Here is a 72,089-nt window from a genome sequence, read left to right as displayed (position 1 = left end):
TTGTGAATGCTAGCCAAGCACTCTACTACTAGGCCAAACTCCTGGCCCCCTCAAACTAAATTTTTTAAAAGAAAAAATATTAAAGATGACAAGGAATATGAGTAAAATATTCTTTTACAGGAAACTAGAAAATAGAGTTTAAATGTGTCTATAGAGAGGGGAACAGATTTAAGAAAAGTCCATTTATTCTATGTTATGTTTACTAAACGTAATGGTAATGTTTCCACTGGAAAAAACACTGAATGTTGATGGATTCTTTTAAATTATCTTTAAATAGTTTATTATAAACCAACTATAACATCCAATAATTAAAGAATATCAAATAGTGTCACTTAGAAGCCATAAACCACCCTTCTAAATAGATATGGAGAAAGAGAAGCAAGATTAGGGGAATGTGAAGTTTTCTGTGGGAGAATTGAAATTGTGCATGCACATAGATCAAGGCACTCTTGGGTAGATGCTAACATTGTTAGCTTAATCCCCAGGGCTCAGACAGTAAAAGTTTCTTGTGCCTGCATGTGTATGTGTGTGATAGAATTGTGAAAAAGTTAAATGCCTGTCTTTGACTCTAGAGTTCTTCATACTTAAGGTACCACTTAAAAATGTTTCAAGACTGAGAGGCACTGTAATCATCTATTCAGAGATTTCTGAGGCTTAATTCTAATTTTGCTCCTTTCTAAATTAACTTTTTTATAGGTCCCAAGGAGACTGATTAAAATTGTGAACTATTTTACTATGGCTTTATTTATAGGAATTCACTGTAGGATACAAAAGTTTCACACCATCCTTTGGGAAACACATACTTACCCTAATGTGACCTTTAATTATGGCAAAGTGAGATCACAAAAATATGGCTAGAGAAGTTAGCTCCTTAACACTGTAGATGTACTTTGAGACCAATGGTATCCCATCTCACATTAACCCCAAGACATGAATTTACCTTGTAGTTGTCTCTTACAGTTTACTGTAGAAATGGAGTATTCACTGAAACCTCCTGGGGGGATCACACTATTTGTAAAATCAGAACAAGCTCCAAACACACTACTTTGAGAATGACTTGATCTTTCAAACGTGGAGGTCAATATTCTCCAAGGGTTAAGGATAATGAATGGCAACAATAGAGAATTTTGTGTGAGCTTCTGATTTTGCCTCCAGTGTTTGCTGTTGAAAGATGCAAAACTCTATTGACTATGACTCCAGAAGGCAACTTATACACTCTATAGGTGAAAAAGAGATAGCACAAGATTTTTTTCCACTTCCACTATTAAGATGATCCTTTTTTAAAAAAAGACAAAATATAAATTAAAAATGTCTCCATAAATCTCACAAAATTTTAGGTTTCAAGGAGGAATTTATGTAGTCAATAAAATATTTTTCTCTTTTTCTTTCTTTAAAAAACAACTCTAAGATTCCACCTCACTCCAGTTAGAATGGCCAGGATCAGGAAAACGAATAACAACAGATGCTGGAGGGGATGTGGCCAGGAGGGATCATTACTACACTGTTGGTGGGAGTGCAAATTCTTTCAACCACTATGGAAAGCAGTATGGCAGTGCCTCAAAAGGCTAAACATAGAACTCCCCTATGACCCAGCAATTCCACTACTTGGCATTTACCCAACCAGCCAGAAACTAGGGCATACTAAATGCACTACCACAACAATGTTCATTGCAGCATTATTCACCATAGCAAAAATATGGAACCAACCTAGATGTCCCTCAGTTGATGAGTGGATCAACAAGTTGTGGTATTTGTACACAATGGAATTCTATGCTGCTGTCAAAAAGAATGACATCGCCCCATTTGATAGGAAATGGAAAGACTTAGAAAAAATCATATTAAGTGAAGTAAGCCAGACTCAAAGGAACTTAGGCCCAATAGTTTCCCTCATTCGTCATAATCAGTAGAAACCTTGAGCTCTCCTAGTAGAGATTTACAATAGAGCAAAACCTTGATACATAAGGCCATATAGTATGAAGCTAATTGAAAAGACCTCCAGGATATTGAAACAAAGGCCATACAATGAATGATTGTTGTCCTTAATGTACTATGTTGTCTCTCATCTCTTTTGCTGTCCCTTGGTTATCTCATATTGTTACAGTATCTCACTTTGTTATCTGATATATTGGATTTATTTGTATTTGGTTATTTGAAATTAGACAGGGAAGGGGGGAAAACCAAGATGGAGGGGGGTAGAGGGGAGGGTAATGGGGACCAAGACATGTGAAAGGGTATCAATATATGTGAATTAATGCACCTTCTATCTGGCAAATATCATGTAACCCTTTTATTAATTACGATAAAAATATAAAAAAAAATGTTTCCACATCAGGGCCGTGAGTTTGGCCTAGTTGTAGAGTGCTTGTCTAGTATGTAGGAAGACCCAGGTTAAAGTCCTTGGTACCACATACACAGAAAAAAAACCACAAAACTCAGGACTGGAAAAAAAAATAATGTTTCCACATGCAATTATTTTATTTTATTTAGTTTATTTTAGTTTTTTGCCAGTCCTAGAGACTGAACTCAGGGTATGAGCACTGTCCTTGGCCTTCCTCAAGGCTAGTGCTCTACCACTTGAACCAGAGGACCACTGGCTCAAGGGGTACTGAGGAAGTGAACCCTGGTCTTCGTGCATGCTAGGCAAGCAATCCACTACTTGGCCAAACTCCCAGCCAACATGTAATTATTTTATAACAAGTATAACTTATTTCACAGGTCCTTTAACAAACAGTATTTCATCCTTGCATAAATAGTTCTTTAACCATTAGCAAACTTATTGCATTCAAAATACTTTAAGGCACTAAAATAAATCATACATACCTTATTCCAATACACTGAAATATCATGAAAAACACACTGGAATATATAAGATTTTAAAGTTCAGCTATGCATGGTAATTTAACCAGTAAATCCATATTTGTAATAATAGGAGTGTATCTCGATACATACAAACTAGTAATTTTCAAGAAACTGCTTAGGTAAAATCCTAGGCATATCTAAGGTATCTGCTTTTTTCAAGTTTTCATACCTTTGGCAACTTATTTTTTCCAAAAATAGCCTGCATTAACTGTCATATATTTTAATTAACAACTGCTTTAATTTGAGAATACTATTCACATTAATGAAAATTTCCCGTTAAAAAAAATGAAGGTTATTGTTTCTATAGGAAGTGTTTCTCTATAGGAAGCTTTCACTTGTACATTAATCCTAGCTACTCAGGGGGTTGAGATTTGAGGATTGCTGTTCAAAGCTAAGCCTGGACAGAAAAGACTCCATGAAACTCTTAACCATTCAAAAACAAGAAGTGGAGCTGTGGATCAAAGTAGTAGAGGGCTTGTCTTGAGCAGAAAGTGCTCAGGGATAACGCCCAGGCCTTAATTCAAGCCTTGTGAGTGGAGAGAGGGGAAGAGGGAGGACGGGAGGGAGAGAACGAGGGAGAAATATGTAATATATTCTAGTTAATTCATGATAAACTGGAAAATCCATAAAGGAAGCTTTACAGAAGGTATGTAAGAAGGCCCCCTTGTAGAAAAAAAATGAAGTCATGTAATTAGGCAAATTAAAATAATTATGATCAACATATACATTTCCTCACAGATTCAACATGTTAATAACTACAATAAGTTATTTTCTATATTTGAAAAGCAGATTAAGATTTTTGCCTAGGTGCTTGGGCACATAATCCTAGCTACTCAGGAGACTGAAATCTGAGGATTGCAGTTCAAAGCCAGCCCAGGCAGCAAAGTGTGAGACTCTTATCTCTAATTAACCATCAGAAAACTGGAAGCGGAGCTATGGATCAAAGTGGTAGAGTACTAGCCTTGAGCAAAAGAGTTTAGGGACAAAGCCCAAGCCTGGAGCTCAAGCCCCAAGACTGATAAAAAAAAAGAAGACGGTGTTGGGGATCCATGAGGAATTGAGGCATGGTTCAGGTAGTAGTGTACCAGCCTGTGAGCAAAATCAACAGATGCTGAACCAAGACCCAGAAACAAACAAATAACTCAGCACCTTGTCTAACTTAAGTTCATTGATTTAACTAACCTTTTTTCTGTTAAAAATGTCATATATTAGACAGGATTTTGATACTGCTTGTGTAAACATTATCAACATTAAATATTTTCTATTATATACTTGCTTATTTCCTAGGGTAAAGGACAAAAAGACAAAGAAAGCTCTCTGTAGACTCTCTCTTCCATATAAAATGACCTTTGCAACGTGGAAAGTTGCACACAGGAGAGATAAGGCTGGACACCTAGATATATGTGTACTTCCCTTTTGTTATTCACAAGCCTTTAGTTAAAATCCTCATCCAAATGCTTCAGGCCTGTCTTTTCTGTGCTTTTGTTTATGTCCTGATTCTATTAGGCTAAAAGGGGAGTACCTGTCAACTGTGGGGTGGAGGATGATGGCAAACTTAAGAGATATAGCTAGTAGCTCTCCTTCAGTGGCCTAGTGCAGGCTTTCACTACTTCTAGCATAGCCCTAAGACACATGGCATATGTTTCCTAACTTGTGATTATTTAAAAATGTTCTCCTCTTCCAATGAGTCTAACTTCTTTCTCCCATTTTACATGCCCATTTCCAATCATCATTTCTCTGCAAAATTTCTACTTAATCTTTCAAAAATCAATATTACTGGGGCCAGGGGTGTGGTCCAGTGCCTGCCTACCATGCACAAAGCCCCAGCTGGGTTCAGTTCCTTGGTACCACATACACAGAAAAGCCCAGAAGTGGTACTGTGGCTCAAGTGGAAGAGTGCTAGCCTTGAGTGCCCAGTCCCTGAGTTCAAGCCCAGGGACTTGCCAAAAACATAAATAAATGAAAGATAAAATCTGTAAGTGAAGCCACGCACAGAAAACCTAGGACAAAGGATGAACAAACACAACAGCGATACTCACTAGACACTATATATAGAAAATGAGCTATACAACTTGTAGATGGATGGGGGGATGACTGAGAGAGAAGGGAAGGGGTGATACATTTCATAAAAGAAATGTGCTCATTACCTAACTTAAGTAAGTATATCTCCTCTGTAGATCACCTCAATAACAACGATAAGATACATATACAAAAAGAAAGACAATCAATATGTTAGGTCTTGAGAAATTGTAGAGTGGATGGGAAAATATAGGAACTACTGCTGCCTGCATTCCATGTGGACCATGTGATAAGTTCTAATATACATGCAAATATACCATATTTATCCCAGAAGAAAAGAGTGTGGTGCTGAAGTAATAAGCAAAGCAAGAGCTGCAAAGGATTTCTAGAGAGCACTAAAATCCACCAATACAAAACTTAAAGGAGCTCAGTGAGTGCTTAGCGAAAACCACACGTGCTTCTTCCTTCTTGTCTCTTCACTAATGTTCAATGGAGGCAAAATCACTGAGTGCAAAACCCTCAATCTGGGTTTCTCTACCTCTCCAGTTAGTTCCTAAACAAATCTTGCTCAAATCTGTGTCAAAGACAAAGTAGAACTAGAGTAATTAATGAAAAGATGATGCCTAAGCACCACATATGACAATCATTTCTATGATCTACCAATATTTCTTTCTACTCTGGTCCAGTTAGGGTCTAGAAAGGAAAAGGAAAATATTACTAGGGGAAATTTTGCACAAAGCGTTTTATTTATGTTGGGAAAAGATGGAAGAAAAGCAAAGGCACACTGAGGCCTCACCAATTGTAGAAACTACCTTCAAAGAGAACAGCTTTTATAAGAGAAAGCACGAGTTACCTGGTTTCTAGAGATAGATCATAAAAGACGTTGATAACAATTTGTCTTCTTTTTCTCTTGAATTTATTTACCATTCTTTTACTAAATAATTTCTAATTGAGATGCAGATAAAAAATACTTTTTCAGATGGTTGCTTCTTCTAGACTCTATAAAACTAAAGTCTAATAATATAAAGAAAAATAAATAATATAGTATATATACATATAAACCTGTCTAATGATACATTACAAAGAAAATTAAATAAGAATAAAGCAAACTTTCTCTTCCATTTCCATAGATAAACCTCCTATAACAAGTCAGCATGAATATAAACACAATTGTAAGGACAAAGATAATTAAAATATATCATCCATAACAAATGTTATATGATTAATTCCTTAGCTTTTAGTTACTGTCGAATGGGACTAACCAAACATATGCTACCAAAATAACACACAAATGGCCTAAAATAAACACTCAATGTACATACATATTTAAATAAATTCAATTAATTACTTTAATTTTCCCCTGAATCTGATCCAGAGATGTGAAATTAGGGCCTGGACACCGTCTCTGAACTTCTTTTGTTCAAGAAGAGCACTCTACCAATTAAGGTGCAGCTCCAGGTCTGGCTTTTTTAAAATTGTAATTAATAGGTTACATTATATTTGACAAATAGAAGGTGCATTATTTCAGAAACATTTATACCCCTTTTCATGTTTTTGTCCCCATTTCCCTCCTTCTATACCCTCCCCTCATCTTGTTTTCCCCCCTTCCCTATCTGATTTCAAATAAACAAATAAGCATATATAAAATGTATCAGATAATAAGGTAAGATACTGCAACAACATGAAATAACCAAGGGACAACAAAAGAGAAGAGAAATAACATAGTACATTAAGAACAACAATCACAAACTATATGGCTCTTATTTACATATCTTGGAGGTCTTTCATTTAGCCTCATCTTATATGGCCTTATGTATCTAGGTTTTGCCCTATTGTAAACCTCTGCTGGAAGAGCCCAAGGTTTCTATTGATTATGACAAATGAAGGAAACCATTGAGCCTATGTTCCCTTGAATCTGGCTTGCTTCAGTTAATATGAGTTTTTCCATCTTTCCATTTCCTTACAAATGGGGTGATGTCATTTTCTGATGGCAGCATAGAATTCTGTTGTGCATAAATACCACATCTTGTTGATCCAATCATCAAGTGAGGGGCATCTGGGTTGGTTCCATATCGTTTCTATGGTAAATAGTGGTGCAATGAACATCATTGTGCTAGTGGGTTTAGTATATCCTTGTTTCTGGACAATTGGGCAAATGCCAAGTAGTGGAATTTCTGGGTCATAGGGGAGTTCTATGTTTAGTCTTTTAAGGAAACACCAGAGGTCTGGCTTTTTAAAGTAGTTTTTATTGGAATTACAAGTCTCACAGGCTTTCTTGTCTAGGCTGGCTTCAAATCATGATCTTCAGATCTCAGCCACCTGGGTAGCTAGGATAATAGGTAAAAACCAACCGCACTCCCTTTAATGTATTGTTATTAATAAATAAAACATTTGAAAGGGATTTTTCATGTGATCATGGAACTTTCTTCTTGCTTCTTTCTTTTTATTACATATTTCTAGGGGAAATGGTTACTTTGTCAGAAATTTATTTCAGATGAAAATATAGTAATGAAACAAAAATTAAGAACTATCATTTCCTTACTGTGGAAATTACATGCCCTCTGACACTTAATGTGCTAAAAATAATTTCTGAAATAGAACTAATTAAAATTACTCAACTTAGATCTGTGGCCTCATCATTAATATCCCTCAAGGGAGATACCTTCATTCTGCTTTCCTACAAAATTCACCCGAGTTGTTCCAAGGAGGTTAAATAAACAGATTAACCAAGTATGATTCTTTGGCAAATGACATTTGAAAAATCAAATTTCCAACTAGAAGCTGCATAAAGTAAATTTTTTTTAAAAAAGATTAAGTTTAAACTGACAACCCATCTTTCATAAGTTACTGAAGGCTAAGTAAAATTTTATATTAGTGAGGAGTTCTGTTCTTCAGGGCCAGGGACTTTATTCCTTTAATAGCATTTTTTATGGAAGTGAAAAAGAGAAACCAAATACATAGACTTGGACCATACAGATTAGAAAAGTCACTGTCAAGTTTTAATCATGTTCCTTCTCAAGAAATTTCATTCATTTGTCATGTTTTTCCCCCACAGCTATTGATTATTGATTCTAACTTACAGTATTTTGTCTTTTCTACCACCATCTAGGAGATTCCCTTAATTAATGAGCCAAATGTACAATTTATCACTTCAACTTATCTCTTCCACAGTAAGTATGGATTCAAAATTCTGACAAGGAAACCTTCCTTCCTTCCTTCCTTCCTTCCTTCCTTCCTTCCTTCCTTCCTTCCTTCCTTCCTTTCTCTTTTTTCCATTCCCTTTGTCTATTCCTTCCCCTACCTCCTCCTCATCTTCTCCCTGCCTCCCTCCTTTCCTTCCTTCCTTCCTTTCTTCCTTCCTTCCTTTCTTCCTTCCTTCCTTTCTTCCTTCCTTCCTTCCTTCTTTCCTTCCTTCCTTCCATTCCTCTTTCCTTTCTCCTTTTATGTATTCTCTTCCCCACCTCTCTAGTTATGTAAGACCGAAAACACTTTTTTTTTGTATTTTCAAAACTCACTATATTTCATCAACACTTTATAGTTTCTTTACAAGCCTTATATGTTACTTAACCCAGTAGATATGAGGGGGAAAGAGTTACCTCTTATTTTCTAAATAATTGTTCCTATTTTCATTTTCAGAACTCTCTGAAATCAACACTAAGAAATGAAAAATCAAACATCTGTGAAAGAATTCATTCTTCTGGGATTAACAAATGACCCAAACCTAAATATCATGATTTTTCTATTTCTATTTCTCACTTATATGATGAGTATAACTGGAAATCTGACGATTATAACCCTCACACTGATAGACTCACGCCTGAAAACACCCATGTACTTCTTCCTTAGGAACTTCTCTTTCCTGGAGATTTCATTCACAACGGTTTGTATTCCTAGATTCCTGGTCAGCATTGTCACTGGGGATCTGACCATTTCCTACAGCTCTTGTATGGCCCAGGTATTCTTCTTTATACTCCTTGGGTCAACAGAATTCTTCCTATTGACAGCTATGTCCTATGATCGTTATGTAGCCATCTGCAAGCCCTTGCACTACACAACAGTAATGAGCAGCAAGGTCTGCCTCCAGCTTGTCATTAGTTCCTGGCTTGCTGGGTTTCTCATTATCTTCCCACCAGTCATCATGGGGCTTCAGCTGGATTTCTGTGACTCCAATGTCATCGACCACTTCACCTGTGACTCCTCTCCCATGCTACTAATTGCCTGTACAGACACAACCTTCCTGGAACTCTTGGCATTTTTCCTGGCAGTATTCACTCTCATGGTGACCTTACTGCTCGTTGTCCTTTCCTATACACTCATCCTCAGGACAATCCTGAGACTCCCTTCTGCTGAGCAGAGGAAAAAGGCCTTTTCCACTTGTTCCTCACACATGATAGTCGTCTCCATTTCTTATGGAAGCTGTATTTTCATGTATGTGAAAACTTCAGCCAAGGAGGGAGTGGCTCTGAGCAAGGGCATAGCAGTGCTCAATACCTCTGTTGCTCCAATGCTAAATCCTTTCATTTACTCCCTGAGGAACCAGCAGGTAAAGCAATCCTTTCAGAATTTGGTCAAGAAAATGCTGGTCAAATAAATTTGAAGGGTAAAGAAATTCATTTCCTTCAACTTAAACAGGATCTTGTATGTAATGAAATATTATCCATGTTACTCCATCTGTAACTGGCATTTAAACTTCTATTGCTATAAAGCTATTGAGTATATGGGTGGGGTCCATGAATTTGTGAAAAGCATCTCTTATTACTCTGAGCCATTCACTTTGCAGCCACCTTGGTATCTAGGAAAAACAGGACTGTTCAGTACATGAGTCTGAAAATACCTCTGAAAGGTAGAGCATTGTAGAAGAGATGTCTCTTTTTTTTTTCTTTTTTTTTCTGTACTTTTGTTGGGCTTGTTCTGAAGGCCAGGGAGCTGCCCGTAAGTATCTTTTGCTCAAAACTATAGCAGTGTACCAGTTGAGCCACAGTGCCTTCTTTTGGCTTTTTCTGAGTAGTTTCCTGGAGATAATAGCTTTTCTGCTCCGGCTGGCTTCAAACCATGGCCCTCAGATCTCAGTCTTCTGAGTAGCTAGAATTACAGCCATGAGCCTCTAGTGCCCAGCTTCAGGCAACTTCCTATGTAAGACAATTTCTTTAATGTTGAGGTTACACTTTGAAACAAGAGTAGTTATCTTATGGGAACCAAAATGCTCTCCTGAAAGAGGAGATCATTCACAACTTCTCCAACCCCACAGAAACAGAAGTGAAATAATGTCCAGAGAAATGATGCATGCAAGTTGCACTTTAATGCCCAGATTTCGGGGTACCCAGAGACCACCAAGGAGCTGAGTCATGTAATACACTTGAGAGTTTCATTGCAAGCTCAAGCCTGGGATATCAACTGTCACCGATACAGTGGATCTGGATTGAGAGCCCCGACCTACCAGTTGGATGAGTTTTTATATGTCTACAAAGTTAGGTCTAGGGGGTTCCCAGGTAAGTTACTAGTAGCTGCTAAAGTCTGATTGGTTACAAATTGTACAGTTACATATATGCTTCTATTGATTGTATGCCTCTACCTGGCCTGTCCCGACCTTGTTACTGGGCCTTGTTATTGAAAACTGACTGGTTTTTGGAATTGTTTTGTAAGTAATGTTTAGTCTCTTCATGGTTAGATTGGCTTGAACTAAGACAACAAGTCTTGTTTTGGGTTCTCTTTTTCAGGCAAGGTCAGTTTGTACTTTTACATACATAACAGAATGACTGTTTAAATAAAATGGAATTCCTCAGACTAAAAACTGGTCCTTACAGCACCATTTAACCATATCCACATGTTCTCTTCTGGTTCCTGTTTCTTTGGCTACTTAAACCTTATGTCTGTATCAATGATGGCTGACGATGTACTGTCTTCCCGTGGCTGTATGAACTGTGTAACAATTTTTTTTCTTGTCCCTGTATCCTGTCTATTTAGCCAATGTTGTTTCAGTCTGGAGACTAAAATTGTAGTCTCACCTTTATTGCTTTATTTAACTTACTTTTCTTGAGTGTTTTCCAGCCATGTTTACTGTTTTAACCTCACTGAGCATGATTCCATTTTTTACAATGTATATGCTCTAATATTCCTGGCAGTGAGTGATGGATGTTATAAAAATAGGAATGTCATTTTGCAAGAATACCAGAAATTAGTAATAATAAGTAATATTAAGTAATCTATAAAGAACTATAAAGGACTACTTTTACTACTATAAAGTAGTAAGAGCAACTGATAAAAACATTATGTTCATTTTTCTTTTATTTTTTTAAATATTTTTATTGTAATTAATAAAAGAGTTACTTGATATTTGCCAGATAGAGGGTATATTAATTCACATACATTGATACCCTTTCACATGTCTTGGTCCCCATTACCCTCCCCCCATCCCCCCATAATGGTTTTCCACCCTTCCCTATCCAATTTCAAATAACCAAATACAAATATATCCAATATATCAGATAACAAAGTGAGATACTGTAACAATATGAGATAACCAAGGGACAGCAAAAGAGATGAGAGATAACACAGTACATTAAGGACAACAATCACTCATTATATGGCTTTTGTTTCTATATCCTAGAGGTCCTTTCATTTAGCATCATACTATATGGCCTTATGTATCTAGGTTTTGCTCTATTGTAAATCTCTGCTAGGAGAGCCCAAGGTTTCTACAGATTATGACAAATGAAGGAAATCACTGAGCCTATATTCCTTTAAGTCTGGCTTACTTCACTTAACATGATTTTTCCTAAGTCTTTCCATTTCCTTACAAATGAGTCGGTGTCTCTCTTTGTGATGGTAGCATAGAATTCCATTGTGTATAAATACCACATCTTGTTGATCGATCATCAACTGAGGGGCATCTGGGTTGGTTCCATATCTTTGCTATGATAAATAGTGCTGCAATGAACATCATTGTGCTAGTGGATTTGGTATGTTCTTGTTTCTGGACAATTGGGTAAACGCCGAGTAATAGAATTGCTGGGTCATAGTGGAGTTCTATGTTTAGTCTTTTGAGGAACTGCCATACTGTTTTCCATAGTGGTTGAATGAGTTTGCACTCCCACCAACAGTGTAGTAGTGATCCCTTCTGGCTGCATCCCTGGAGGCTATTCTTTGTTATTCTAATTTATGTCTCTTCATTCCCTATTTGGCTTCATCCTGTATTTTGGCCAGCAAACACCTCACCAGGAAGCATAATTAGTCAACTCTAACCATGGTTGTTTCATTCTCAAGTTCTCTCTTCAATTGGCAAATACTGAGCTTTGGGCTTATCTGGGAAGAACCTAGCTTGTTTTTATTTCCTGAGAGCTGACATCCTTTGAAGTTTTCTTGTTAGTTTCCTCCAGTTTAAACCCATGTGTGTTCTATTTCCCAGGAAGTTCTTGAAATTTCTAGTATAGTCATGATATCATTTTACATGTTTTTATTTTTTATTTGTTCTTTTTAATTTTTAAAAATATTTCTTCATTTTTTAATTTCATTGTTTCTTTATTTTTAAGAAAATGGTATCTTTAGAAGGTATGGGATTCAGAATGTTTACCATATCCAAACCTAGAAAAAAATGCTTTCCTCTAAGAGACTGATTAGTAGCTCCAATGAAATCTTAAAATAAAATTTTGCACAGGACTCATCTATTTGCTTCCTTTTTCAAAATTTAATTTTTTTGTCAGGAGGAGATACAGAGGGATTACAGTTATATATGCAAGGTTGTAAGTACATATCTTCTCAAACATTGTTACCTCTTTGCTTCTTTTCTGTCTTCTTCCTCAACAAGCAATGCAAGAATACTTAGCATCACTTAATCACAACACTAAAAAAACATCACTCAGGCCGGGAATTCAGCCTAGTGGTAGGGTGCTTGCCTAGCATGCACAAAGATTCAGATTTGATTCCTTGGTACCACATACATAGAAAAAAGCTGGAAGTGGTGCTGAGGCTCAAGTGGTAGAGATCTAGCCTTGACAAAAATCCAAGGACAGTGCTCAGACCCTGAGAACAAGACTAGGACTGTCAAAAAAAAATCATTCATATTCCCAACTACAATTACTGCCTAAAAGCCATGATTAAGAATTGAGCCTCCATTCTTTAAAGAAATAGAAGAGGCAATTCAAAATTTCATATGGAATAATAAAAGACCCCATATAGCAAAAACACTTCTTAGCAGAAAGAACAGCGCTGGAGGAATTTCAATTCCAAACTTTAGACTATTACAGAGCTATAATTCTCAAAACAGCTTGGTACTGGCACAAGAACAGGCCTGAAGACCAATGGAATAGAACTGAGGACCCAGATATTAAACCACAGACCTATGGCCACCTAATCTTTGACAAGGGAGCCAAAAAAATAGAATGGAAGAAAGACAGCCTCTTCAACAAGTTGTGCTGGCAGAACTGGTTAAGCACCTGCAGAAAAATAAAGCTGGATCCTTCTTTGTCACCTTGCACTAGAATTAACATCAAATGGATCAAAGACCTGGAGGTAAAAGCTGACACACTGAAAACTTTACAGGAAGGAATAGGAGATACACTAGGCCTCCTTGGCACAGGTCGAAACTTTCTTAATAAGGACCAAGAATCACAGCAAATCAGAGAAAGGCTGGATAAGTGGGACTGCATTAAACTGCGGAGCTTTTGTAAGGCAAAGGACATAGTTAGTAAATTAATTAGGAAGCCTACAGAGTGGGAGAAGATCTTCACCAACCAAACAACGGACAAAGGCCTCATATCTAAAATATATCAACAACTCAAAAAATTGAATCACTCCAAAACTAATCTCCAAAGTAACAACCATCCCATTAAAAAATGGGCCAAAGACTTAAAGAGAGTATTCTCTGAAGAAGAAACAAAAATGTCCTATAGACACATGAAGAAATGCTCAACATCTCTGGTCATAAAAGAAATGCAAATCAAAACAACTCTAAGATTCCACCTCACTCCAGTTAGAATGGCCAGTATCAGGAAAACGAATGACAACAGATGCTGGAGGGGATGTGGCCAGGAGGGATCACTACTACACTGTTGGTGGGAGTGCAAACTCGTTCAACCACTATGGAAAGCAGTGTGGCAGTGCCTCAAAAGGCTAAACATAGAACTCCCCTATGACCCAGCAATTCCACTACTTGGCATTTACCCAACCAGCCAGAAACAAGGGCATACTAAATGCACTTGCACAACAATGTTCACTGCAGCACTATTCACCATAGCAAAGATATGGAACCAACCTAGATGTCCCTCAGTTGATGAGTGGATCAACAAGTTGTGGTATTTGTACACAATGGAATTCTATGCTGCTGTCAAAAAGAATGACATCGCCCCATTTGATAGGAAATGGAAAGACTTAGAAAAAATCATATTAAGTGAAGTAAGCCAGACTCAAAGGAACTTAGGCTCAATGGTTTCCCTCATTCGTCATAATCAGTAGAAACCTTGGGCTCTACTAGCAGAAATCTGCAATAGAGCAAAATCTTGATACATAAGGCCATATAGAATGAAGCTAATTGAAAGGACCTCCAGGATATTGAAACAAAAGCTATATAACGAGTGATTGTTGTCCTTAATGTACTATGTTGTCTCTCATCTACTTTGCTGTCCCTTGGGTATCTCATATTGTTACAGTATCTCACTTTGTTATCTGATATATTGGATTTATTTGTATTTGGTTATTTGAAATTTGATAGGGAAGGGGGGAAAACCAAGACGAGTGGGAGGTGGGGGGAGGGTAATGGGTACCAAGACATATGAAAGGGTATCAATGTATGTGAATTAATACACCTTCTATCTGGCAAATATCATGTAACCCTTTTATTAATTACAATAAAAAATTTAAAAAATAAATAAATAAAAATCTCTATGCCAGAAAAAAAAAGAATTGAGCCTCCCATTTACCCAGTTGCCCAGAAACAAGGGCACACTAAATCCACTAGCACAATGATGTTCATTGCAGCACTATTTACCATAGCAACGATATGGAACCAACCCAGATGTCCCTCAGTTGATGAGTGGATCAACAAGATGTGGTATTTATACACAATGGAATTCTATGCTGCTGTCAGAAATAATGACATTGCCCCATTTGTAAGGAAATGGAAAGACCTAGAAAAAAACGCATATTAGCTGAAGTAAGCCAAACTCAAAGGAACATAGGCCCAATAGCCTACCTCATTTGTCATAATCTGTAGAAACCTTGGGCTCTCCTAGCAGAGATTTACAATAGAACAAAGTCTAGAGACATAAGGCCAAATAGTATGACACTAAATGTAAGGACCTCCAGGATAAGGAAACAAAAGCCATATAATGAGTGACTGTTTTCCTTAATGTACTATGTTATCTCTCATCTCTTTTGCCATCCCTTGGTTATCTCATATTTCACCTTGTTATCTGATATATTTTATATGTGCTTAATTGGTTATTTGAAATTGGATAGGGAAGGGGGAAATCAAGATAAGCGGGGAGGGGCGGGGAAGGGGAGAAGGGAAATGGGGACCATGTCATGAGAAAGGGTATCAATGTTTGTGAAGTTATGCACCTTCTATCTAGTGCATATAATGTAACCCTTCTATTAATCACAGTAAATTTTTTTAAAAAAATAATAAACCTCTTATTTCCATAAAAAAAAGAGTTGAGTCATTTATATTTGGTTACTTGAAATTGGACAGGGAAGGGGGGAAAACCAAGAGGGGGGATGGGGGGAGGCTAATGGGGACCAAGACATGTGGAAGGGTATCAATGTATGTGAATTAATGCACCTTCTATCTGGCAAATATCATGTAACCCTTTTATTAAATACAATAAAAAAAGAGTTGAGCCTCCATACCAGTCCCTCAGTAAATTTCAAATTGGTGAAAATACAAAATCAAAAATGTCTGGTTGGTGGAGTGTTGCCTAGCATTCATGAATACAATTCCTCAGTACCACATACATAGAAAAAAAGCTGGAAGAGGTGCTGAGGCTCAAGTGGTAGGGCTATAGCCTTGAGAAAGCCCAAGGACAGTGCTCAGGCCCTGAGCTCAAGCTCAGGACTGGCAAAAAAAAAAAGTATGGTTGCTTTTGTGAGGAAGATGGCAGGGCCTCAACAAGGGGCCAATATAACTCTGAGAAAACAAAGTGTTAAGGTCTCATCAAATAGTCTGCAGCTAGAGTCTTGCACCAAATGAGCCATAATTGCATAGAAATGTTTGCCAGATAGGAAAATTACAGGGAGTTTGCTTAAGAAGACAGATGTGAGCACATACCGGTGGTGGTGGAAGCAAACAGAGCAATGGCTAGAGAGAGTTGGGACAAAGGCATCAGAGTCAAAGTATGTGTCACTTTCCATTCACTTCCAGCGCAAACTTGATAACCAGGAATGGAAATACACATATAATCTTCTTTTTTTCTGTCTGTCATAGGGCCTAAAGTCTGGGTCTGGGTGCTGTCCCTGAACTCTTCAGCTCAAGGTAAACTGTGCTTTATATAGGGAAATGGATGTAACTGAAGGTTATAATATTAAATAAAAAACTCACCTTTAAAATAGAACTGCCATATTTTCTCTCAATTTTGAGAGCTAGGGTGAAAGAAAAAAACATGAAGATAAAAGTCATGTGGAGGGGGAAGAGAGAAGGGCAGGGGTATATAAAGACTCACAGTGTAAATCTAATCAAAGTACCTTATACATGTAACTGAAATGCTATAATGAATCCCTTCCTTTATTGCTAAGATAATTTTAAAAAACTTTAAAGGCACAAATCTACTCTCTACATACATTGCATATAAGGGGTAGACCCACTATTTGTGAGATCCTCCTTTCATATCCATAAATTGCTAGTGATAATATGAAATTACATCATCATTTTATAAAGCAGTTTGAACATGTTCTTAAAACTTGAACATATACCTAGCAAATATTCAAGCCATCAAACTATTGAATGTTTAACCCAGGAAAATGAAAGCCTATCATCACAAAAAATTGTAGTCAACACTAGCTGTAGGTTGGTTGGCTGTCCAAAGTCATACTCAAGCTCCCAGCACAACCATGTTCATTTCATCATTTATCATAGCTAGGATTTGGTACCAAGCCAGATGACCTCAGTGCATGAATTGATCAAGAAAATATGGTATTTATACAGAATAGAATTCCATGCTTCCATCAGCAAGAATGACATCCCTCCATTAGTAAGGAAATGGAAAGACTTGGAAAAAAATCATATTAAATGAAGTAAGCCACAACCAAAGAAACATAGACTCCATAGTTTCCCTCATTGATAATGATTAGTGCTATATTTGGATTGCATTAGAAGAGGATCATAATAGCTTAATAACTATGTGCATACCACATATAAAACGGGATAAGGGAAATGAACTCCAATGTAAGAAAACAAGAGGGTTTTCTTAATGTACCATGTGAAGTTATTTCTTTTTTCTTTCATTTTTTCCCCATTGGTTTATTCCTTAATGTCACTGTACTTGATTTTAGTGCCTTGTCTATTATATGTATGTTTAGCTAGATTAGGGAAGGGAAGAACAACAAAATGGTGAGACAAGGAACAAAGGGCAAACCGATATAATAGCAATACTCACAAGATAATATATTGGAAATGAACTTTACAACTTGGGGGGTTGAGGAGTAGGGAAGTGTGAGAAAAATGAGGGAGAAGGTGACAGTGTTTCATAAGAAATACACTTGTTACCTTATGCATGTAGCTGTAATCCCTCTGTATATCACCTTGACAATAAGTTTGATTTAAAAAAAGTTATAGGCAAATGCTCAAAGCAGCTTTAGGTATTCTAATCAACAAAAAGATTTAAATGTATCCCTAACATAGCTAACTATGTTTGGATACTGGAATGAAATGGAATACTGGTAAATATTAGATGAACAATCCATGCAGGCACACGCATGCATAAAGCTACAATAAGCAGCCTTTAGGAAGGCAACTTACTCTACAAAATACTGGATAGTTCTATTCATATATAAAGTAAAAAGAGAGACAGAAAGTCCAACTTTCAGTCTGAGGTTAGTGCGAATACAGGACAAGCAGGAATTGTAGCACTGCATTAAGGAAGCTTACAGTAATAAAGAATGATACTCATTACTTTCATATAGTGATAGTTGTATTTTTCTAATTCTTAGAAAATACAAAATGTAAAAAATTTTAAGCATTTACAAGCATTATCATATTATACTTAAACATGTTTCTTTCTGTGTAACACATATTAGTAAAGGTCTCAAAATAATGTACAGTGATCTCAAATGAAACATCATTGTATACAATATTTCTTCTATGTGTGTTATTTCGTACATGTGATACATGTGATCCAACTGTCTTTTTCATTTTGGTGATTAATAAAAAATCAATTATTTACATTAGAATGGTGCAAGCCAAGATCCTTAGTAGATACAATATTTATTTTGCATAAGTGAGTTTCTCAATTCAAGTTTCTTTTCACCCATGAATTCTGTCTTAGAAAGACATAATCTCTTCTTCTGTGGTTGGATAATTTGGGGTGGTCACACAATAAATTCAGGAAGTTTCCAACAAACCATGCTCCTCTGTTTTGCAGGGGTTGTTTTGCAGGAAGATGGTAAATCAGTTCATTTATACATTCCCCTCCTTGTGTTGTGGTAAGACTAAAGCTTTTACTTCTCGGATGAATAACTTTACAATTGAATGAGATGTATATAATATTTTAAACTATCATGATGATTCATAGGAAATATAAAATGGTTACCTTACAGCTAGAATTGTTACTAATTTTTACTTATTGCTAAAATCATGATGGTTATTATTGTCAATGGATGATGCTAGCATTGTCTCAGGGTTTTAAAGAGATCTGTTGTCAATTTGCTCTAAAATTCTTGTTTTTATGTATTTCATTCCCTTCTCAGAAGGCAGTGTAATTGTAGATTATGTTAAGAATAACCCTTGCATGAAATATTTTATTTCCTTAATTTATAAATCATCATATTTATATTAACTACACAGCATTACAAGAAGAAAACTTGAAGTAGAGATCTTATTCTCCATAGGCAAAATGAAGATCTTAATATCTAGGAGTGCATTCATTCAGAACAAATGAAATTTTATAAACAAAAATACATTACCGAACATTTGCTGTTTTTTCACTTTATTGTTTCTTTTATAGATTGTGCCCTGTACAATGACCCTTTACAACCAGAATCACAAAGGTGTTTGAAGTACTATAACTGCATTTTAGGTATTTATTCACCGAATAGGAAGCAGTAACTTGCAAACTGGATTAAAGATTTAGACATATCATAAGCTCAAGATATCAATGAGTATAGAATGGATTATATTTTTATAATTAGTTGTCACCTTGTAGGGTTCCAAGACTATTTTCTCCAGAGATTGCTAAAATATCATTCAAAAGAAAAATAGACAGTATATTTTTAAAGACAAGATGATATTAACATTCAAGGTAAAGTTTGAGGCAGATAAAAAATGTGCAGTTTTGTGCTGTGTTGCCATTTATGTTCCAACAACCGGTTAGCGGTACCTAAATATTGTTTTTGAGTTTTGAAAAGAAAGGAAGACTTTTAAGCACATGTCTAAAAGCTTCTTTAACCTGCTTGTTCCTTAGAGTATAAATGAAAGGATTTAGTAAAGGGGCCACAGAGGTATTAAGCACAGCTATACCTTTATTGAAAGTCACCCTTTCTGTTGCAGAAGGCTTTATATACATAAAGATACAGCTCCCATAAGTAAGGGAGACAACAACCATGTGTGAGGAACAGGTGGAAAATGCCTTTGATCGTTGTTGCACAGAAGGGAATTTGAGAATGGTTTGGATGATGAATATGTAGGAGAGAACCACTAAGAACAATGTGAAGACAAGAGTCAGCAAAGCTAAGATGAAGGCCATCATTTCTATGAAACTTGTGTCAGTGCAGGAGAGCTGAAGGACAGGGGAAGTGTCACACAGAAAGTGATCGATGGTCCTGGATGCACAGAAATCCAGCTGGAGTCCTAAGAGCAAAGGAGGAAAGATGGTTAAGAACCCAATTCCCCAGGAGCTGAGCACGAGCTGGTGGCACACCTTGGTGTTCATGATGATGGGGTAATGCAGGGGTTTGCAGATGGCCACGTAGCGGTCATAGGACATGGCAGCCAGGAGGTAAAACTCTGTAATTCCTAGTAGAAAAAAGAAGAATAATTGAGTCACACAACAATTGTAGGAGATGGTTTTGTCTCCTGTGAGAATGCTGGTCAAGAAGCGTGGGATATCAACGGTGGTGAATGAAATCTCTAAGAAGGAGAAATTGCAAAGGAAGAAGTACATGGGTGTCTTGAGGCGGGGGTCCAGCAGGGTGAGCAGGATGATGACAAAGTTCCCCATCAGACTCAGGACGTAATTGATCAAGAGGAACAAGAAAACCACAATTTGTAGCTGTGGGTCATCTGTCAGTCCCAGCAGGATGAACACAATCTCCTCTGATTTGTTTTTCATTTTGCCTTTTGATTTTCAGATCTATAGAAAACAAAATCAGGCATCACAGGAAAGAAAAATCACGTGTTGTCTTTCTTTCAGGTTTACCAAGGCCCAACTATTTCCACAGCTCATTTTAGAAGTCATCACAGTCCCCCAATTCATCAGTGCCAAATGAGAATCCACCAGGATGTGTATGGTATCTAATGGACTGTGTGATGTTTAAACAAGTGAAAAATATGCCAGGTGTGGTGGCTCACTCCTGTAATCCTAGGCACTCAGAAAGCTGAGATCTGAGGAATGTGGTTCATTCTAGCCAGGACAGGAAACACCATGAGACTCTCATCTCCAAGAAAGTACCCAAAAAAGCCAGAAGTGGAGCTGTGGCTCAAATAATATACTGCTATGCTAGAGTAAAAGAAGCTCAGCGACAGTGCCCAGGCCTAGAATTCAAAGCACTGGACAAGAGGGAAAAAAAGAATGAAAATAAAAAAGAAAAGCAAGAAACAAGAAGATAATAGAACTAACAGTTGGGTCACCAGTCACAACTGAAAAGATGAACACTGTCACTCTGATATGGTTTCCTTTAGCATCCACTTTCTGCTACCATGTAGGAATGGAAAGAAAACTCAATGGAATGTTGCCAAGGATATTTTTACTGCAATTATCTTGTGCTGTTTCTGAGAGAAATGTTTCTCCCTTACTGAGGCCTGCTTTCCTACAATGAGTATTTTACATTTCTAAACATTGGAAGCTGTATTTTAAAGTACTCTTAGGAGTAGATTACATTAGCACAGGCTTAGCAACAGGTAACTACTTTTCTGTGAGCAATTAACTTAGGAATAGCACTTCATCCTTGTACCATGCACAAGTTTTATAAAACACGTCCTTTCTTAATTGCTTATATATGCTAGAAATGAGAAGCAAAAGTAAACATGTATAGCAAACTTCATTTAGTCTTTAAAATACACATTGTCATACAAACTAACTTTGAACATGCCTGTTTCAAGAATTCATATGTATAATGGATCATATCTTATCTATGTCAAAATATTTATTACTTGAATGCTTTAAATTTTTTTCAGTGCTAAGGAATAAAAGTTTTACCATTAAGCTCAATCTTGTTCAATTTTAATGACTAGGATTTTGTTTTATCAGGTATCTATCTCATTGTTATGCACAACCATTAATTTGTATTTTATGAGGCTTTTCAGTCCTTACAATCTATAATACCACATACCAGTTCATTAGAAATAAGTTCATTAGAAGGAATTTTAATAATAATTTAGATAGCCACAGATATTTCATCTCCTAGTCATAGTTTAAAAGCATACATGGGGTAGTGAAGCTTTCTTCGTGTGTGATAAATGCTTATAGAAACTGAGAAATACAAAAATGCATTTAAAGTATGTCCTAGGAATATAAATGCAAATAAAAGAAAAAAGGCCTATCAATAAGAAATATATTTTTGTAAATTATGCACACAAATGTAAGTAGAAATTAAAATATTAAAACTGGGTCAATAAATACATAAATATAAAAGAAATATTAGTGTGAAAATCTTTTAATATAGGATATGATTATATATACAAGTGACCAAGAAGAACTAGCAATCAAATGATAACAATTCCTAGTTGTACTGAGAAATATATATCTAGTTTTTTGTGACTTTGTGTATATTATTATTAATAGCAAGTGAAATTATTTATAAAGAAGAAAATTGTCTTCTTGTTTTGAAGTAGATCAAGTTAATAGAGTATATCTTCCAAAGTTATGATTTAAAAAAATATTTTTAGAATGGTTTTCATTTTTCAAGCTGTTACTAGAAGCCATATCATGAAACATTTCTCATAAAAAAGAATTAGTGATGCTGTAAGGAAAAAAATCACTCTTAATTTTTTTAACCATCAAATAAAACCAACTCATTTTAAATGGACACTATTTAAGATCATATAATTATATGTGGAGGAAATTAACTGAATTTGTTCCAAGCTCTAAAGCATGAATTATTAAGAAAAAAGAATTCATAAAGCATCAAAAAACTGAAAATGAGAAATTTTCCCAGTACTATGTAAAGTAAATTACAGGTCACTAATCTGTATATTGGGTCATTAGGACCTAAAATGAGATGATAAAATTTGTTAATATTGTAGGTAAATAAAACAGTATAAGCTAGGGAATAATAAGAACATGTAGGTTTTTTGGTGGGGGGGGTCAGTCCCGGAGCTTGAACTTAGGGCCTGAGCACTGTCCTTGCGCTTTCTCAAGGCTAGAGCTCTAATACAGCACCACTTCTGACTTTTTTCCCCCTATGTATGTGGTAACAAGAAATCTGAGCTCTGTGTTTCGTACAAGCTAGGCAAGCACTCTACCAGTAGCCCAAAGTCCCAACCCCAAGAACATGTAATATTTTTGAAAACCATAATTGTAACTCTTGTGTATAGTAATAATTCATAAATTATGGAAAGAACAATGTTCAGACTTAGTTGAGTATAATCAGATTTATGAACCACGATATTCTCACAAATAATTCTGTGACAACAATGATATGAATAAATCATCATAAAATATAATTTCAGGGCTGGGATTTGGCCTAGTGGTAAGAGTGCTTGCCTAGCATGCATGAAGACCCTGGTTCGATTTCTCAGTACCACATACATACAAAAAAGCTGGAAGTGGAACTGTGGCTCAAGTGGTAGAGCTCTAGCCTTGAGAAAGTCCAAGGACAGTGCTCAGGCCTTGAGTGCAGTTCCCATGACTGGCAAAAAATATATATAATTTCATATTATGAAACTATTTTTCCACCTTCAACAGTGACACTTATCATGTGTCCATGTAACAGCTAGTATAGCACAAAATCATAGAAAAAATACTGGAAACACAGGTTAAGAAATGTGATCACATTCAGTTTTTTTGTTTTTTTGTCAGTCGTGGGGCTTGAACTCTGGGCCTGGGCGTTGTCCTGAGCTCTTTAGCTCAACATTACCACAATATCCCTTAAGCCACAGTTCCACTTCCAGTTTTCTAGTGGTTAATTGGAGATGAATCTCATGGACTTTAGTGCTTGGGCTGGTTTTGAACTGATATGCCAAGTAGCCTCCTGAGTAGCTAGGATTACAGGCATGAGCCGCTGCACTGACATGATCACATTCAGTTTTGTTGCATGCTATCATTCATTTAACAGACTATTAAACATGGAGGGGCTTTGTTTTTAAATCATTATTGCTTTGCACTTTAAAGGTCTTCACCATTATCTGCAAGTCAATGTGGTTAGCATACTACTTCTTAAAATAGGTTCAACAACTTCCTTTAATAAGTTGAATACTAAAATATGGGCAAAACTTTTGTATTTCAGATCTTAACTCACCCTGATGATCAGAAAGCACAGACGATCCATTCTTTCATCTATATACCGCATTCTACCCTAAAACATGTGATTGATTTCCAGGTTGTCTGAGATATTGTTTGGCTAATTTAATAATGCATGTTGTTAGAAAAGTCTACCCAATTACCTTTTTTAGGCTTAAAGTATTATACTGTAATTGCTATATATGCATATATATGTATATGAGAGATACATATATATGTATATATAGTTACTTGAGAGATTATAAACTTTGCTAGATGTGACAAATGTTATAGCAGGAATACTAAAAATGCCTCCAGGAGCTATTAATACCTCTGTGTCTTGTGGGAATATATCAAACAGGGAAAAATAAAATAATTCTCAGGGTAATTAAGATCTGATAATATTATTTCCTAAAGGATTTCCAAATTATAATGCACAAAAGTCTTTTATAGAAACATGTAAACACACACACACACACACTCCCATGAACTGGAAAAAGATGACCTACTATAGAGCAATTGAAAATAACATTTTTCTAAACTAAGCTAACACTGTATACCATGCCATAAAAATTCATAGGGATATGTCAAGCTTGGTTACGCTTGATAGTCCTTTGTGAAGAATAACCATGTTCATTATTTTCTTCATATCTCAGCTGATACACTTTTTTGTTTTAACAACTTCAAAGAATGTACCAATAAGTGAAATATGCATACATATTTAGGAAACATAACTTTCATAATATTAAGTGGTGCATATTATGCCTTTAGGCTAAATTCCTCAAACTGGAAACGTTAAATGAAACTAAACACTATATGTTTTTGTTAGCTAATTATAAACTGTTACCTGTGTGTTCAGTCTTCCTTTCCAGCAAAAGAGAATAGGACTGCAGTTTTCTGATGACCTCTAACAGTGTAGGTTCTTCAATTAAATGTCATCTCTTAACTTTTCTAATCATGTGGTAGTTAAATATCACATCATCAAGTGAAAAGCCTTGCCAGATATTTACATATTTGTGAGATGTTTACACATACCTCTTACTATTTTTCCTCTGCCTTTTTTTGTTAGTTCATTCACACATTTTAGTGTTATGTGCCAACAATCTCAATTTTCCTTTTACAACATATGTTGTAAATATTTTCTTCTATTTGACAGTGTCTTACCATATTGTTAATGTGTGTGTATGTGGTAAGTCATTTGTTATGGTGGTTATATGCTTTTTCTCTGTGGTAAATTCTATCTTTATAGCTAAGGAAGAAGGACATCACTTCTTAGGGTTTTGGGGGTTTTCTGGTGGGTCATGGGGCTTGAACTCAGTCTGGTTGCTGTCCCAGAGCTCTTCAGCTCAGGGCTACCACTCTACCTTTGAGCTAAGCCATACTTCCTGTTTTCTAGAGGTTAAGTGGAGATAAGAGTCTCAGGTCATTTTGTGCCTGGGCTGGCTAAGAAGCTTGATCCTCAGATCTCAGCCTCTTGAGTAGCTAGGATTTTAGGCTTGAGCCTCTACACCCGGCTCCTTCTTAGTTTTTAAAATACAACTCTCTTAATAGTTTTACTATTTTTGTTGGGCTTCATTTTCTCTTTACATTCCCTAGTATACAATGTTTAAATACATGACAATAATTATAGGTCCTTATTATGTAGTTTCTTGTTTTATTTTTTCTCATTTTTCTTTCCTTCTTTCTATGGGTGAAATGCTCAATATGGAGTGTAGTGATGTTGTACGTGTGTGTGTATGTAGCTGCAAAACAAGTAGAGTAAGTTGAGAAGAAATAAGGACATTTTCCAGGAAGAAAACACTGCATTTTCAGTCACAAAACCACACACATTCAACAAAGCCTAGAAAATTCTGAAGGCAGAATTGAGAGACCAAGAATGTTAACTCTGGATTACTGTGATGCAGTGTGGCAGAAGAAAGGAGCAGAGATGCAGGAAGACTGGGAGACTCAACAACACTATTAGCACAGGATTCCTATTAAGTTCATTGGCTGTCTAAACAGATACGAGACCTGGTATTACATAGTAAAAAGGAACTTTTGCCTTAGCCTTTACATAGAATATAATGCTATAGAACACTGTAGATCAAATGGATTTAAGAGACAATGAACAATATTCTGCTCACCCTCAACATTATCTTTGTACATTCATTCAAAAGTTTATCAAAATACATCACAACTTAGGACATAAACATGTCTTAAGACAAGAAATTGAAGTATCTTTACCTCTATAATAAAAAATAAAATAAAAAGTAACACATTAACATTTATTGTTCTTTATTGTTTCTTTATAGATTGTGCCCAGTACAATGATCCTTTATAACCAGAATCACAAAGGGTTTGAGTAATGTCAATGCATATTAGGTAATTAATAACCATTTTGGAAGCAGTAACTTGAAAATTGGATTAAATATTTTGATATGGCCTAAAACCGAGATATTAATTAATATAAGATGAATTTTATTTTAATAATTAGTTGTCAACTGTGGGTTCTAAGACTATTTTCTCTAGATATTACTAAAGTCTCCTTTGAAAGAAGAAAATAAAGCATTTATTTTTGCCAGTCATGGGGCTTGAACTCGGCCCCATCATTGTCCTTGGGCTTTCTCAAGGATAGAGCTCTACCACTTCAGCCAAAAGCACCCCTTCCATTTCTTTCTGTGTAAGTGGTACCAAGGAATCAAACACTGGTCTTTGTGCATGCTAGGCAAGCACTCTACCACTAGGCCAAATTCCCAGCCCCTATAGAACATGTATTTAAAGATAATAAGAGATAAACATTCAAGGTAAAATTTTAGGCAGATCAAAAATGTGCAGTTTTGTGCTGTGTTGTCATTTATGTTCCAACAACAGGTTAGCGGTATCTAAATATTGTTTTTTGGTTTTGAAAAGAAAAGAACCCTTTGAAGCACATGTTTAAAGGCTTCTTTAACCTGCTTGTTCCTTAGAGTATAAATGAAAGGATTTAGTAAAGGGGCCACAGAGGTATTAAGCACAGCTACACCTTTATTGAAAGTCACCCTTTCTGTTGCAGAAGGCTTTATATACATAAAGATACAGCTCCCATAAGTAAGGGAGACAACAACCATATGTGAGGAACAGGTGGAAAATGCCTTTGATCGTTGTTGCACAGAAGGGAATTTGAGAATGGTTTGGATGATGAATATGTAGGAGAGAACCACTAAGAACAATGTGAAGACAAGAGTCAGCAAAGCTAAGATGAAGGCCATCATTTCTATGAAACTTGTGTCAGTGCAGGAGAGCTGAAGGACAGGGGAAGTGTCACACAGAAAGTGATCGATGGTCCTGGATGCACAGAAATCCAGCTGGAGTCCTAAGAGCAAAGGAGGAAAGATGGTTAAGAACCCAATTCCCCAGGAGCTGAGCACGAGCTGGTGGCACACCTTGGTGTTCATGATGATGGGGTAATGCAGGGGTTTGCAGATGGCCACGTAGCGGTCATAGGACATGGCAGCCAGGAGGTAAAACTCTGTAATTCCTAGTAGAAAAAAGAAGAACAATTGAGTAGCACAACAATTGTAGGAGATGGTTTTGTCTCCTGTGAGAATGCTGGTCAAGAAGCGGGGGATGCAGACAGTGGTGAATGAAATCTCTAAGAAGGAGAAATTGCGAAGGAAGAAGTACATGGGCGTCTTGAGGCGGGGGTCCAGCAGGGTGAGCAGGATGACGACAAAGTTCCCCATCAGACTCAGGACGTAATTGATCAAGAGGAACAGGAACACCACGCTTTGTAGCTGTGGGTCATCTGTCAGTCCCAGCAGGATGAACACGATCTCCTCTGATTTGTTCTTCATTTTTCCTTTAGAATATCTGATCTATAGAGAACAAAATCAGGCAACACATGAACAAAAAATCACGTGTTGTCTTTCAGGTTTACCAAGCCCCAACTATTTCCACAGCCCACTTTAGAGTTCATCACAACGCCCACCTCCCCAATTCATCAATGTCAAATGAGAATCCAGCAGGATATGTGTGTGTGTGATGTTTACAGAATGTGTGAAACAAATACCGTGCTGGTAGCTCATGCCTGTCATCCTAGCTACTCAGGGGGCTGAGGCTTTAAAAATCCCTTCAAAGCCTGCCTGGGCAAGAAACTCCTAAAGACTCTTAATCTTCAATAAACTACTCAACAAGCCAGAAGTGGTGTCAGTGGTGTCAAGTGGTAATCCTTTGGTCATTAGGAAAAGAAGCTCAGGAACAGTGCCCAGGCCCAGAGTTCAAGAAGTTGGAGGAAAATAAAGCAAATAAGAAAAGAAAAAATAAAAGGAAGAAAGAAGATAATGCAACTATCATTTGTGTCACCAATCACAAATAGAAAGATGAACACTGCCACTGTAATATGCTTTATTTTTATCATCCTTTATCTTTTACCATTTCTGAATGAAAAGAAAAGTCAGTGAAATGGTGCTCGGGACATCTTACTGTGATGTTTTTTATAAGAATGTCAAAAAAAACAAAAAAGCAAAACAAAACAACAAAATTCACTTTCTTTCCTACAAAGGCTTACTTTGCTACAATGAGTATTTTGGCTTTCTGGACAGTGAAAGCTGTATTTTTAAAATACTCTTAGAAGTAAATTACAAATACATTGGTCTAGTAACTGGTTACTAATTTTCTGTGAGTACTTAATTTCAGAATATCACTTTAACCTTGTTCAATGTTTTTAAAAGTTTTAAAAGCATATCATTTCTTAATTGTTTATACATGCTAGAAATGAGAAGCCGAAGTAAACATGCATAGTAATCTTCATTTCCTCATTGTCATATAATGTCATTCAAACTAATCTAGTTATAAGAATTTATATGTATAGTGGATCACATCCTATCTTATATCAAAATATTTATTACTTTAATGCTTCAATTTATTTCTTCAGTGCTCCTGAGCAAAAGCTCTATCACTGAGCTCAGTCCTGGCTCACTCTTTTTTTGGTCTGTCATGGAACTTGAGCTCAGTGCCTGAGTATTTTCCTTGAGCTTTCTCAAGGATAGAGATCTACCAATTGAGCCACAGAACTACTTCCAGCTATTCTATGTATGTGACACTGAGGAACTGAACCCAGGTCTTAGTGCCTGCCTACCAGGCTAAATCCCTGTCCCCCTGGCTCACTTTTTAAGACTAATGAGTGATGTTGTTTTATCAAATATTTTGTTATTATGCACAGGAAGCCATTTGTTTTGTGTTCTTCTGAGGCTGTTCAGTCCTCACCATCTATAACACCAGATACCAGTTCCTTCTGAAATAGGTTCATTAGAAAAAAATATTCATGATGATGTAGATAGCCACAAATATTTCATCTAGTGATAGTTTGAAAACATACATGTCCTAGTGAAGTTCTATGAGTGCTAAATTGTGTAGAAACAAACATACAAATATACATTTAGGATGATTCCTAGGAGTATTTGGGAATAAAGGGGAAAAAAGGCTCATGAAGGCCTAACTATAGGTAATAAATTTTGGTAAGTTATAGAAATTATATATACATTTCACTAAACTATAGAAAAAGTAGAAACTATGATATTAAAGCCATGAAATTATAAATGTAAATATAACAGAATATTGGTGTGAAAAATCTTTTAATATAATATATGATTATATATAGAAATGACTAAGAAGTAGCAGCCAAACAACTCTTGGCTGTACTGGCAAATATATCTTATTTTTTGTGATTATCTGTATATATTATTAACAGTAAATAAAGATAATCATAAAGAAGAAAATTGTACTCTCGCTTTGGAATAGGAGATCAAATTAACAGAACACATCTTCCAAATCTTTGGCTTTACAATCACAATTTTAGAATAGTTGTGATGGAAGTTTTATTTACTAGAACACATGATGGGACATTTCTCATAAAAAGAATTAGTGAGGAGATCGCGGAAGATAGTGGTGGTTCAGTGTGAGTCTTTCTGAGCTCTCGCCAAGATACCAGTTCTAGCATTGTAGGGGAAAGTTCATACCCAAAGATCCATCCTAAGTAAGCTATAGCACCACAGAGATCTCATTCAGAGAGGAGAAAGGCAGGAAACCGGCACAAGAAGACAGCATCGAGCGGCACCAGGCTCTAGGAGCCATCATGGAGACAAAGCCAACCTCCTGAACCTGAGCAGAAAGCACTTCTTGGCAGTGCAGACCTGCAGGCTCCAAACAAAGCCCCACAGAGCATGCGTGAGCCCAGAGCCGTCACCCAGCCATGACGCGGACCTGCCAGCTTCATGGAACCAGAAAATCCAGCAATTTGTGAGTACCTCCGTGGAGAAGTTTCCACTTCTGCTCAAGGAACAACATTGGGAAGGAAACCCCTCCATCACCAGCCAAGAGCAGTGTCATCTTGACTGCTGGCAAAGACCCTGCCAAAACAACTGGAGCCGGGGAAGTGGTGCTGGGAGCGCCATCATTGAAAAGGGCAAAGGATTTTTCAGAGGCAGCTTAGCAAGACATCCGCCTTGGGTGTCAGCAGAAGTTCCTACCCCTGGGTGGGGCCACTCTCAGCTTTACCAGCTTTTATTTTTTTTCTGCTCAATCAAGTAACCTGATCAGAAAAGTCGCAAAGCCAAATCGCAAGAGAAAAAGACTTTTTGAAGGGTTTGGATCCCGAATTTAGTGGAGACACAAGTTTCTTATCCCATTTTCCACCCCAACACACACACAGAAAACAGTTTTTCCTCTACCTTTTTTCATTTGCATTTTATGTGTAATTATTTTTTGCCATTTTACCTCCACCTTTTTTTTTAAATGTTATGATGCTTTCCTTGCCCCCTCCCCCACTTTCCTTCTGTCATTGTGGTTGTTCCTAGAAACATAGTGACAGCACTGGGTACAGACTGGATACAAATGATATTTTTATTGATACAGCCAGGTGCCTTTTAATCTCTGGGTTCTTTGCCCTAGTATTTCTTGTCTAAGAACTCACAATTGTGTGGGATCTCCCCCCACCGTTTTTCTTTCTTTTTTGTTTGTTTATTTCTACTTTTTAAAAATTTTTATCATTGAACTTTCCTATATATACCTTCCTCTTTTCTTTATATATTCTTCTTATTACTCTTCTTATTTTCATAAGTTTTATCTTATTTTTTCTAAATTTTGTACTCAACTATTTTACCTTTCTACCACCTTAGGTCAGTTATCCTTACGCTATCCCTTTTCTTCATTACTATATTAATCTTACACTCCTACATTACTCTTTTATTTTACCTCCCCTCTTGTCTTTCATACTATTTTTCTATCTCTGATCCTCTGTTCATCCTTCAACTTTTATAATGCATGGATCTACAGTTGATGGTTGTTGAGCAATACTGTATATCTGGGAGTTCAATTATACGGTAGGACCAGAGGGACTTAAATACAATACAGATTGGATTGAGAGTTTCTTTTTGGGTCATAAAATGGTGACCGGTAGTGGTATTAGATTTGTCTGTAAGTGCACAAAAAGAGAGAGAGTGATAATGCCAATCTAAAGTTGTGAACATCTATTGTCTGGCCAGCTAAAGAGCTCTAGGTTGGTTATATCTTAAAAATTGTAATCTTAATGGGGACCAAGACATGTGAAAGGGTATCAATGTATGGGAATTAATGCACCACTTATCTGGCAAATATCATGTAACCCTTCTATTAATTACAATAAATATATAAAAAAATTGTAATCTTGTGCAGTATTAATCTTGCTCCCGCTTTTAACTGGGCAGAACAAGAAACTCAAGAAAAATGGCAAATCAAGGAATAACATCTCTCACCCAATATAAACAGACAATGGAGCAGTCAATGGCAAAACTAGAGGAGAGTCCTCTAAATGCTATACAAATGCAACTGATAAACATGATTAATGAAAAGTTTGAAAGCATACAGAAAGAGATATGTGAGGAAGTCATATGTAATCGAGATGAAACCATAAAGAAGGTAATACATGAACATGAGGAAGTCATAAAGGAGGCCATAACAAAGGATTTACAAAGAAAAATGGATGAATTCATAGAATCCACAAACAAAAAGATGACCAAACTCCAAGAAATGTCCAATGAGAATAAAGCAGCTGAGCTAGCCACTCAAATGGAAATCAAGGAGTTAAAGAAGTCCATACACGATCTAAAACAGGAGATGTAAGGCATCAAAAATGAGCAAATGGAAGAAAGGGAGAATAAAGTAGAAAGTATTGATAGCAGGGAGTTTGGCCTAGTGGTTAAAGTGCTTGCCTAGCATGCATGAAGACCAGGGTTCGATTCCTCGGTACCACATATAGAAAAAAAAAGCTGGAAGTGGTACTGAGGCTCAAGTGGTAGAGCTCTAGCCTTGAGAAAGTCCAAGGACAGTGCTCAGGCCCTGAGCTCAAGCCCAGGACTGGCAAAAAAAAGAAAGTATTGATAGCAGGTTAGACAATGCAGAAGAAAGAATCTCTGGGGTTGAAGATAACCTAGTTGTTATAGAGAAAAAACAGAAAATGAGTCAAACCAAATTTAGGAAATATGTGAGAATGCTTCAGGAGGTCCAAAATACAATCAAAAAGCTAATTTAAGGCTAGTTGGTATTGAAGAAGGCCTGGAGAAAGAGGTCAATGGTATTGGAAATATACTTCAGGGAATCATCTCAGAAAACTTCCCAAATATCCAGAAGGGCAGGCGCATCCAGATACAAGAAGCTTTGAGAACCCCAAACAGACCTGACCAGAAAAGGACATCCCACTCCCACATTATAATCCATGTAGGATCAATAGAGACCAAAGAAAAGATCCTAAAAGCAGCCAGAGAGAAGAGAACAGTCACCTACAAAGGAAAACCAATCAGAATAACCACAGATTTCTCAGCAGAGACCATGCAAGCAAGAAGAGATAGGAAGGATATATATATCATGCCCTTAAGACAAAAAACTACCAACCAAAAATACTGTACCCAGCTAAGCTCTCATTTATAACTGAGGGAACAATAAAAACATTCCATTCCAAGGAAAAGTTGCAACATTATGTAGCAACCAAACAAGCATTACAGAAAATTCTCAAAGATGTTCTACACATCGAAAACCAACACAAATATAATACAGAGAAAGAAATGGCACCTAAAAATTATACCAGCTAAGTACTGCAAGAACTGTCAAGCCACACGCCCTAATGAAAGCTTTTAAAAATGGCAGGAACTAGTAAATATTTTTCAATCCTAATTCTCAATATCAGTGGACTTAACTTTCCAATTAAACGGCATAGATTATCTAGTTGGATCAAAAACAAGATCCATCGTTCTGCTGTCTTCAAGAGACACATATTACCCAAAAAACAAACACCTTTTGAAAATGAGAGGTTGGAATAAAATTTATCTACCTAATGGCCCCCATAAATAGGCTGGAGTTGCCAACCTCATATCAGATAAAATAGACTTCAAACTAAAATTAGTGAGAAAAGACAAAAAAGGTTATTACATACTAATAAAGGGATCTCTCCTCCAGGAAGACATAACCATTCTAAATAACACCTAATCCCAGAGCACCGAACTTCATCAAGCAAACTTTACTTTCACTAAAACCACACATATATCGAAACACAATGATTGTGGGTGACTTTAACACACCACTCTCACCTATGGACAGATCAACCACACAAAAAGTCAACAGAGAACACACAGAATTGAATGACTGTATAGACCAACTAGATCCAACAGACATCTGCAGATTATTCCACCCAGCAACAACACAATATACGTTTTTCTCAGCAGGACGTGGAACATTTTCCAAAATAGACCACATTTTAGGCCATAAACAAACCTGGACAGATTCAGAAACACTGAAATTATTAGCTACATTCTCTCAGACCACAACCAGGGCATGAAATTGGTACTGAACACTAATTTCCACCAACGAAAACCCTGTAGTTCATGGAGATTGAACAATACCTCGTTGAATCACCAATGGGTCATTGAGGAGATCAGAACCGAAATCCAACAGTTTATGAAATTTAACAAAAAGGAGCACATGAAATACCAGCTCCTTTGGGACACAGCAAAGGCAGTACTCAGAGAAATAATTATATCTTTGAGTGCTAACATTAACAAATGGGAAAAATCGCAAACCAACAATTTAATGTCCCACCTTAAACTCTTGGAAAAAGAGCAATAAACCAACCATAACCCCAGTAGAAGGAAGCAAATTATTAAAATCAAAAGCAGAATTAAATGAATTGGAGTCCAAAAAAACTATAGAAAGAATCAACAAAACAAGGAGTTGATTCTTTGAAAAAATTAACAAAATTGACAGACCCTTAGCAAATATTACCAAAAAAAGAAGGGAGCATACTGACATAAACAAAATCACAGATGAGAATGGTAATTTCATGACAGAAATTACAAAGATCCAGAGCATCATGAGGGAATACTCTTCAAACCTTATGCCAACAAATTTGAGAATCTAGAAGAAATGGATGAATTTTTAGCCAACATTAACATACCAACACTGAAGCAAAAAGACCTAATCCAACTAAACAGACCTATTTCAAGCACTGAAATAGAAATGGCAATGAGACCTTTCATCCAAGAAAAGCCCAGGGCCAGATGGATTCACAGCTAAATTCTATAAGGTCTTCAAAGCAGAGCTTACACCAGTACTCTTCAACGAAGTTGAAAATGAAGGCTCTTTGCCAAACTCATTCTACACAGCAACTATAACCCTCATCTCAAAACCAGACAAAGATTCATCAAAGAAAGAGAACTATAGACCCATTACTTTGATGAATATTGATGCAAAACTTCTCAATAAAATACTGGCCAACCATGTTCAACAAGTCATCAAAAGATTATGCACTATGATCGAACAGGATTCATCACAGGGATGCAAAATTGGTTCAACATATGCAAGTCAATTAATATAATTCAGCACATCAACAGGAACAAGGACAAGAATCACATGATTGTCTCAATAGATGCAGAAAAGGTATTTGACAAGATCCAACACTCCTTTATGCTAAAAGCTCTGGAGAAACTAGGAATCCATGGAACATTTCTCAGTGTAATAAAGGTTGTGTATGACAACTAGCATTATACTTAATGGTGAAAAGCTAAAGCCATTTCTTCTAAAATCAGGCATGAGACAAGGATGCCCACTCTCTCCACTCCTCTTTAACATAGTATTCGAATTCCTAGCCAGAGCAATAAGGCAAGAAGCAAGCATAAAGGGGATCCAAATAGGGAAAGAGGAAGTGAAACTTTCTCTCTTTGTAGATGACATGATTCTGTATTTCAAGAACCCTATAGACTCCACTCCCAAGCTCCTTGAGCTGATTCAAAACGTTGACAAGAAAGCAGGGTATAAAATTAACCCTCTGGTCAAGATATCGCATCCGTCTCCACAGGCTAAGCCCTCCGATCCTAGTAACCCCCGAGTCTTCTTTGACGTGGATATCGGAGGGTAGCGAGTTGGTAGAATTCTATTAGAATTGTTTGCAGAAAATTTTTGAGCATTGTGTACAGGAGAAAAAGCATTGGATCCACAACTGGGAAACCTCTCCATTTTAAAGGATGTCCTTTCCATCAAACTTGTATATAAATTCCTGTAGACTCCGCCTGTGACTTCTAGTTACATATCTCATGTTCCATGAGCACAGGAATCTCTGAACATAGGGGTGATTTTGGTAACCCTTGACACAAAGGAATAATACTGAGGACATATTTTCATTCATGCGTTAAAACTAGTTATTAAGAAATTTATGATTCAGGGTGGAGACTTCTCAAATCAGAATGGGACAGGTGGAGAAAGTATTTATGGTGAAAAATTTGAAGATGAAAATTTCCATTATAATCATGATCGGGAGGGTTTGCTGAGCATGGCAAATGCAGACTCCAATACAAATGGTTCTCAGTTCTTTATCACAACAGTTCCAACTCCTCATTTGGATGGGAAACACGTGGTGTTTGGACAAGTAATTAAAGGCATAGGTGTGGCAAGGATACTGGAATATGTAGAAGTGAAAGGTGAAAAACCTGCCAAATTGTGCATTATTGCAGAATGTGGAGAATTGAAGGAAGGAATGATTGGGGAATATTCCCAAAAGATGGCTCTGGCGACAGTCATCCAGATTTCCCTGATGATGCAGATATAGAGTTAAAAAATGTGGATAAAGATTTATTAATAGCAGAAGACTTAAAAAACATTGGAAATACTTTTTTCAAGACTCAAAACTGGGAGATGGCTATTAAAAAATATACAAAAGTTTTAAGATACTTGGATAGTTCAAAGGCTGTTATTGAGAAAGCAGATACATCTAGACTACAACCCATAGTTTTAAGCTGTGTGTTAAATGTTGGTGCCTGTAAACTGAAGATGTCAAATTGGCAGGGAGCAGTTGACAGTTGTTTGGAGGTGCTTGAAATAGACCCATCAAATACCAAAGCACTGTACCGCAGAGTCAAGGATGGCAAGGATTAAAAGAATATGATCAAGCTTTGGCTGATCTTAAGAAAGCCCAGGAGATAGCATCAGAGGATAAAGCCATCCAGGCAGAATTGCTGAAAGTCAAGCAAAAGATAAAGGCACAGAAAGATAAAGAGAAGGCGGTATATGCAAAAATGTTTGCTTAATAAGGATTCACTTTTGCTTAAATGTTACCCATTGATTATATAAAGACAGTAAGACAATATGGGTTCTAAATAGGATCCCTAGTATGTTTGCTTTGACACTTTAGTCCTTTGTTGTTTACGGTTAGAAATACTGATGGAGGTAACTTATTAATAAAATATTACAAAATGCAAAAAAAATTAACCCTCAAAAATCAACTGCCTTCCTCTATGCCAACAATGAGAGGAAAGAGGCAACAATCAGGAAAGCAACTCCTTTTGCAATCGCCTCAAAGAAAATAAAGTACCTAGGACTTAACTAATAATGTAAAGACCTTTTTGATGAAAACTTTTTTTTAAAAAAGCCCTGAAAAAGGAAATTAAAACAGAACTGAGGAAATGGAAAAACCTCCCATCCTCCTGGATTGGAAGAATTAACATGGTGAAAATGACAATCTTGCCAAGGGCTATCTACAAATTCAATGCAATACCCATCAATATCCCAATGTCATTCTTTAAAGAAATAGAAGAGGCCATCCAAGGTTCATATGGAATAATAGAAGACCCCATATAGCAAAAACAATTAGTAGCAGAAAGAACAGCGCAGAAGGAATTTCAATACCAAACGTTAGACTCTATTACAGGGCTATATTGACTAAAACAGTTTGGTACTGGCACAAGAACAGGTCTGCAGAATAGAATGGAAGAAAGACAGCCTCTTCAACAAGTGGTGCTGGCAGAACTGGTTAAGCACCTGAAGAAAACTAAAGTTGGACCCTTATTTTTCACACTGCATCAAGATTAACTCCAAATGGATCAAAGACCTCAAGGTAAAACCAGACACACTGAATACTTTATAAGAAGGAATAGAAGATACAATAGGTCTCCTTGGCACAGGTCAAAACTTTCTTAATAAGGACCAAGAAACATAAGAAATCAGAGAAAGCCAGATAAGTGGGACTGCATTAGACTGCAGAGCTTCTGTATGGCAAAAGACATAGCTCCCAAACTAGCTAGAAAGCCTACAGAGTGGGAGAAGATCTTCACTAACCACACAACAGACAAAGGCCTCATATCTAAAAATATCAACAGCTCTAGAAACTGAATCACTCCAAAAGTAATCTCCAAAGAAAGAAACATCCCATTAAAAGATGGGCCAAAGACTTAAGAGAGTCCTCTCTGAAGAAGAAATAAGAATAGCATATAGACACATGAAGAAATACTAACATCTCTGGCCATAAAAGAAATGCAAATCATAACAACTCTAAGATTCCACCTCAATCTAGTTAGAATGGCCATGATCTAGAAATCTAATAACAACAGATGATGGAGGGGATGCAGCCAGGAAGGATCATTACTACACTGTTGGTTGGAGTGCAAACTCATCCATCCACTATGGAAAGCAGTATGGCAGTTCCTGAAAAGACTAAACATAGAGCTCCCCTATGACCCAGCAATTCCACTACTTGGCATTTATCCAATCATCCAGAAACAGGGACATACTAATGCCACTAGCACAACAATGTTCATTGCAGCACTATTTATCATAGCAAAGATATGGAACCAACCCAGATGCCCCTCAGTTGATGATGGATCAATGAGATGTGGTATTTATACACAATGGAATTCTATGCTGCTGTCAGAAAGAATGACATCGCCCTATTTTTAAGGAAATGGAAACACTTAGAAAAAATCATATTAAGTGAAGTAAGCCAGACTCAAAGGAGCATAGGCTCAATGGTTTCCTTCATTTGTCATAATCAGTAGAAACCTTGGGATCTCCTAGCAGAGATTTACAATAGAATAAACCTAGATACATAAGGCCATACAGGATGATGCTAAATGTAAGGACCTCTAGTATATAGAAACTAAAGTCATATAATGAGTGATTGTTGTCCTTAATGTACTATGTTATCTCTCATCTCTTTTGCTGTCCCTTGGTTATTCCATATTGTTACAGTATTTCACCTTGTTATCTGATATATTGTATGTATGCATATTTAGTTATTTGAAATTGGGTAGGGAAGGGTGGAAAACAAGATGTGGGGTGGAGGTGGGGAAAGGAAATGGGGCCCAAGGCATGATAAAGGGTAATGTATGTGAAGTAACGCACCCTCTATCTGGTGAATATAATGTAACCCTTCTATTAAATACAATTAAAAATTATATGGAAAAAAAAGAATTAGTGATACTTTGGGGGAAAAACTCATTCTTGGTGTTTTTACCATCAAATAAAACAAACTAATTTTACGCGGAAAAGGCATTTGACAAAATCCAACACCCCTTTATGTTAAAAGCTGTGGAGAAACTAGGAATCCATGGAACATTCCTCAATATAATAAAGGCTGTGTATGAGAAACCTACTGCTAGTATTACACTTAATGGTGAAAATCTAAAGCCATTCCCTCTAAAATCAGGAACGAGACAAGGATGCCCACTCTCTCCACTCCTCTTTAACATAGTACTAGAATTCCTAGCCAGTGCAATAAGGCAAGAAGCAAGCATAAAGGGGATCCAAGTAGGGAAAGAGGAAATAAAACTATCCCTCTTTGCAGATGACATGATTCTGTATTTAAAGAATCCTATAGACTCTACTCCCAAACTCCTTGAGCTGATTCAAAACTTTGGAAGAGTAGCAGGCTATAAAATCAACCCTCAAAAATCAACTGCCTTCCTTTACGCCAGCAGTGAGAGGAACGAGGCAATAATCAGGAAAGAAACTCCTTTCACAATAGCCTCAAAGAAAATAAAGTACCTAGGAATTAGCTTAACTAAGAATGTAAAGGACCTTTTTGACGAAAACTTTAAAACCCTAAAAAAGGAAATTAAAGCAGAACTAAGGAAATGGAAAAACCTCCCATGCTCCTGGATTGGAAGAATCAACATTGTGAAAATGACAATCTTGCCAAGAGCTATCTACAAATTCAATGCAATACCCATCAACATCCCAATGTCATTCTTTAAAGAAATAGAAGAGGCAATCCAAAATTTCATATGGAATAATAAAAGACCCCGTGTAGCAAAAACACTTCTTAGCAGAAAGAACAGCGCTGGAGGAATTTCAATTCCAAACTTTAGACTCTATTACAGAGCTATAATTCTCAAAACAGCTTGGTAGTGGCACAAGAACAGGCCTGAAGACCAATGGAATAGAACTGAGGACCCAGATATTAAACCACAGACCTATGGCCACCTAATCTTTGACAAGGGAGCCAAAAAAATAGAATGGAAGAAAGACAGCCTCTTCAACAAGTTGTGCTGGCAGAACTGGTTAAGCACCTGCAGAAAACTAAACTTGGATCCTTCTTTGTCACCTTGCACTAGAATTAACTCCAAATGGATCAAAGACCTGGAGGTAAAACTGACACACTGAAAACTCTACAGGAAGGAATAGGAGATACACTAGGCCTCCTTGGCACAGGTCGAAACTTTCTTAATAAGGACCAAGAATCACAACAAATCAGAGAAAGGCTGGATAAGTGGGACTGCATTAAACTGCAGAGCTTTTGTATGGCAAAGGACATAGCTAGTAAACTAATCAGGAAGCCTACAGAGTGGGAGAAGATCTTCACCAACCAAACAACGGACAAAGGCCTCATATCTAAAATATATCAACAACTCAAAAAATTGAATCACTCCAAAACTAACCTCCAAAGTAACAACCATCCCATTAAAAAATGGGCCAAAGACTTAAAGAGAGTCTTCTCTGAAGAAGAAACAAAAATGGCCTATAGACACATGAAGAAATGCTCAACATCTCTGGTCATAAAAGAAATGCAAATCAAAACAACTCTAAGATTCCACCTCACTCCAGTTAGAATGGCCAGGATCAGGAAAACGAATAACAACAGATGCTGGAGGGGATGTGGCCAGGAGGGATCACTACTACACTGTTGGTGGGAGTGTAAACTCGTTCAACCACTATGGAAAGCAGTGTGGCAGTGCCTCAAAAGGCTAAACATAGAACTCCCCTTTGACCTAGCAATTCCACTACTTGGCATTTACCCAACCATCCAGAAACAAGGGCATACTAAATCCACTAGCACAACAATGTTCATTGCAGCACTATTCACCATGGCAAAGATATGGAACCAACCCAGATGTCCCTCAGTTGATGAGTGGATCAACAAGTTGTGGTATTTGTACACAATGGAATTCTATGCTGCTGTCAGAAAGAATGACATCACCCCATTTGTTAGGAAATGGAAAGACTTAGAAAAAGTCATATTAAGTGAAGTAAGCCAGACTCAAAGGAACTTAGGCTCAATGGTTTCCCTCATTCGTCATAATCAGTAGAAACCTTGGGCTCTACTAGCAGAGATCTGCAATAGAGCAAAATCTTGATACAGAAGGCCATATAGAATGAAGCTAATTGAAAGGACTTCTAGGATATTGAAACAAAAGCCATACAACGAATGATTGTTGTCCTTAATGTACTATGTTGTCTCTCATCTCCTTTGCTGTCCCTTGGTTATCTCATATTGGTAGAGTATCTCACTTTGTTATCTGATATATTGAATTTATTTGTATTTGGATATTTGAAATTTGATAGGGAAGGGGGGAAAACTAAGACGGGAGGGGGGTGTGGGGGGGGAGGGAAATGAGTACCAAGACATGTGAAAGGGTATCAATGTATGCGAATTAGTGCACCTTCTATCTGGCAAATATCATGTAACCCTTTTACTAATTACAATTAAAAAAAACAAACTAATTTTAAATGAGCTCTATTTAGATCATATATTGTATGAGGAGGATATTAAGAATGTTAGTTCTGAGCTCTAAGCATGAATTTCTCTTAAGAAAGAAGAATGCATAAAGAACCAAAAATATTTTAAAATGAGAAAAAATTAATGCTATGTAAAGGATATTAAAGAAGGACATTAATTTGTGAATTTGGTTCATTAGGACCTAAAATGAGATGATGAAATTAGGTAGTACTGCAGTCAAGTGAAGCAGTATAAGCTATAGGATACTGAGAACTTGTGGTATTTTTGAAAAAAAATAATTGTACCTAGGAATTACTGCACCAGTAATTTCAGTAGCATTACTCTTGGGTTGAATTCAGGACATCACACATTCTATGTTAAGTCAAATCTCTAATCTTAGTCTATAATTTCCTCATGTTTTTTTCAGTTAATAGAAGAATGAATGATGCTAATAAACAAATTGAAAGCTAACCATCTCAAAAAAATAATTGTAACTCATGTCTTGCAATCTTTTAAGAAAACCATAAATTATGGAAAGAACAATGTTCAGACTTCTTCAGTCAAATTCATTCAGACTTTTTATTGTAATTAATAGAGGGTTTATATTTATATTCACCAGATAGAAGGAGCATTTCTTGGGCCGAGAGTTTGGCCTAGTGGTAGAGTGCTTTCTTATCATGCATGAAGACCCGGGTTCGATTCCTCTGTACCACATATAGAGAAAAATGCTGGAAGTGATGCTGTGGCTCAAGTGGTAGATCTTTAGCCTTGAGAAAACCCAAGGACAGTGTTCAGGCCCTGAGTTCAGGCCCCAGGACAGGCAAAAGAAAAAGAAGGAGCATTTCTTCACACAAATTAATATCCCTTCTTATGTTTTTGTCCCCATTTCCCTCCCCCACCCCTCCCCTCATCTTGTTTCCCCCCTTCTTTTTCCTATTCTAAATAAACAAATAAACATATATACAATATACCAGATTAAGACTTTTTGAAAGACTCTATTCTCACAAATCATCCAGTGATAGAAGTGTTATGAATTTATACTCATATAATTTCATCTTATCAAACTATTTGCCCAGCTTCACTAATGAGGTTTACTATGTGTGATTTTATAGTACAAATTACAGAAAAAATAATGAGAACATAGGTAAGGAAATGTGATCACATTAGTTTTGCTACATGCTATTATTAATTTAGCAGATTATTAAAATGTTAAAGTCCTTTTACTTTTGAATCATTATTGCATTTCACTTTGAGGGTCTTCACCATTACCTGCAAGTAAATGTGGTTAACATATTACTTCTTAGAATAGTTTTAACAGCTTTCTTTAATAAGCTGAATTTCAAAATATGGGCAAAACGTTTGTATTTCAGCTCTTAACTCACCCTGATGAGCAGAAATCATAGACGATCCATTCCTTCATCTACATATCACATTCTACACTAAAATATAGGGTTGATTTCAAGATTGTCCAAGAGATATTGTTTGTCTAACATAATAATGCATGTTGTTAGGAAAAGCTGTTCAATTACCAATTTTTGCAACTATATTTTTACAACTATTTTTTATATTGTAAACACTCTGCTATAAATATTATATATAGTTAGTTAGGGTATTATAAACTTTGCTAAATATGACAAATGGTATAGGACAAATATTAATAATGCCTCCAGGAGCTATTTATGCCTCCATGTCTTATGGGAATATATCTAACAAGGAAAAATAAAACAATTCTCAAGGAAATTAAGATCTCTTAACATTATTTCCTAAAGGATTTCCAAATAGTAATGTACAAAAATCTTTTATAGAGATATATAAATATACACAAACATACATACACCTATTTCCTCTTATTGTTTATGTTTCCAGATAATTTATTATTGATTGATATAACATTGGAATGTCTATTAATATCTGTCTTTGGCTATATATTTTAGGATTTAGAAAGAGAAGATGAGATATGTAGATATTAAAAGCAAAATAATAAAGTAGAAAAAGGCAGTCTGTTGTAGAGCAATTGATTTCAGGAAAAATGTATTACACTAAAAATAGCATTTTTAAAACTCATCCAACAATATAAACCATAAAACATACCATAAAAATTCATAGGGACATTTTAAGTTTGGTGACACTTCCATAGTCCTTCTTTGTGAAGAATAACCATATTCATTATTTTCCTGATATGTCACCTGGTAGACTGTTTCTGTTTCAATAACTTTCAAGAACATACCAATAAATAAACTGTGCATATACATTTAGGAAACATAACTTTCATAACATTGAGTGACACATGTTAGGGCTTTAGGCTAAATTTCTCAAATGGTAAATGCAAAATGAAAATTAAACACTATATATCCTTGTGAGCTATTGATGACAGGTTCCCTAGATGTGTTCAATCTTCCATTCCCAACAACAAAGAACAGGACTCTGGTTTTTGACAACCTTTACAACAGTGTAGGTTCTTATACTTTAACAATGTTGGCTGTCACATGACTAAGCCATGGTAAAGAACATCACTTTTGAATTTTTGTAAGTGTGTGGGTAGTAGAACATCGCATCGTAAGTTGGAAAGCCTTGCTATATATGTATATTTGTGAATTGTCTACACGAATCTCTTACTATTTTTCCTGTCAGGTTTTCTTTTTTTGTTTTTTTTTATTGTAATTAGTAAAAGGGTTACATGATATTTGCCAGATAGAAGGTGCATTAATTCACATACATTGATACCCTTTCATATGTCTTGGTACCCGTTTCCCTCCCCCCCCACACCCCCCACCCGTCTTGGTTTTCCCCCCTTCCCTATCAAATTTCAAATATCCAAATACAAATAAATTCAATATATCAGATAACAAAGTGAGATACTCTACCAATATGAGATAACCAAGGGACAGCAAAGGAGATGAGAGACAACATAGTACATTAAGGACAACAATCATTCATTATATGGCTTTTGTTTCAGTATCCTGGAGGTCCTTTCAATTAGCTTCACATTATATGTCCTTATGTATCAAGATTTTGCTCTATTGCAAATCTCTGCTAGTAGAGCCCAAGGTTTCTACTGATTATGACGAATGAGGGAAACCATTGAGCCTAAGTTCCTTTGAGTCTGGCTTACTTCACTTAATATGATTTTTTCTAAGTCTTTCCATATCCTAACAAATGGGGCGATGTCATTCTTTCTGACAGCAGCATAGAATTCCATTGTGTACAAATACCACAACTTGTTGATCCACTCATCAACTGAGGGACATCTAGGTTGGTTCCATATCTTTGCTATGGTGAATAGTGCTGCAATGAACATTGTTGTGCTAGTGGATTTAGTATGTCCTTGTTTCTGGGTGGTTGGGTAAATGTCAAGTAGTGGAATTGCTGGGTCATAGGGGAGTTCTATGTTTAGCCTGTTGAGGCACTGCCACACTGCTTTCCATAGTGGTTGAACGAGTTTGCACTCCCACCAACAGTGTAGTAGTGATCCCTCCTGGCCACATCCCCTCCAGCATCTGTTGTCATTCGTTGTCCTGATCCTGGCCATTCTAGCTGGAGTGAGGTGGAATCTTAGAGTTGTTTTGATTTGCATTTCTTTTATGACCAGAGATGTTGAGCATTTCTTCATGTGTCTATAGGCCATTTTTGTTTCTTCTTCAGAGAAGACTCTCTTTAAATCTTTGGCCCATTTTTTAATGGGATGGTTGTTACTTTGGAGGTTAGTTTTGGAGTGATTCAATTTTTTGAGTTGTTGATATATTTTAGATATGAGGCCTTTGTCCGTTGTTTGGTTGGTGAAGATCTTCTCCCACTCTGTAGGTGCCTTCCTTTATGCCAACAGTGAGAGGAATGAGGCAATAATCAGGAAAGAAACTCCTTTCACAATAGCCTCAAAGAAAATAAAATACCTAGGAATTAGCTTAACTAAGAATGTAAAGGACCTTTTTGACGAAAACTTTAAAACCCTAAAAAAGGAAATTAAAGCAGAACTAAGGAAATGGAAAAACCTCCCATGCTCCTGGATTGGAAGAATCAACATTGTGAAAATGACAATCTTGCCAAGAGCTATCTACAAATTCAATGCAATACCCATCAACATCCCAATGTCATTCTTTAAAGAAATAGAAGAGGCAATCCAAAATTTCATATGGAATAATAAAAGACCCCGTGTAGCAAAAACACTTCTTAGCAGAAAGAACAGCGCTGGAGGAATTTCAATTCCAAACTTTAGACTCTATTACAGAGCTATAATTCTCAAAACAGCTTGGTAGTGGCACAAGAACAGGCCTGAAGACCAATGGAATAGAACTGAGGACCCAGATATTAAACCACAGACCTATGGCCACCTAATCTTTGACAAGGGAGCCAAAAAAATAGAATGGAAGAAAGACAGCCTCTTCAACAAGTTGTGCTGGCAGAACTGGTTAAGCACCTGCAGAAAACTAAACTTGGATCCTTCTTTGTCACCTTGCACTAGAATTAACTCCAAATGGATCAAAGACCTGGAGGTAAAACTGACACACTGAAAACTCTACAGGAAGGAATAGGAGATACACTAGGCCTCCTTGGCACAGGTCGAAACTTTCTTAATAAGGACCAAGAATCACAACAAATCAGAGAAAGGCTGGATAAGTGGGACTGCATTAAACTGCAGAGCTTTTGTATGGCAAAGGACATAGCTAGTAAACTAATCTTTTTTTGTTTTTATCGGTTCACAAATATGAGGATTTTATTGTGTGATAGCAATCTCAACATTCCCTCTATATATTGTAAATGTTTCCTTCTATATTGACAGTAAATGACTTGTGTATGTAATAAGTCAATACTTACCTTTGTATTGTTTATGCAGGTCATATTCTTTGCTTTGCTTTGAACTCTATCTTTAGAGATAAAGAAAAAAGAAATTCCTTCTTAATTTCTTAAAGGTTATGACTATTTTAGTAGTTTTTTTTTCCAGTCTTGGCTTGAACTCAAGGCCTAAGCACTGTCCTTGGGCTTTCTCAAGGTTTGAGCTCTACCACTTGAGCCATAGCACCGCTTCCAGCTTTTTCTTTTTAAAAATTTTTATTGTTGAGGTAATGTATAGAGGGGTTACAGTTACATTTGCCAAGTAGTAGATATATTACTTCTCACACTTTAATACCCCTTCTTATGTTTTTGTCCCCGTTTCTCACCTCCCACCCTTTCCCAATCATCTTGTTTTCTCCCCTTCCCTTTCCTATTTCAAATAGACATATATAGAATATACCAGGTAACAAAGTCAGATACAGTAACAATATGAGATTAAACAAAGGACAAAAAGGAGAAGAGAAATAACAGTAAATTAAGAACAACAACAACACAAGATAAAGCCCTTGTTCCGATATTCTGGAACCTTTCATTTAGTCTCATCCTATATGACCTTATGTACCGAGGTTTTGCCCTATTGCAATCCTCTACTAGAAGAGTCCTACATGTGTACTAATTATTACAAATGAGGGAAACCATTGAGCCTATGTTCCTTTGGGTCTAGATTACTTCACTTAATATGATTTTTCCAAGTCTTTCCGTTTCTTTCCAAATTGGGCGATGTCGTTCTTTCTGGTGGCAGCATAGAATTCCATTATGTATAAGTTCAACATCTTGTTGATGAAGTTATCTATTGAGGGGCATCTGGGTTGGTTCCATATCTTTAAAGATTAGTTTTGGAGAGATTCAATTTTTTTAGCTGTATGTATATTTTAGATATGAGGCCTTTGTCTGTTGTATGGTTAGTGAAGATCTTCTCCTACTCTGTTTACTACTATTTAACTTGCTAGCTATGTCCTTTGCCATACAGAAGCTCTGCAGTCTAATCCAGTCCCATTTGTCCAAACTTTTTTGATTTGTTGTGTTTCTGGATCTTTAAGAAGTTTTTAACCTGTGCCAAGGATACTTAGTGTATTTCCTATTCCTTCTTGTAAATTTTTCAGGGTATCTGCTTTTACCTCGAGGTCTTTGATCCATTTGGAATTAATCCTGGTGCAGACTTCCAGCTTTTTCTATATATATGGTATTGAGGATTCAAACCTAGGTCTTCCTGCATGTTAGGAAAGCAAAGGACATAGCATGTCACCACAAAAAATTTGTAGTCAAATACTCATACCAGCTTTAGGTATGTTAACTAATCATAAAAGTTCATGCCTCCAAATAGATAAAGAGCTAACTATGCTTGGATACAGCAATTAAATGAAATATTGGTAAGCATAAAGAGATAATCAATCCATATAGGCATTTTCAAGGGTAAATCTACAATAATGAGCAATAATGGACAATTCCCTCCATATTTGAAATAAAAATAGAGACAGGAAGCAAATATTTCCTTCCTGATTGTGGTATGAAATACAGAAAAAGCAGGAATTTTAAAGCCACATTACAAAGTAATAAGGAATGAATGCTCATTACCTTGATACAGTCATAGTTGTACTTTATAAAATTCTTAGAAAATATAAAATTTGAAGTATTTTATGCATGAGCAAGCTTATCACATTTTATACTTTAAACATAGCCTCTTTCTATGTGATGCTCATTAATAAAGCTTACAATATGTGTATTGGCCTCAAATGAATCATAAAAATATTTTTGGGGTGGCAGTTTGGGCTGGTGGTAGAGTGCTTGTCTAGCATGCTTGAAGTCCTGGGTTTGATTTGTTGGCACCACATGCATAGAAAAAGCCAGAAATGGTGATGAAGCTCAGCTGGTAGAGCTGTAGCCTTGGGAAAGTCCAAGAACAGTGGTCAGGCCCTGAATTCAAGCATTGGGACTGGCAAAAATATTGCTTTTATGTATGTTATTTGATATATATAAGCTAACCTTTTTCATTTTTTGATTAATGAAAAATCAATTTTTCATATCAGCATGGTGCAAGTCAAAATCCTTAGCTGATAGAATGTTTGTTTTGCAGAAATGAGTTTCTCAGCTCAAGTTCCTTTTTACCTAGTGAATTCTGTCTTAGAAAAATATAACCCCCTCTCCTCTGGCAGGGTAAATTTGGAGTGGTTATCAGTATTTCAGGCAGCTTTCACTGAAGGAAGTGGCTTGGTTATGCAGGTCTTCTTTTCCATTCACCTGGCTTCAGAAAGACAATAAGTCAGATCATTTATTCATTCCTCTCCTCTTGTGGGCGTTAAGATGAAAGATTTTCCTTTTCCATTACAATTGAGTGAGTTATGTGTACTATATATTTTCACAATTCTTAAAATGCTTACTTGACACCTATAATTGATACTAATTTTTACTTATAGCTAAAAGCATGATGACTATTATTGTCATTGAATGAAGCTGAGCACTGTTTCAGGATGTTAAAGAGATTTATTGTCAATTTTCTCTAAAACCCTTGTCATTATGTGTTTCATTACATTCTCAGAATCAGTATAATTGTAAAGATCATTATAAGAACAACATGTAGCAGGGTGCCAATGGCTCATGACTGTAACCTAGCTATTCAGGAGGCTGAAATCTGAGAAGTGCAGTTCAAAGCCAGCCTAGGAATGTTAGTTCATGAGACTCTTATCTCCAATTAACCATGAGGAAACTGGAAGCGGTGCTATGGCTCAAGTGGTAGAGCATTATTCTTGAGCCGAAGAGGTCAGGGACAGCGTCCAGGCACAGAGTTCAAGCCCACTACAAACAACAACAACAAAAAAAGACAGAGAGAACATGCTTTTCCCTTACAAATGTAAATTAACTATACAGCCAAAGCAGTTTAAGAGGAAAACTTGAAGTAGAGATCTTAAAATCTAGAAATGCTTTAGTTCAGGAAAAAAAGAATGTTCTTAAAATAATACATTAACTAATATTTGTGTTCTTTCCCCTTATTGATTCCTTTATTGGTTGTGCCCTGTACAATGATCCATTACAAGTTTGAAATAACTTAAGTGGATTTTATGTATTTAACCACTGATTAGGAAAAAAACTGCATTAAATATTTAGACATATCCCAAACCCAAGATATCAATGATTATAGTATAGGTTTTAATTAATTTATTAATTTTTTAACAATTACTTGTCATCTGTAGGGTTCTAAGACTATTCTCCTAGAGATTACTAAGATCTCCTCTGAAAGAAGAATATAGAACGTATTTTTAAAGGTAATATGATATAAACATTCAAGGTAAAATTTGAGGCAGACCAGAAATATGCAGTTTGTGATGGGCTATTACCCATTTCTCAACAACATATTCACTGTATCTAAATGTTGTTTTTGAGTTTTGAAAAGAAAGGAAGACTTTGAAGCCCATGTTTAAAGGCTTCTTTAACCTGCTTGTTCCTCAGTGTATAAATGAAAGGATTTAGTAAAGGGGCCACAGAGGTATTAAGCACAGCTACACCTTTATTGAAAGTCACCCTTTCTGTCGCAGAAGGCTTTATATACATAAAGATACAGCTCCCATAAGTAAGGGAGACAACAACCATATGTGAGGAACAGGTGGAAAACGCTTTTGATCGTTGTTGCACAGAAGGGAATTTGAGAATGGTTTGGATGATGAATATGTAGGAGAGAACCACTAAGAACAATGTGAAGACAAGAGTCAGCAAAGCTAAGATGAAGGCCATCATTTCTATGAAACTTGTGTCAGTGCAGGAGAGCTGAAGGACAGGGGAAGTGTCGCAAAAAAAATGATCGACAGTTTTGGATGCACAGAAATCCAGCTGGAGGCCTAAGAGCAAAGGGGGAAAGATGGTTAAGAACCCAATTCCCCAGGAGCTGAGCACGAGCTGGTGGCACACCTTGGTGTTCATGATGATGGGGTAATGCAGGGGTTTGCAGATGGCCACGTAGCGGTCATAGGACATGGCAGCCAGGAGGTAAAACTCTGTAATTCCTAGTAGAAAGAAAAAGAACAATTGAGTTGCACAGCCATTGTAGGAGATGGTTTTGTCTCCTGTGAGAATGCTGGTCAAGAAGCGGGGGATGCAGACAGTGGTGAATGAAATCTCTAAGAAGGAGAAATTGCGAAGGAAGAAGTACATGGGCGTCTTGAGGCGGGGGTCCAGCAGGGTGAGCAGGATGACGACAAAGTTCCCCATCAGACTCAGGACGTAATTGACCAAGAGGAACAGGAAAACCACGATTTGTAGCTGTGGGTCATCTGTCAGTCCCAGCAGGATGAACACGATCTCCTCGGATTTGTTCTTCATTTCTTTTTTCTCCTATAAGTCTATAGAAAAAATTTTAAAAAGTTCTTTTCTGGTGTAAGAAAAGATTCTTCTTCCTTTTCAGTCACACACAAATCTATCAACCTACAAATATCTGTGCCATCAGCTCAGAGTTCTTCCCAATGCAGAGGTCTTGCCTTAAGCAGTGTGGAAATGACTGCTGTTCTCCAGGGCTCCTGTGGTGATAAGCTGGCTAATGTGGTAATTGGGAAATTAAGTGAGACTTAGGAAGATAAGCTAACTTTCAAAGATGGCAACAAAACGATCTGCTAGTCCCGAAGGTGAAGGTCAACACCATCATTCTTGTTTGGTTTGCCTGTATCATCCTCTGTGTCTTATGGGCTCTGAGTGGGGGAAAAAAGTCATCTATATGGAAAAGTGACATATATCTAGAGCTTAAGCCAAAGCTGTGTTGTTGCTATTTCAGATAGAAAACACAAATAATTTTCTTTCTTACATCTACTCTGATTCCAATAAGGAATGGTTTCTTCTTCTCAATAAGCAACATTTTATTTTGAAACATTGTTGCACCATTTTATGCATCAATAATAACATTTTATTCTTATATGTGAGTTCATTACTGATGAAATTTACATTTTTCTTGCATAAGTGTCAAGTGGTCATTTTAGATGTTTTAAAACAGAACCACAATCACACATACCTAACCACCTACAATCAGTTTTTCCAACACACACCTCCATATACATAAACCTTGACTCTGTTGTGTATCAGAATTCATTCTCTTATGTTGTTGTATTTGCTGTATCATAGCTCAATATGTCTATTAGTTGAGTGGGTAGAATTTGTTGACATCTAAGAAACAGATAGCCTTGACCATACTAGGAAAATGCTCTACCCACTGATTTCTATCCAGAACTTATTTAAAATTTATTTGATGAAATTGTTTCCTCAGACATTTCCATGCAATATATGGGAAATATTTTGTTAGCTTATGAAGATCTTCAACCCCTTTGTCACTTATGACCGTTAGCCTAGACAGCACTTCCCATGCTTGCTGAATTTTTTTAAATGATGGCATAGATAGTAAATATTTCATCTCATAGTCGTGATTGGAAAACATACAATGTGGAGTGGTAGCGATGATAAACAGTTGAAGAAGTAGGGAAATAAAAAAAAACATATGTGTTGAGTATAAGGAATGAGATTGGAAAAGTAAGTAAAGAGAAAAGAAAGGCTTCTGGAGACCTAATCATAAGTGATATCCTTTTGTTTTTTTCTAAATTAGAGGACTAAAAATTTTTTAACTCATTAAAACAGAATGATTTTTGTAACAAATGATTAGCTATAACAATTCAATTGCCATCTATGAAGCCAGACTTTTGTTTGAAAGATAAAAACTTAAGAAAGCAGATTTACAGTGAAAACCTCTTGATAGAGGATATTCTTTTGTTACTCACACACACCTCTTGGTTCATTTACTACAAGCACATACTAAGAGCAAGAGTATATTGTTACTCAGCATTATCTGGGAAGAAAGGGCTAGAGCAGATGATGTATTTCAAACTCAAAGGTTTGGCAATGCAATTAGCAAATTTTAAGTTGTATAGCTATCTCTATGAAAATAAACATGTTAAATTACCAGGAAAATTAGCAATCAAATAATAACAAGTTTTGGACACATATATATGTAAAAAATCACCATTCTTGAATGCTTATATAGTGTGTGACAAATAAAATGAAATAATATAGAATAAAATTGTATGCATGCTTTCCTCTGAAACAGCAGAGCCAATTAAGAGAAGCGACATTCAAAAGTCATGGCTAAAATCAGTTGCAGAAAAGTTGGTCCAGATGTTGTTTTTCAAGTTGTTACCAGAAGTCAAGTCATAGTCCATTTATTTTGAAAAGAATTAGCAATACTCTAGAGAAAAAAATTGTCCTCAGTATTTTTTTTATCATCACATTAAAAGAAACTCATTCTAAACGAACACTCTATATCTTCCACATGGAAGACACAAATAAATTTCCAGACTCTAGTGAACACATTATTCTTTTGAAGCAGAATATATGAAAAGGGGTAACTAATGCAGCAGTGATTCACATGAGACTCTTACACTGAAAATGAACTATAAACATGCTGAGGAGGTGAGTAGGGAGGAGGAAATCTGGGAAAAAATGGGGGAAGAGATGGCACAGTTCAGAAACAAATGTACTCATTGCCTGACTTATGTAACCAACCACTTATACCTAACTTATACAACCCCTATGTACATCACCTTTACAAAAAAACCTGAAATTAGGGGCCAGGAGTTTGGCCTAGTGATAGAGTGCTTGCCCAGCAAGCATGAAGATCTGGGTTGGATTCCTTGGTACCACATATGTAGAAAAAGCTAGAAGTGGTACTGTGGGTCAAGTGATAGAGCTCTGGCCTTGAGGAAAGCCCAAGGACAGTACTCAGGCCCTGAGTTCAAGCTCCAGGACTGGCAAAAAAAAGAGAAAAAAATCCAAAATTTAGCCAAGCAATTATGAGAGAGAGAGAGAGAGAGAGAGAGAGAGAGAGAGAGAGAGAGAGAGAGAGAGAGAGAGAGAGAGAGAGAGAGAGAGAAGAGAGAGAGAGAGAATATTAAAGTGCCAAAAAACCTAACTGAAAATGGTAAGTTTTCCTAGTGTATTCTAAAGGATTTATAGAAGGACATATCTTAGTATTTGGATTTTAGGCCCCAAAGGAGTGAGAAAGAAAAGAGACATTATTGTAGGTAGATAAGGCAGTGTAAGCTTGTAATGAGTCCATTATGTGAGTGTGTGTGTGTGTGTGTGTGTGAGAGAGAGAGAGAGAGAGAGAAAGAGAGAGAAATAATTATAACTCTCATATTTACTAATTGTTGAATAAACCATAAACTATTGAGAAGAACAGTGCCCAGGTTTTCAACATCTCAGAGTTCCTCAGTTTAACACATTCAGGTTTCAAAAACAGTTATAAAATGATCTCATCTTTCCAGTCATCTGTGACATCAGGATAAGAATACATAATCATGATATAGACTGTTATCAACTCAAACCATTTGTTTTGCTTCAACAGTGATATATACTTTAGATTCCTATAATAGGTACTAAAAAATAGTGAGGAAAGATGTCAGTTTTTTTGTCCTGGTAAAAATCTTCTTATTTAAAAATTTATTTCTATCATAAAGGTGATATACAGAGGGGTTACAGTTACATAGGTCAAGTAAAGAGTACATTTCTTTGTGAACAGTGTCACCTCTTCCATCATTTTCTCCAGTTTTTCCCTCATGGTCCCCTCTTCCACAAGTTGTATAGTTCATTTTTTAAAACAGTGACTCATGAGTATCACTGCACATTCAATTTTGTTTAATGCTATAAACAAAACATTAAAATTGTAAAGCTGTTGCATTGTTTAAATCATCATTGCTTTTTACTTTGAAGCTTTCGTCATTACTGATAAATCAACCTGGATAAAATACTTACTGTTAAACAGTTTAACAGGTTTTTTGGTAAATATGTTATACACAAGTTTGGGCACAACTTACATACTTTTAACACTTAACTCACCTTAGTAAACAGACAGCAGAGATAATTCATTCTTTTAGCTACATATTATCTCCTATCCTGAAGAATATCACTGGTTTAAATGTAGATCAGAAATATTATCTAGGAAAATTATTAAACATTGTTAGAAAAGTTATCCTCTATCAAATTAACCTTTTTCTAGAACTTCCTGGTACTGAAACATTATTGGCTTTGGTAAATGTGGTTTAATATAACAAAGATATAATAGGAATATTAATTGTCTCATGACATCATGGATTATTTATGCCTTTTTGTGTTATAGAAGTTTAAGAAGAAGAAAGAATTCTCAGGACAGCTAAGATCCAATAACATCTTTTCCCAAGGGATTGCCAAATTGTAGTGAACAGAGTGTTTTAGACACATACACATACACATACACACACACACACATGCACACACACACACACACACATACACACACTCATTTTGACTATGTTCCCTGAGAATTCATTAGTGATTGCTGTAAAATTTGATTTCTTATCAAATATCTATTTTAGAAATCACAGTTACATAGCTCAGCAATAAAGCAGGGAAAATGAAGAATACTTTAACTGGATATTAAAAGTGAGAACATAAGGCCATCCTTTTCCAATTTTATATCTATTAATTTTAATATCCATTAATTTATATTCTCTCTTTTAAATAATTTGTTTTACCAGTCCTAGCCTAGAACTCATGGCCTGGGCAATGTCCTTGGGCTTTCTCAAAGATAGCACTCTACATCTTGAGCCACAGCATACTTCCTGCTATTTTCTGTGTTTGTAGTACCAAGGAATTGAGCACAGGGCTTAGTGCATGCTAGGCGAGCCCTCTACCACTAGGCCACGCTGTTGGCCCCCAAGTACATTTTTTGATGTGCATTATTTTTGTAGTTAAAAAAATGTGTGTTAGAGGACTGGGAGGTAGCTAAATGACAAAATGCTTGTCTAGCAGGTTCAGCTTCCCGGTTTTTATCCCTAGTACCAAAAACAGAAAAGACAAAAAAATACAGTTAATAAAAACAAACAAACCAAACCAAAAATACGTGCTTTAATATAGATACCTCATCTGCTTTTTCTTGGTTCATTCAGTTCATAGAGATGTTTTAAGTTAGGTTATAGTTCCACACACCTACTTAATGAAGATATACCATTACTTAATCCCTAACTTTTATTGCAAGATACAATGATACCAATTTTGGAAACTAGAAGAAACATAGCAATAAAAATTGTGCATGAATGCTTGAATAAAACATAATTTTTCAAAATGATAATTGGTACATGTTAGATTTAAGGCTTAAGTTCCTGAGTGGAAATTACTGAATCAAAACAAATTACTATATATCTTAATTTGCTATTATTTTGTTTACATATGTACAGTCAACAAACTCTAACATGAATCTCTCATCAAACCTAAAACAAGCCCTATTGGTAACCAAAACTCTAGCACTAATCCTCATCTTATCACTACCACTAACTGTAAACTTAACACACACATACACACAAAAAAAACCCAATCCTAACTCTAAAGTTAATATTAAGCTTGGACTAACCCTAACTAACTCTAACCCTAAACCTAATCAGACCTAACTCTGACCCTAAATGTAACTGTGAACCAAAGACTTAGCTCTAACCTTAATGCTAACACCTATCAACTCAAATCCTAAACTGAGAACTAACCCAACATTAACCTTAAAGCCTAAAAATAAACCTAAATACTGATTTGCCCAAATTCTATTCCAAATTTTAACCTAACCTCATTTTAACTCTAACCACTGATAAATAATTAGCCAACCACTAATTCTAATCTTATAATTAAAACTAACTCTAAAGATAAAACTAACCTACAACCTAACCCTAATTCCAACAATAACTCAAAGACATAAGTCTAACTGTAACCCTTGAACAAACTAACCCTATTTTATAACCTTAACCCTAATCTTAACTCTAACATCTATCCTTAATCACTAATCAACCTTGTCTATCTGTAACCATAGCATTAACCTTAACTCTAATCCCTAAACAAACCTATCTAGACTCTTATCCCAAACCTAAAGCTGATATCCAACCCTATTAGATAACAAAGACCAGCCCTAATCATATCCGTAATTTTAATACTAATGGCTGATAGGTCCTAACCCTAACATGCAATCTAACTTTATACTTCACTATATAACTCTCTCTAATTGTAGCCTAAGCCTAAACTGAATTCACACACTAACAGTAATACATACACTAAAACCTACCACACACTTATCCTCAAACTAACCCACAATTTAGCCCTATCCCTAGCAGTTATCCTGCCACTAACTCCAACTCTAATCTGAACGCAAATTGTAACTCTAACTCTAACATTAATGCTAGCAATATTACAAATACAACCCTAATCCAAACACTTACCCCAAAACTAATTCTAACACATACTCTATACCTCTCAGTAAATAAAAAAAAATAAATGGCTAGGGTATCTATAATTAAAATTTCAGATTAGTAACAATTTTACAGAACAAAAATTCCTTTCAATATCTGAATGTAGAATATAGATGTAGGTGCAATTAAGAGATGAGAAAAGATAGGAAGCATGACAAAATTTAACAATTCATATTTTGAAGAAAAATTTGGTTTTGCCTAAATTATACTTTTATGTGGACATGATGCATATGGCTTGAAGAGTCTCCTCATAGACTAATGCTGTTGTAACTTAACCTCAAATTATGTTTGACGTAACATCAATATTCCAGTCATATTTCCATTAAGAATCTTGCAAGAGCTGAGGATAAGAGTACTGGTGCCTTTCCATCTCTAACGTATCTTGAAAAATACCTGACAACAGTCAGAAAGCTGCTGATCTTTGAGGCTGAGGATGCTGAAATTAGGTTTCTCAGTGAACCAGAGAACCACAAGAACGAAGAGAGATTTCATCATGAAGCATGTTTGACAAGGCTAGTGTATTGATCTGAAAGGCTGGGACTAAAGCTTGACTTTGAAGAGTATTCATAGAGGCAAGAGACAGGAACTGTGGTGAAAAGAAGAACAAAGCCTAGGAAAATATAAACTGGACATTCAGCTATAAGTATAGCGTTATTATTTAAAAAAAAAAACAAATGGGGGTAGTGGTTCACATTTGTGATCCTAGCTATTCAGGAGGCTGAGGATAGTGGTTCAAAGCCAGCCAGGCACTAAAAAGTCCATGAGACTCTTCTCTCTAATTAACCACCAGAAAACTGGAAGGGTAACTGTGGCTCAAGGGATAGTAGGGTGGGAGCCTGGAGCTGAAGCGCTCAGAGAAAAGGCCCAGGCCCAGAGTTCAAGTCCCATGACTGACCAAAATAAAAATCTGGAGAATGTAATGAGCAGAAGTACAACTGATGTAGGTTGTGTGTGCAAATCAAGGACCAAGTGAAAGAAGCACAAAAAGTAATTAACACTAAACTCAAATTTAAGCAGATTTGAAGTCTGGCCAGGTTGGGGTCCTAGACACCACATGACACACAGGTACTGGGAAAGTTCTTGCTGGCATGTAGTCAAAAGGCAGTGATCATAACTTATCAAGAGAGACAATGGTTAGAGAAACTGAGGTATATACTGTGGTATGCACACATACACACACATAGTGGAACAAAATTCAGCCATAAGGATGAAGGAAGTTGGGTTGTTTACAGGAAAATAATGGTGAAGATGATCATATTAAGATAAGGCAGACTCAGAAAAGTATCAATTTCATGTTTTCCTTACATGAAATATTGAGAACTAAGAATACAAACAAAAACATAAAAGCAAAAGGGAGATGTTGGGGAAATTGGGAGCCATAGATAATTTTTGAGGAGAATAAGATCACAATTCTTTGTAGGCATGTATGAAAAACTCTTAGTGAAGCATGTTATTTGATGTAATAAAAATATACAAATAAATTTTATTTAGAAATAAGAGGTTTTTGCATTGTTGCTTAACAGATGAAAACTTGAGACATGTTTTTTGAGGAAACATGAAGTTCCTGGTAGAATTTCTTTTAGATAGCAAATAAAGATTTTTTTCCTGTTTTTTATATTTTCATTTTAGTTCTGGAAAATCTCATAAAGACTGAAGAACTAACAGGTGTAGTATGTATTAATAACAGCCACTGAAGTTGAAAAAGGGGGGTCTATACTCCATTCTTTTAAAAAAATTTTATTATCAAGGTAATGTATAGAGGGGTTATAGTTACATTCGCCAGATAGTGGGTGCATTACTTCTCACACAATACTCCATTCTTAAAGCTATTGGCATTATTTGAGTCTCCTTTTTTCATTTCCTTTACACAATGAGATAATAGGCCATTTACTTTTTAAAGGAGACTATTCTGTGTAAGGTATCAGTGAAAGCTTTCTTCACCTGCTGATTCCGCAAGGTGTAGATGAAAGGGTTCAAAAGTGGAGCAACTGAGGTGTTGAGTACTGAAATTCCTTTGGAAAAAGATGCTCTTTGTTTGACCGATGGCTTGATGTACATGAAGATGCAGCTGCCATATGATAAGGTCAGAACGATCATGTGAGAAGAGCAGGTGGAAAACGCCTTTTTCCTCTGACTAGCTGAAGGGATCTTTAGAATTGCCAGGGCAATAAGAGTATAGGATATGATCACCATTACCAATGTCACCAAGAGTGTCACCAAAGCTGAGACAAACCCCATCATCTCTAGGAGCTGTGTGTCTGTGCAGGAGATCTGTAGGAGGGGCATCGAGTCACAGTAGAAATGATCCACAACGTTGGAGGCGCAGAACTCAAGATTTAGACCTAACAGGAGTGGTGGAAAGATGACAAAGAAACCTGCAAGCCAACAGCTGAGGACAAGCTGTGTGCACAGTTTGTTGCTCATGATGGTTGTATAATGCAAGGGCTTACAGATGGCCACATACCGGTCATAGGACATAGCTGCCAGGAGATAAAACTCTGACGCTCCAAGTAGGAAGGCAAAAAACACTTGAGTGATACAACTGTCATAGGAAATAGTCTTGTCCCCTGTTGCCATAGAAACTAGCCATTTAGGGATGCACGTGGTAGTGTAGGAAATCTCCAAGAAGGAGAAGTTCCTAAGGAAAAAATACATAGGGGTTTTCAGGTGAATATCCACCAGGGTGAGTGCGATGATGGTGAGATTGCCCGAGATGCTTAGCAAATAGGTCAGAAGCAGGAAGATAAATAGCACAACTTTTAATTCTGGGTCATCAGTCAAGCCTTCAAGGATGAACATTGTTATTCGTGTATAGTTTCCCATTATGATCCACTGACTTTTTACCAGGGATGAAGAGAAGGGAAAAATGTTACCTCTGGAGCACAATAGCAATGGAAAGCAGTTTGAAATGAACATCAATATCACATCTTGATGCTACAGAAAGTCCACTCCACTCCCATTCATGTTTTAAAATACTTATACTGGGAATAATAATAGCTCATAGTTTGCCATTCAACTAGAGAATAATCTATGTAATGATGATAACAGCTTTTCATTCTTTATGTGTGAATTAATTAAATGGAAATAAAGGAACTCACGCAAGGGAAACCTGCTTCTTTCTTCAAGAGAATACACAAGGAACAGCATGCAATATTTCTTTTACATTTAAAGAAAACAAATCGAACAAAATGAGAGAAATCTGTACATAATAAAATTATGTTTACCAAAAAAAGAAAGAAAAAAATTATGAAAACATAAGTGTATATTGCATTACATTTGACACGTACACACACACACACCACACACACATATTTGCCTAGCTATTCTCAATATACAGAATGAGTACACCATGGAAATTTTGTTCAAATAATCAAAGTGAAATGCCTTATTCATGTTCCATCACCTTCATGGCTGAGATACAATTTTAAGAAGGTGAAAAGGAAGAATACAATCCTAACGACATTAGAAGTCTTTCCACATAGTAACCCAATATCATTAAAATCAAATCAGTATTAATAAACTCTTAGTAAGATCAAGTAAAGTGGATATTGAAATATAGGAACATAAACAAGATAAACACTCAAATGTTGGGTTTTGCAGGCTTTATTAGTGGAGAGGAAAAAAATGTGATAAGTATTTTTGGATAAGGGATAATGAATTTGAAGAAAAACTTAAAGATAAGTATATGTAAATTCATTTTTAAAATAGGGAAGACAATGTTCACTTGCATCATTTTTTGCCACCTGGAACTGGTTCCTCTACTTATATTGTTATTCTTGACTTAAGTTAGTGACTGAAAATATGAATTTTGAGTTCATCATGACTTAAAAAGATGATTGTTTCATGAATTTCAAAAGCATAATAAATCACTGAATAACATGGTTTTAAATTTTAGGTAACATGTTTCTTCCTATCACAGAACATTGAAATATCCAGATATATGCAATTGAAGAGATAATAACAAGTGTACATTCAGTGAGAAAGTGAAATGAGGTTTGCATAGCTTGTAAATTCAAAGTCTAATATTATGAATAATGGTGTCTCTGGGGACAAGTTTCTTCATAAGTACCTTATCATTAAGTGCATAAAATAGTACCAAGTTCATAATTGGAATGGTATTATATGACTCCATTTTGTGCCTTGAGTATCACGAGATAATTGTCTACAATCTTTATAACACAAATTATTATTTTACAGGCCATGCAATAACTAGAAAGAGATATGTAAGGATAGGATGAACTTGTGTCCAGTAGTATGTAGGAAAACTTATTGGAGACAATTAGGATTCTGTGATAAGCATGAGAGTTGGAAACAGAAACTGGGCAAGATCTTTGTAAAATGAAGGATAGCCTTAGCATAAACCAAGTGAAGGGCACAAAGTGAACTACACCAGAAGCAATGAGCAGGATTTTGTTGTGAAAATGATGTAGCTAACATGAGTATAGATGAGTAAGAAATACTTACTGTTATCAACATTGGACCTTGCTTTCTCATTCGGAAAATCATGATGCAAGTTTTTACAATATTTTCTTCCTTTACTTAAATTATTCCAATGGCAACAACTATGGAAATCTATAAATCTTAAAAGCAAATAAAATTTACATTAGGTGAACACATTAGAAGAGCTAATTACAATGAACATCAGATTAATTTAATCTAATTATTAATTTAATAAATGTTAACTTTACTTTAAATTAACCTATAAACCAAAACATATTAGTTTAAAAACAAAAAAATTCAATTCTAAATTATCATAGAACTTAATGATCTTTCTCCAATTTTCTTGAATTAAAAATGTTAAAGACTAAAGACAAACATGGTGATGCTTTAATGGTAGAGGTAGAATAAATGTGAATTGCAAATGTATTTGAGGTGAAACATTTATCACTATGAAAAATGTTATTTACATCTTTTTGGATTCTGCATCAGTGTGCCAGTGAAATGTCTACATTTAAAAATGTTTAAATGTATGATGTCAAAACAGATTCTGTCAGAGAACCAACTTATTGTCATTGCCATGCAAACGCTATGTTCACTCTAAGCATTGGACAGAACTGAGCACGTAGCCCCTCCATTCCTCTCTGAATGAACTTCTCCATAAATAAACCACAATCTCTGATGATTTTGTCTCACCTACAGGTGACACTCTTAAAAATGACTTGGTTAGCTGGTTTACTGCAGGTAGACTTGTGAATGAAATCTTCTTTAAGATAACTTACTTGCTCATGGGTGGAATCATTTTCTGCATGTTATCCACACCGTTCTTCAGCGGGGTTTATGCTGTCTGTTCTCTGAATTAAAAATTTTCTAATGTTGCCTTAGAGGTCTCAACTGGATTCAAGATCCTCAAATACCCAAAGCACCATCAATTTTTGTGTCATATATATTCTCCCTAGGCACTTCACACTTAGGGGAAAACAAAATACCCATGAACAAAAGAAGCAGTTTAACTGATGTCTCCTGAGTGTACAGTATGGATTGCCAACTATAGTTAACCATTCAGAGCATAAGCTTGCCTTGGCTTGAGCATGGTGACCCAACTGATAAGAAAACCACAGGGCTCCCAACCCAGTAACTTGGTGTTCAACGGGTGATTGAATATAGTGGGTCAAACTTACCTGGTTCTTCAGGCCATCAACCGATCACTATTGTCTGCCTCACTATGTGACTGAGGAAATGTAGAGAAGGATGTCTGGAGGGGTTTTTCTTGGGGTTGGGTCAGTGAGTGGGGAACCATGAAGGTACTAGAAGCTCCTGTGTCTTTTGCCATCAAGATAAACCTTTCACCTGGGTAGGTCAAACAAATGAAAACCAGGAAAATAGGAGACTATACCAACCAGTAGTATCAGAAGCTTCTGATACCCTAGCACTGAATGGATAATAAATACTACCAAGAAGTTGCTGAAGTTTACTAACTCTGGTGACATGAATCAGCTTCCTGGAAAGTAAAGATCACTAAAACATATGTACCGAGAAATCAGCACTCTACATAGTCCAATCACTTCCAGAGGTCTTGAATGAATAAATAATCATCTCTTCCTCAACAATCATCTCTTTTGTTTGTTGTTGGCTGTAGTACTTTTCTACACTACAGCCAAATACTTGGTAAAAACAGCTTGAGCAAGGGAGGATGGTTTTAGAAGTTTCAGTCTATGATTGTGTGGATCTATGTGTTTAGGCAAAAATGTCATAATCGTTTTCTTGGTTATAGGTTTATCACTCTTAGTGATCTGCTTAAAGAGTTCATTTTTATTGATTATTCTTTTTCTATTCATTTCTATTCTGATTTCCCATGTATCTTATTCTAATTGCTTTTGGCTTACAGTATTCTTCTTTCAATTGTTTCCAAAGATGAAAACTTAGGATATGGGTTTTGAAATTCTTTCCATTTAGCGAAATATATTCTTTAACTGATCAAGATGATATTATTATTCTTAGTTATTATTACAATTATTGGTACCAATCCTAGTGTTTGTACTCAGGGCTTGATGTTGTCCCTGAATTTTTGTGCTCAAGGTTATCACTTTATTGCTTGAATCAAGCTTCACTTCTGGCCTTTTGCTGGTTACCTAGAGGTAAGAGTCTCATAGACTTTCCTACCCAGGCTGGCTTCAAACCGTGATCCTCAGACATCAGCCTCCAGAGTGGCTAGGATTACAGACATCAGCCACTAGCAACTGGCCATTTTTTCTTCATAGTTTCTACAAATGAGAAAAAATAACACGATACTTGTTTTCCTTTGCTTTACATCATCTAACACCATGTCCTACTGTTTCATTCTTGAAAAATCACATTATATTGGAGGCATTGATTGATTTCTGAGTGACATACATCTACCAACCTCATTGGCCCAAGAAAAGTCTTTGATGTAGTCCAGGTTTTTCTTATCACAGGGATGGGAGTAAAAGAATTTCAAGTTCAACATGTTGGAGATAGAACTGAAAGCCACTGATACACTTATTTTTCATTTAAGCCAGATACCTGCTCATGAGTTATTCTAACCAACTTTTGGTATTTTCCTTATTTCCCAAGCCCTACATCAAGTTCGGAAAGACCTTGACCTTTTCTCTTCCTGTGTAGAAAAGTTGTTCTCAATTAAAAGCACTATTCATTTGACTGGTAACAACCTACCTCCTTCTGGTCCTTAGCCTCACTATTAGGACAGTGAGATAGATCTCTTAGCCACTCCTTCACCCCTGAGCCAAGAGAATCCATGACTTGACTGGAGAGAACCTTTTACATCTTTATTCTCACCCTGGAAAAGCTTCTCCATCTTCGTCCAGAAAACCATAACCCTGTCAACATTTGAATCTCTTTTCCAAAACTGATTACTCCTGCTTTCACTCAGACCCTAGCAGATGGTGTGAGCTTCATGCTTATATCATTTTCTTTGATTTCCTCACACATAGTGGGGGACAAAGCAGAGGGATCTGCATGAATGTGGCATGCATGCATAATCCATCTGTGAAGAGCTCTTGAGCTTAGGGTCCCTACATCCATGATTTAGAGAACTGCCTGAAATCCTGCCGAATCTAGCAACTGAGTGAGAAATTAGCTCTGTGTTCCTCACCAGGAAGTAAGTCTATGTTTCCCCCCCAGCAAGAGATATGTATCTTTCAAGCTGAAGGATATCAAAACATCTTTCTGATAGTAATACAAAATATGAATACAAGATGTGTGACGTTACTATGGGGAATGCATAAGGACAATATAGTTGGTACTCATGGTTACATGAAATAGATCTTTAAGAAGCATAGTTTTTTCCCTTGAATGGTATCATTTTGAAGTATGTGACCACTGTGCTGTCACCATAGAAGATGGAATAATAGCAATCTATGAAGCAAATACTCACAAATTATATGTAGGTGATAGAAAGCAATATACCTATATAAAAATACAACTGTAAGGCTTGAACAAAGAAAGCTAAGGATGGTGGTGAATCAATAAAAGTAAAACAAGTTTGTGGCTTTAACTTCTCAGCTTGAGTCTTGGTCAGCAAATATGGAGTTCATATGACCATTCTAAGTAGGTAAGTGAGCTCATAAATCCTGACGCAGGTATCTGTTTTGATGGGTGGCTTTGTAGACTTTACACTCTTTCTAGGTCTCTGTAGACAGTGTGTTGATTAGAATTTGAGGGCAGAAGTACCATGAAGTACATAAATGCACATGCATTTTAAATATTTCTGATTTTCCCAGAGGGGGTGATAAATTTCTTTAGGTATTATTTTCAGCAGAAATTGTTCCTTCTCTTATGTCTTATAACTCTCATATGACCTGATGTAGGGGCTAATGACAACAAATGTCCTAGGTACCATTAAAGAGTTTTCCAGATACCCTTGTTCCTGTTGCTTACAAATGAATTCATTAACTTGTTAGTAAATTGTGTGATAAATAGGATGAACTAAAAAAGTCAGACCTCACATGAGAAGACTTAACATGTCAACTATATGGTGATGATTATCTAATGTATTCTGACAAACGCCTGGGAAATACATGAGTATTCCAAGGAGCAAGGAAACACAGTTGATCACACTTGTGATTCATTGGTATGTTTTCAATGCCTGTGGATTTCACAGAAGGACTCCCAGTGGAGGCTGTGACTTTTTAAAAGTATATTACTTTGTTGAAGAAAAAAATAAATCGAACTTATTTTGAAGTGAAAGTACTATAGAAATCTTTTCATATATTTATTTATTTATTTATTTTTTGCTGGTCTTGGGACTTGAACTCAGGGCCTGGGCACTGTCCTTGTACTTTCTCAAAGCTTTACTACTTGAGTCACAGAACCACTTCTAGCTTTTTCTGTGTCTATGGTACCAGGAATTGAACCCAAGGCTTCATGCATTCTGGGTGAACACTCTACCATTAAGCCATGCTCTCGGCTTGGAAGAATTTTAACACATGAATTTAATTCGCATTTTCTTTAGCTACACAATGAGAGAATACCCAGGGCAAAATTGTGTATACAAGGTAAGGTATTGATCCATCACCAAGGAAGTTCTAAGCAATTTCTAATATTATGGTCTGATGATCTGGAAGGGGAGTAGTAGGCGGATTTCATTGGAAGTGCTGACTCAGGGGAAGACAGAGGCTATCAATAATAAACTTTCCACTGCTAATCATGGCAGGCAAAGCCCTCATGTCCTGATTAAGCAATTCAGAGAACACTAGGGTTGCAGACCCATAGCTGGCAATTTCTGCTCAGTGTGGCAGCTCCACAGCAGATAATGCCTGCTAGTGCTGAAGCTTGGTATTACCAGCACTGCTGTAGCCTCCTGAGGAACCAAATAGACAAAGTTCAGAACAGCAGAGGGTGAATTTGAACAACTTTATCCACAAGAGAAGTATCTAGCTGGAAGCCCAATGTTGCTACCATTAGCTTTGCTGCTATCTGTTCATTCTGTGTTCCCCCCATTTGTTGTTTATCTTCTCTTTTTCAGGCCCATGTCTTTGTCTCTCTGGGTAGCTCTGAGTTTAGAGGTTCTTATAATCTGGACTGTTCTCTGGTTGGTTATCCCTATTCTCATCAAGCACTCTGGAAGTTTATTTGTTAGATTCCAAAATGTTCTGATTGTTTATTAATTTCTAACCAGGTCTCTGCTGCACAATACCACCCCCCCCAGGGTCTCAAGAATGTTAGTGAGATTAAGTGGGGACAGTTGTCTAGTTGGGTGAGGCTACTTAGTGATCAGTTGGGTTAAAGTGATTATATAGAGATAGAACTCATGAAGAATGTTGTATTTCAGAAAGGCTATACATTGATGTTAATGTCTACCTTTTTGTCTAACATTTATCAGAAGAAATTTTGTTTTTTGCAATAAAATCTGTCCAGAAAAGAGAGGTAAACATGGATTATTAAGGAATTATTTGACCTAATCTCTGTATCATGACTAATTTTAATTATGATGACCACAGAATGCTGTATGTTCACATTATCTTCTATTGATGATTGATTTACCATAAAGCAAAGAAGAGGGGTTGGAGATGTGGCTCAGTTGGTAGAGCACTGGCTAATGAGTAAAGGTTTCAGGTACCTCGTTCAAATTCCAGTCTTGGGCATAAGAAAGGAACAGGAAAAAAGATTTGAAAAAAGAAGCCTGAGTTCTTTGCACACGAACACACAAACACATACACACACACACACACACACACACATGAACACTTTGTTTAACATATTATGATGTTCAATGTGTTTGACACATAAGACTTATAGTTTGAAGGATAAAGAATAGAAGTCTGCCAATGTGAACACTTGAGGAGTATGAATATTATTTCACAGACATAATAGAGAGGCCGAAAATCGTAGCAGAATGAACAGCGTTAAGACTGATATTTAAGGAAGAATCTACTAGCAAGATGGTGGATGAGTTAGAGATGAAAGGCAGAAAGACTGTTTAAGAAGCCCCTGATAAACCTTGGTATAGAATCTCAACATTTATTTGATATGCTATATATTCTTAGGAAAAATGGTAGTTATAATTTTTCTTCCAGTGCCAGAGAATAGAGAGTTAGAAATTGGATGCATATAAGACTTGAACAAGTGCTAAACAGGCATTGATTTTATGGATACAAAAATTAGCTGAATAATTAAAGAATCTGATATTTAAATATTTTAAAATATATCCTAAATATAATTGCATATGGCAACAATTTAAGACACAAGCAAGAATGGCCATAAGAAAATCTGAGATTTTTTTCATATATTTTTTATTGTAATTAATAGAAGGGTTACATGATATTTGCCAGATGGATGGTGCATCAATTCCCATACATTGATACCATTTCACATGTCTTGGCCCCGTTTCCCTTCCCCCCACCCCATCCCTCATCTTGTTTTCCCCCATTCCCTATCCAATTTCAAATCACCCAAATACAAATATATCCGATATATGAATAGGTAACAAAGTGACATACTGTAACAATATGAGATAACCAAGGGACAGCAAAAGAGATGAGAGATAACATAGTACCTTAAGGACAACAATCATTCATTATATGGCTTATGGTTCTATATCCTAGAGATCCTTTCATTCAGCATCCTACTATATGGCTTTTTGTATCAAGGTTTTGCTCTATTGCAAATCTCTGCTAGGAGAGCCCAAGGTTTCTACTGATTATGACAAATGAGGGAAACCATTGAGCCTAAGTTCCTTTGAGTCTGGCTTACTTCACTTAATATGATCTTTACTAAGTCTTTCCATTTCCTAACAAATGGGGCAATGTCATTCTTTCTGACAGCAGCATAGAATTCCACTGTATACAAATACCACATCTTCTTGATCCATTCATCAACTGAGGGACATCTAGGTTGGTTCCATATCTTTGCTAGGGTAAATAGTGCTGCAATGAACCTTGTTGTGCTGGTGGATTTAGTATGTCCTAGTTTCTGGATGATTGGGTAAATGCCAAGTAGTGGAATTGCTGGGTCATAGGGGAGCTCTATGGTTAGTCTTTTGAGGAACTGCCACACTGCTTTCCATAGCAGTCAAACCAGTTTGCACTCCCACCAACAGTGTAGTAGTGATCCCTCTTGGCCACATCCCCTCCAGCATTGTTATTGGTTTTCTCGATCCTGGCCATTCTAACTGGAGTGAGGTGGAATCTTAGAGTGGTTTTGATTTGCATTTCTTTTATGACCAGAGATGTTGAGCATTTCTTCATGTGTCTATAGGCCATTTTTGTTTCTTCTTCAGAGAAGACTCTCTTTAAGTCTTTGTCCCATCTTTTAATGGGATGGTTGTTACTTTGGAGATTAGTTTTGGATTGATTCAATTTTTTGAGTTGTTGATATATTTTAGATATGAGGCCTTTGTCTGTTGTATGGTTGGTAAAGATCTTCTCCCACTCTGTAGGCTTCCTAATTAGTTTACTAGCTATGTCCTTTGCCATACAAAAGCTCTGCAGTTCAATGCAGTCCCACTTATCCAGCCTTTCTCTGATTTGTTGTGATTCTTGGTCCTTATTAAGAAAGTTTGGATCTGTGCCAAGGATGTCAGGTGTATCTCCTATTCCTTCTTGTAAAGTTTTCAGTGTGTCAGCTTTTACTACCAGGTCTTTGGTCCATTTGAAGTTAATTCTAGTACAGGGTGACAAAGAAGGATTCAACTTTAGTTTTCTGCATGTGCTTAACCAGTTCTGCCAGCACAACTTGTTGAAGAGGCTATCTTTCTTCCATTCTATTTTTTTGGCTCCCATGTCAAAGATTAGGTGACCATAGGTCTGTGGTTTAATATCTGGGTCTTCAGTTCTATTCCATTGGTCTTCAGGCCTGTTCTTGTGCCAGTACCAAGCTCCTTTGATAATTATAGCTCTGTAGTACAGTCTAAAGTTTGGTAATGAAATTCCTCCAGAGCTGTTCTTTCTGCTAAGAAGTGTTTTTGCTATCCTGGGTCTTTTATTATTCCATATGAAATTTTGGATTGCCTCTTCTATTTCTTTAAAGAATGACACTGGGATATTGATGGGTATTGCGTTGAATTTGTAGATAGCCCTTGGCAAGATTGTCATTTTCACAATGTTGATTCTTCCAATCCAGGAGCATGGGAGTTTTTTCCGTTTCCTTGGTTCTGCTTTAATTTCCTTTTTTAGGGTTTTAAAGTTTTCATCAAAAAGTTCCTTTACATTCTTAGTTAAGCTAATTCCTAGGTACTTTATTTTCTTTGAGGCTATTGTGAAAGGAGTTACTTTCCTGATTATTGCCTCATTCCTCTCACTGTTGGCGTAGAGGAAGGCAGTTGATTTTTGAGGGTTAATTTTATAGCCTGCTACCCTTCCAAAGTTTTGAATCAGCTCAAGGAGCTTGGGAGTAGAGTCTATAGGATTCTTTAAATACAGGATCATGTCATCTGCAAAGAGGGAAAGTTTTACTTCCTCTTTCCCTATTTGGATCCCCTTTATGCTTGCTTCTTGCCTTATTGCACTAGCTAGGAATTCTAATACTATGTTAAAAAGGAGTGGAGAGAGTGGGCATCCTTGTCTCATTCCTGATTTTAGAGGGAATAGCTTTAGCTTTTCGCCGTTAAGTATAATACTAGCTATGGTTTGTCATACACAGCCTTTATTATATTGAGGAATGTTCCACGGATTCCTAGTTTCTCCAGAGCTTTTAACATAAAGGGGTGTTGGATCTTGTCAAAAGCCTTTTCTGCGTCTATTGAGACAATCATGTGATTTTTGTCCTTGGTCCTGTTGATGTGTTGAATTATATTAATTGATTTGTGTATGTTGAACCAGCTTTGCCTCCCTGTGATGAATCCAGTTTGATAATAGTGTATAATTTTTTAGATGAGTTGTTGTACAAGGTTGGCCAGTATTTTGTTGAGAAGTTTTGCATCGATGTTCATCAAAGAAATAGGTCTATAGTTCTCTTTCTTTGATGAATCTCTGTCTGGTTTGGGGATGAGGGTTATAGTGGCTTCACAGAATGAGTTTGGTAAAGAACCTTCATTTTCAATATCGTTGAAGAGCTTGAGGAGTATTGGTGTGAGCTCTGCTTTGAAGACCTTATAGAATTCAGCTGTGAATCCATCTGGCCCTGGGCTTTTCTTAGGTGGAAGTTCTCTTATTGCCATTTCTATTTCAGTGCTTGAAATAGGCCTGTTTAGTTGGGTTAGTTCTTCTTGGTTCATTGTGGGTATGTTAATATTGGCTAGGAATTCGTCCATTTCTTCTGGATTCTCAAATTTGTTGGCGTAAAGGTTTGAGAAGTATTCCATGATACTCTGGATATTGGTAATTTCTGTTGTGATATTACCATTCTCATCTGTGATTTTGTTTATTTCAGTATGCTCCCTTCTTTTTTTGGTAAGATTTGCTAAGGGCTTGTCAATTTTGTTAATTCTTTCAAAGAACCAACTCCTTGTTTTGTTGATTCTTTCTATAGTTTTTTTTGGATTCCAAATCATTTAATTCTGCTTTGATTTTAATAATTTGCTTTCTTCTACTGGGATTAGGGTTGGTTTGTTGCTCTTTTTCCAGGAACTTAAGGTGACACATTAAATTATTGGTTTGTGATTTTTCCAATTTGTTATTGTAGGCACTCAGAGCTATAAATTTTCCTCTGAGTACTGCCTTTGCTGTGTCCCAAAGGAGTTGGTATTTTCTGTGCTCCTTTTTGTTAAATTTCATAAAATGTTGGATTTCTGTTCTGATCTTTTCGATGACCCATTGGTGATTCAACAATGTGTTGTTCAATTTCCATGTGTTACAGGGTTTTCATTGGTGGAGTTGTGTGTTCATTTCCAATTTGATGCCCTTGTTGTGGTCTGAGAGAATGTAGCTAATAATTTCAGTGTTTCTGAATCTGTCCAGGTTTGTTTTATGGCCTAAAATGTGGTCTATTTTGGAAAATGTTCCATGTCCTGCTGAGAAAAACGTATATTGTGTTGTTGCTGGGTGGAATATTCTGCAGATGTCTGTTAGATCTAGTTGGTCTATATAGTTGTTCAATTCTAAGGTTTCTCTGTTGAGTTTTTGCCTTGTTGATCTGTCCAAAGGTGAGAGTGGTGTGTTAAAGTCACAGACAATCACTGTATTTCGATGTATGTATGGTTTCAATGAAAGTAAAGTTTGCTTGATGAAGTTCGAGCTCCGGGATTTGGTGTGTAGATATTTAGGATGGTTATGTCCTCCTGGAGGAAAGATCCCTTTAGTAGTATGTAGTAACCTTCTTTGTCTTTTCTCACTAATTTTAGTTTGAAGTCTATTTTATCTGATATGAGGATGGCAACTCCAGCCTGTTTATGGGGGCCGTTTGCTTGATAGAGTTTATTCCAACCTCTCATTTTCAAAGTTGTTTGTTTTTTGGGTAAGATGTGTCTCTTGAAGACAGCAGAATGATGGATCTTGTTTTTTGATCCAACTAGATAATCTATGCCGTTTAATTGGAGAGTTAAGTCCACTGATATTGAGAGTTAGGATTGAGAAATATTTATCAGTTCCTGACATTTTTACAAGCTTTCATTAGGGCCTGTGTCTTGATAGTTTTTGTGGTACTTAGTTGTTATGATTTTTAGGTGCCATGTCTTTCTCTGTATTACATTTGTGTTGGTTTTCCATGTGTAGAACATCTTTGAGAATTTTCTGTAGTGTTGATTTTGTTGCTACATAATATTGAAGGTTTTCCTTGGAATGGAATGTTTTTATTGTTCCCTCAGTTATGAATGAGAGCTTAGCTGGGTTCAGTATTCTTGGTTGGTAGTTATTTGACTTCAGGGCATGGTAAATATCATTCCAATCTCTTCTTGCTTGCATGGTCTCTGCTGAGAAATCTGGGGTTATTCTGATTGGTTTGCCTTTATAGGTGATTGTTCTCTTCTCCCTAACTGCTTTTAGGATCCTTTCTTTGGCCTCTATTGATCCAGTTCGAATTATAATGTGGCGGTGGGATGTCCTTTTCTGGTCAGGTCTGTTTGGGGTTCTCAAAGCTTCTTGTATCTGGATGGGCCTGCCCTTCTGGATATTTGGGAAGTTCTCTGAGATAATTCCCAGAAGTATATTTCCAATACCATTGACCTCTTTCTCTAGACCCTACTCAATACCAATTAGCCTTAAATTAGGCTTCCTAATTGTATCTTCGACCTCCTGTAGCGTTGTCTCATATTTGAATTGACTCATTTTCTGTTCTTTTTCTATAACAACTAAATTATCTTCAACCCCGGAAATTCTCTCTTCTGCATTGTCTAACCTGCTATCAAAGCTATCTACTTTATTTTTCATCTCCCTTGCTTCTAATTGCTCATTTTTGATGCCTTGTATCTCTTGTTTTAGATCATGTATGGATTTCTTTAGCTCCTTGATTTCCATTTGAGTGGTTAGCTCAGCAGCTTTATTCTCTTTGGACTTTTGTTGGAGTTCAGTCACCTTTTTGTTTGTCTATGAATTTGTCCATTTTTCTTTGAAAAACCTTTATTATGGCCTCCTTTATGGCTTCCCCTTTTTCACATATCACCTTGTTTATGGTTTCCTCTTGTTTAGCTGTGGCTTCCTCCCTTATCTCTTTCTTTATGTTTTCAAATTTTTCATTAATGATGTTTATCAGTTGCATTTG

The 72,089-nt window shown here is 36.4% G+C and overlaps 4 protein-coding genes and 2 pseudogenes across 4 annotated transcripts; 2 read left to right on the top strand and 4 right to left on the bottom strand.

Moving 5' to 3' along the window:
- The first annotated feature begins 8,539 nt into the window (after window positions 1-8,539).
- LOC150066976 (olfactory receptor 6C65-like) lies at window positions 8,540-9,469 on the top strand. The gene has a single exon (XM_090326926.1). It carries the CDS (start codon window positions 8,540-8,542, stop codon window positions 9,467-9,469), a length of 930 nt encoding a protein of 309 aa, XP_090183052.1.
- A 9,931-nt stretch (window positions 9,470-19,400) lies between these two features.
- On the bottom strand, window positions 19,401-20,351 carry LOC150066975 (olfactory receptor 6C6-like). The gene has a single exon (XM_090326915.1). It carries the CDS (start codon window positions 20,349-20,351, stop codon window positions 19,401-19,403), a length of 951 nt encoding a protein of 316 aa, XP_090183041.1.
- A 6,178-nt stretch (window positions 20,352-26,529) lies between these two features.
- Window positions 26,530-27,490, bottom strand: LOC150066974 (olfactory receptor 6C6-like; annotated as a pseudogene).
- A 6,007-nt stretch (window positions 27,491-33,497) lies between these two features.
- Window positions 33,498-36,332, top strand: LOC150066973 (peptidyl-prolyl cis-trans isomerase D-like; annotated as a pseudogene).
- A 12,781-nt stretch (window positions 36,333-49,113) lies between these two features.
- On the bottom strand, window positions 49,114-50,076 carry LOC150066972 (olfactory receptor 6C6-like). The gene has a single exon (XM_090356525.1). It carries the CDS (start codon window positions 50,062-50,064, stop codon window positions 49,114-49,116), a length of 951 nt encoding a protein of 316 aa, XP_090212651.1. The 5' UTR covers window positions 50,065-50,076.
- Window positions 50,077-57,926: 7,850 nt separating this feature from the next.
- LOC150066971 (olfactory receptor 6C74-like) lies at window positions 57,927-58,862 on the bottom strand. The gene has a single exon (XM_090356524.1). It carries the CDS (start codon window positions 58,860-58,862, stop codon window positions 57,927-57,929), a length of 936 nt encoding a protein of 311 aa, XP_090212650.1.
- Between the last annotated feature and the right edge of the window lie 13,227 nt (window positions 58,863-72,089).

The sequence above is a fragment of the Megascapheus bottae genome, chromosome 2 (genome assembly GCF_031878675.1).
Source record: "Megascapheus bottae isolate mThoBot1 chromosome 2, mThoBot2.hap1, whole genome shotgun sequence".
NCBI classification, from domain to species: Eukaryota; Metazoa; Chordata; class Mammalia; order Rodentia; family Geomyidae; genus Megascapheus; species Megascapheus bottae.
Note: the sequence above shows the minus strand (reverse complement) of the source record. Positions and strands in the feature narration are given on the sequence as shown.

Coding starts and splice junctions, on each gene's coding strand:
- LOC150066976 (XM_090326926.1), top strand. CDS start 8,540: ATGAAAAATCAAACATCTGTGAAAGAATTCATTCTTCTGGGATTAACA.
- LOC150066975 (XM_090326915.1), bottom strand. CDS start 20,351: ATGAAAAACAAATCAGAGGAGATTGTGTTCATCCTGCTGGGACTGACA.
- LOC150066971 (XM_090356524.1), bottom strand. CDS start 58,862: ATGGGAAACTATACACGAATAACAATGTTCATCCTTGAAGGCTTGACT.
- LOC150066972 (XM_090356525.1), bottom strand. CDS start 50,064: ATGAAGAACAAATCCGAGGAGATCGTGTTCATCCTGCTGGGACTGACA.